Below are 54,075 nucleotides of genomic sequence, written 5' to 3' on the forward strand. Positions count from 1 at the left end.
TCCCCCCCCCCCCCCCCCGGGCCCTTCACCGGCCCCGTCAACGGGACGCGAGAGTATCTCCTACTCGTTCCACTGGGCCTCCTCCCTGGCTCTGCTCCCAGGTCTCAAGATTCTGCTTTCATCCCTCCCTCCATTGTCAGAGCTTCAAGGGAAACCTTTCCACCCTCACCTAAGTTCTCACCCTGATCTCCTCGCTACTGGTTCCGGTCTTCAAAATGCCTATTCTCCCCATTTTTAAAACAGAAAACGCCCCGTGGCAGCCGTCCTCCTCTAACTTTTTATGTCACCGTACCTTGATTCAGACGGCGCGATCTCTTCCGGCACACACGGCTTCTTCCACTCGCTTCGGCTCGTGCTACCGCAAGACGCCTCGCCCGCCACCTCACCCTAGCTCTACCTGCACGGAGCGGCCGGGCCACGAGCTCGCACTCCATTTCGTGCGATACCACGGCTCTCACTCTGCCCCACTCGGGCTTCAACACAACATCCTCCACTACTCGGCATAAACCCCAAATGCTAATCAAACCCTGTTCCCATCGCCATGAACTTTCACACTCCGGTTGATTGCACACATGTATTTGACAATACAGTTTTACATCGGATGCTAAGAGCACTTTTCTTCATTATTTTATGGAAGGACCAGAAACGCGGACGTCCTGTTAACACCCAACACAGCCAAATCTAATTCCTAAGGAGACGCATTACAATTCGTTTAGAGTTTAAAGGCTTAATGGCAATGACGAGGGAAGGAAAAAGTTTATTTTACATAACTGAACGAAAAATAATTCAAGGAATAGTAAATAAAATTTAATATGGTCTCATGCGCCCTGAAGGAGGCGGTGCCCGATTTGGAGGGGTGATTGCTATGTCCAGATAGTCTCCTATTTGGAACTTCTGCGACTGCAGGGTCATGGAGTCATCAGTCCCCTTCCTCCCAGACATGGTGCTGCCAATCTCCTTTACTCTGCAGAAAAGGAGACCAACTGTTAATGGATCACAGACCAACGAAGCTAAATATGCAAAGTAAACACGGAACTGGATTCGCTCCGTTATCTTACGGCACAGTTATAAATTAATTACTACATGAAGCTGAACCGGACGTTAAGATAATATAAATTTATTTTCTGCCCAATAAGAGGCTCATTAAAAGGGGTTATCCCTATCAATTAAAACATATCAAAGCCAAAAAGATTACAGGAATTAAAAAATTAAAAGTTACCTACCGATAGCCAGGCCTTTTAGGATCTGTAAAAACAATTGCAAAATTGAAGTGTGTGCCCTTCTTTCTAGCTTCTGGGTAGACTTCTTTTACTAAACTAGTCAGTTCTTTCAAAGTTGCATCCATCCTGAATTTTTTTTAAAAAAACATTACATTTGATTAATCAACAATATAACAGTAATATAGCAAGGATATTGACATATAATGAGTTAATTATGTGTGTCTGGATTGTGACCTGTTAGAATTGAGGCTGTCAAGGTCTTATACTTATTTTTTTTAGGATTTTATTTTTAAGCATTCGCAAAACACACAACGCAGGGCTCAAACTCAGAACCCTGAAATCAGGAGTCGCAAGCTCTACCGACGGAGTCAGCCGGGCCCCCTATACTTAATTTTAAGGCGGCTAATACTATTTGCCCCATAAACTCCCCTTACCAGCCTCAACGATTGAACGTTTGATGAACTAAAGTCAGACTTTTAGTGCCAAAAGGGACTTTAAGGGATTACACCTGCTATCTTTCATTGCTACGTAACATCTTTCTGGGCTAGTGATTTACCTCCTTAAGAATAATCCAATTTAACCTAAACACTTAAAATAACTCTATTTCCTTGTTTCTAAAGCATATATACTTTTCCACATTTTATCATGTCTAAAGTTGAAGTGCATCTTAGACTCAATGACAGGAAAGCACTTTTGTGAAGATGTAACGTTTTTTCTTTCTAAGATGGAATCTTAAGAGTTCTATAGATGACAGAGCCAGAAGGCCAATGAAATACGAAATTTTCTTTAGACTAAGCAGAGGCTCCTTTGACAATACAGATTCTTGCCCTGAAACGATGTGAACTCAGAACTTAATGGATGATGCGGAACTGAAACAACTTTGCCTATAAGGTGCGATAAAATGAAACAAGGACACCAGACACTCTTCAAAAGCATCACCCCCAGAACAATGCCCTTGCCCTCTAACCACTGAAACTACCAAAACCCACTCAGCCGCTCAGGTCATAAACCTAAAAGCACTGTTAAGTTCTTCCCATCTCTGTTGTTTCTGCCTCCTAAACACAGGTCGAATCGTCTTCTCCACTCCCCACCACCACTGCCTTATTTCCACCTCATTACGGAACTCCGTATATGTTGCCTTCAACCCCTCTCCATCTCGGTTTTTAAACGTTTCTGTATGAAACTTCTGTCACACAAGTGACAGCTGTTCCCACCTCCAGGGGAGGAGTCCAATCACGTGGAGGATGGCACAGAGCACACCCGTGCCTTCCAGCAGGAGCAGTAGGCCCAGGATGTCAACCTACTGCATGTTGTGTGGGTACTGGGGTTGCCCAGACGGACCCGACTCACATAGACCACGGAGGGAACGATGCTTTACTTGCACAGAGAAAAGACAGCACAAGACTGGCTTGAGAGCGCGGGTCCCTCAGCGCCAGCAGGTCTCGCCCTGGAGCTGATGCGCCGACAGTCTGCACGCACCCTTCCTGTGCTGCAGGTAAAGGACCCCTGGGAACGGACACTGCAGTGGGGCCGGTCAGGTGCCAGACAACGGCACATCAAACCCAGAACAGGGAAAGGTACTGCCAAAGAGACACGTCCAGCACAGGCTGTGAGGGTTCTTATCTCTTTGGGGAAAACAAACGAACAAACAAGTAAAAAAGCTCCAGGCCCAGGTCACTCTTATGCAGCCACGCAAGGATGGGGCGAGAAGCTGCGCATGACTGCCTTTCTCCACTTGACACACTTTACAGAGGAGGAAAAGCTGCATGCACGAATGCAGTAAATTATATCCCAAATCTCACCCACCAGAAATGACCAGTGATGTTAACACCACTGTAGGCATCTTCTTGTACACATACACAATGAGGCAGAAAAAAAAAAAACCTTGAAGATTATCAAGCACATTATACTTGGTATGTATTATGAAGTTGTAATTCAAAAATGTAATTCATTCTTCAAATATTATACGTATTTTTAACGAAATTCACCATTGAATTTAACAGAAGAAAAAACAAGTAAGATAGAAGGAATTACAAAATTTCAGATAAAGAGTCACACTGTTACCCTCCTATCACCTAATTTTGTAGCTTTTTTTCTTTTTTTAACTGTCAGAGTTCTACTCTATTCTGCAACAACTCCCCTGCCCGTTTTAACTTTGTCCCCATGAAGTCTGGGATCAAGCTGATTTTTTAATCAGTCTTGGAGGTGACCTTTTTTTTCACCTGATGTTAATTATTCCCTGGCACACCTTATATACTAATGCTGTGCACCACAAAGAGTTCTTTCTTCCTTTCTAAAAATACTTCCCATACTGTCATCTTGTCCTAACGAGCTGAGGGAATCTGGTTTACATCCGTTATCAGTTCTGACAGTAAATCTCCTACAAGCTTCCAACCTGCCGACGACCGTCTCCCTAAACTGATAGCTGGGAATGCCAAGCGTTGCTTTCTGACCACCAGTCCGAAGCTTGAGTGCATGGATGAAGAAAGAGCTCTCTTGGGAAGAGACTTTGCTGTGTGACTGTAAGAGTCAGTTGTATGCGTCAACGTGGGAAAGCTACAGCCCCAGTTATTCAATCAAACAGTAATGTAGGTGTTGCTATAAGGTATTCTGTGTATGTGATGAAAGTCTATAACCACTTGGCTTTAAATTAAGGAGATTATCCCAGATAATCTGAGTGAGCTTCATTCAATCAATCAGAGTAGGCCCGATTCAATCAGTTGAAAGGCCTTAAGAACAGAGGGGAGGCTTCCCTGAATAAGAACTCCAGGCTGCTGTGGGCAGTTTTAGCTCCTGCTCAAGTTCCAGCCTGGCCCTTCCTGCTAGCTCGCCCTACAGATCGGGATCTAGGTACCTAGGCAGTCTCCACAATTACGTGAACCAAAGCCCTTCATGCAGATCTCCTGCTGGTTCGGTTTTTCTGACCGAACCCTGATACAGCTTACCTAACTACTTCTCTTTCAATAACCTGTTTAATGACCATACAAGCACAGCAGCTTTACCACTCCTGTGGCATCTGGCTTATTATTATTACCCCCGCTCCATACAGTGCCCTGAACTTCGGCACATTCAGTTTGCTTCTGCTAGGGTCTTCTGGACTGCACTCTTCTTTCTTAGACTTGTCTTAGGGCTGCCTGTTTAGTCCCTCGGTCTGCTTGCACCAATCAAGAAGCCCCAAGATTTATTCACTCATCTTCCTTCAGTACTGCTCTTAGGCAGAGGGGGCAGGGCTCCGTGCCACTATGACAGCAACCACTCAGTCTTTCAGAATCTGTCTCTGGCCATCACTTTGAGAGACAACCCAGGTGGTCTTTCCTTATCTGGTTGTACTTTAAGGACAGGACAGTCTAGGGCAGAATCGTCTTGTAACTTTTCCTCTGGATCAGGAGCAGAAGGTCTTTGGTAAAACCTCACTCTGCCAGCTTCAGCCTGAAGTATATTAGTATTTATTCGCGGGCTTTCTCCACGAGACTGAGCTTACCGTAGGAAACCGCGATACCTCCTCTACTTCATCCCCTCAGAATCTAAGCAGGGCACCTGGCAAACAGGAACTCTTATTTGTTGGAAGAAGCACACACTGTCATCTCCGAATAGAGATTTTCATCAACCCTTTAGTAACAGTTCTTCCCTGTAAGCTAAATCAATCTCGCTGGAACTTTTGTCCTGGAATGATGCTCAACTGGGAGGACACTACAGGGTACCTCCAAAAAGACAAATAAGGCCCCAATGCTTAAAGAATCAAGTTGTACTGTGCCAGGCTCACAGTTTAAAATTACATGCCCTTCCAGGACTATAAAATGGTGCAGCTGCTGTGAAAAAGCTTGGTGCTTCCTCAAAAAGTTAAACATGTAACTGTACGTTCCAGCAGTCCCACTTCTAGGGATATACCCAAAAGAACTGAAAGCAGGGATTAAACAGATCCAGGTCCATAGCAGCATTATTCACAAAGGCCAAAAAATGGAAACTCAAGCGCCTACCAGCAGATAAGTGGACAAAATGTGGTATATCCTACAAGGAAGTATTATTCAGCCATAAAAAGAGAACGAAATATCACGCTAAGTGAAATAAAGCAAACACATCAAACACTGCTATGAGTCCACTTGTTTAAGATATCTAGAATAGGCAAACTCATACAGACTACCAGGGCGAAGAAGGGAATGGGGAGTTACTGCTTATTAGGTGTAGAACTTCTGTTGGGGGAAATGAAAAAGCTTTGCTAACAGGTTAAGAGTTGCACAATGTGAATACAGCTGACGCAACGGAGTCCTTACAGTGGCAAATGTAACGCTACATATGTCTTTATCACAATAAAGGCATCGTTTTAAGAGTTATTAACCTTCTTCTGCTACTAAACAGCCATTATGATGTGAAACTAAGGAAATACGTGCAGCACTAAAGAGAAGTCTGCAGTATGTACTGGCCCCGGACGGACTTGGGGGGTATGGAAGGTACCCACCCATGAGAGAAATATTCAGGGGCAGGTCTCTACTGAACACGCACCACAATCTTTTCCATCAAGCACCAGATCAAAAATCAACCTGTTTTTTCTTTTTCTTTTTTTTTTAAACGCATGGCACCTAAGGATTAATATCACACATAAATGCTCTCGAGGATAAATATCCCATGAGTTCCCTTTACTTCCCTTTATCCCATGACCATGAGCCCCGTAAAGAAGGCCGCCGCATTTTCTTTACGTATTATTTCTGTACCCAGCAGCCACAACAAGCGATAGCAATCTCGGGTCTGTCAATTCTTCACAACTCAAAAAAGTTTGAACCTTAAACGTGTTACAAGACAGGCCCCTTTTACCTACCAGGTAAAACCTCCAACTTCCTGAGAGCTGGGCCCAAAGGCCCCGAGTGGAGGGGAAAAAGCGGAAACACGGAGGACACTTCTTTCCTGGCGCAGGGAATCACTTAATGTCCGACCGCCCCCCAGGGCCGCGCCCCCCGCCGCCCCAGCACTCTCACCAAGTGTAGATCTGCAGTTCGCTGGACGGTACGTTTCCGCGGGAGAATTCGTCCATTCGGTGGTGGCGGCCGTTATTGGTGGTGAAAACACGCAGCAGCAGCGGGCACGTCTGGGGGCGAAAGGAGGAAGGGCAGAAGTTAAAGAAAGCGGCTGCGAGCCCAGAGCTCCCTTCCCCTCCGGAGGCGCCGCGGCCTCCGAACCGCCCGGGGAGCTGGAATACCGCCGCCTTCGGGCACAGGCCGCGCTCTCCGCCCCGCCAGGCCCACCTCCACCTCTTTCCGGACCCCATACTTTCTCCCGATCGATCGGTTTCTCCGGCTCCTTCTTAATTTCCTCCTGGGTAACGCGCGACTCCACCGCCATCTTCCTCCTACGGCCCGCGAGACGCTCGCTCTGACCTCCGACCCCTGCAGCGAGCATGAGAACGAAGTCTCTCGCGAGGAGAAGCTCGAGGCTTTATAGAGGACCAGAGGAGGAGGGGCGGGGCGTTTGCCGGCGCAGGCGCAACTCATTGTGCGGCGCGGGAGCTCGGGTCCGGCCGCGCCTGCGTGTTGCGTCCTCAGGAAAAAGGCGGGCATTGGCGTCCGCGGGGCGGAGCTTCTGAGGGAGGCGGTCGTTCTCAGGCCGTTGGTAGCCTGGGAATTTATTACCTGAAATATTCACGGGCCAAAGAAGCCTGCGGTGGTACTTTTCGCATGTAATGAATAAGTTAACAAACGCAAAACTCTTACGAGTGGTACAGGAGGTAAGTAAGCAAAAACATGACTTTATTAGCAAAGTATCGAACTCTTTAGTAAAGGAATAACAAGTTGTGTAACACACCCATGAACAGTAAATGCTCACGGAATAGTTGTCTGTATGGGGGAAGAGTGAAGTGAGCCATTCCCCCACCACAATAACACGATTTCGGATGACTCAAAGACCTGAACATGAACAGCAAAACTAGAGCTTTTGGGATATAACGTCATAAGCCATCTTCGTGACCTATGGATTGGGATACGTGATACTAACCAGAAAAGATTGATAAATCTGACTAAATTGGAAAAACGAAACAAAACCTGACCTTCAAAATTCATCATAAAGAAAGAAAAACATAAACCACAGAGTGGGAAAAAATATCTGTGATGCATGTGATTGGCAAAAACTAGTGTCCAAGATATATAGAGAATAGGACAGACATCCCAATAGAAAATGGGTAACATAACTGAACAGGTGCTTTTAAAATGAAGAATTCCAAATGGCCAATAAACATATAAGGTGCTCAGGAATAATTATTCAGGGAATGCATTAAAACCATAGTAATTGGCTTGAATTGATTGGTTCGAAACAAACTACACTCACTAGCTTGGCAAAAATTAGAAACTCTGACATTTGCTGGCAGACTTAATGGGAATTCTCCGATGCTGGTGATGAATGTGTAAACTGGTATACCTACTTTGGAAAGTGGCTTAGGGTTATTTAGTAAAGTTGAATATATGTATACTTTAGATCTATAATTCCACTCCTTGGTATATGCCCTAGAGAAGATCTTGCTGAAGTGTATCCAGAGACATTACAATAATGTTCTTGGCAGTTTTGTTCATAAGAACAAAAAGCTAGAAACAACCCCAGTTCCGTCATGAGTACAATGAATCATGAGTTCAGTGAGTCACGGTATACGGTACAGCAACAAAAGTGCCGAACAGCAATGGAACACCGTATGGCAACAAAAATGAACTACAGCTACATGAAACTACATACAACTATGTGAAACAACGGGAATTTCGCAAACATCATAGTGGCTGTATGGCATCAAAGCTAGAAGAATCTATATACCGTGTGAATCCATTTTCATAACATTCAAAAGCAGACAATACTAAACTATACTGTTCAGGATGCATCCCCAGGTGATAAAACTATAAAAAGAAAAGCAATGAACTAAATCACAGAAGTCAGAATGGGAATTACCTCTGAGAAGAGTACGGTGATGGGGGTGTGTGCAAAGAAGGTGCTTCTGAAGTATTGGCAACATTCTATTTTTTTTTTTTACCTTTATGGTGGTTACACAGTTGTTAGATTTTAAATTATTCTTTATGTTTATGTTTTATGCTCTTCTGTATGAATACTATATCTTGCTATTTAAAAAAAAAAAGCCCACCCCAAAAGAATGCCTATCAATTGATAAAAAAAAAAATTTTTTCAAACAGTCCATTAGAAAAATGGGCACGAGTCATGATGGGCATTTCATAGGAGAGAAGAAACACAAATTACATGTAAACATTTGAAAAGCTGCCCAACCTCGTGAATAATCATAGAAATGCACATTTGAACCACAACTACATTTTACTCAGATTGGCCAAAATATAAAAGTCTGACAACCAAGTTCTGGCAAGGATATGGAGAAAATGGAATTCTTATAGACCACTCTCATCTACTGTGGAAAGAGTGGTGTTACCTAGAAAGATTGGATATATGCACAACTTAAGACCCAGGTACACCAGTTGTATTTGTATACCCAGAGAAATAGTCACACGTGAGCACCAGGCGACATGTTGAACAACATTGAAACATTTATTCTTCATAACTAGAAAAAATCTGAATGCCTACCCAGAATATATTCATAAAATGAAATTTCATAAAGATTTGAAAATGAATGAATGCATCAATGTGCTTATTTAAAAAGTAGACTAAAAAAAGCAAGTCACAGAACAATACATACAATAGGATTCAATTTGTGGAAAGTTAAAAAATAGGAACCTTCTCTCCCCCTTCCCCCGAATGCTGTTTAGGAAAACAAACACAAAGTGGTAAAACTATAAAGAAAAGCAAGGCAATGATTAACACTAAATTCAGGACAGTGTTACTTCTGAGTGTAAGCTAGGGTAATGCAATTTATGAAGGGCATCTAGGGAGCTTCTAATGGACTAGCTAGCATTTTCTCACTAGAGGGGTTTGGGGGGGGGTTCATTGGTCACATTGTGGCCATACGTTTTAAATACTCTTGTGTGTGCAATTTAGATCTCTGTTAAAGTGTTTTAACTGCTTAGAGATGGGTCCTTGCATGAAGTGAATATTCAGTTTTTAAAAAGATCTTTAAATTTTCTCCCCAGTTTTATGATTCTATTTTCTTAATTTAATTTTTTTTACTTAAGCTTTTATTTTAGTTCCAGTTAACATACAGTGTCATGTTCGTTTCAGGTGTACAGTGTAGTGATTCAACACTTCCATACATCACCCAGGGCTCATCACAAATATGCTCCTTTCTCCCCATCACTTATTTCAAAACTTGCATAGTATAAAAATATAGACACATGAGGGCACTGTAATCAATCAATTAAAGGAACAACAATGAAAATGGGGAAATGAAGAACCTCACAACGTATTATTGGCATTATTGGGGAGGTTTAGTTTCTCGGACGTAAGCTCTCATTTGGACCTTTCCAAATGACAGGCCCTCATCAAAACAGAATTTCCCAGTACCTTGAAGCAGTGGAACCGCAGGTATAGTTTAGAAGTTAAGGTGGATTTTCAGCATGCTTCAATCCACCTACTTGAGCTTCTAGATCCAGCTCTGAACACAAATTATAATATTTAAGTATATGCGTCCGTTCTCTTTAGAATTTACACGCATGAGTATTACACTTGTAGGTGTATGCCCCAAAGAATTGAAAGCAGAGACTCCAATCAGTATTTGAATACCAGTGTTCATAACAGCATTAGTCACAATAGTCAAAAGGTGAAGACGACCTAGTGTCTCTCAACCGATGAATTGATACCCATTAACGGAATATTATTCAGTCTTAAAAAAGAATGAGGTACTGATACATGACAACAAGGATAAAGCTTGAAAACATTATGCCAAGTGAAATAAGCCAGACACAACAGAGGAAATATTGTATGATTCCACACATATGAAGCACTCGTTATAGGGAAATTCAGAGAGACAGAAAGTAAAATAAATGTCACCTGGGCCTGGGGAGAGAGGGGGAATGGGAAATTACTGTCTAACGATACAGAGTTTCTCCTGGGGACAATGAAAAGTTCTGGAAGTGAATAATGGTGATAATTGCACAACATTGTGAATATACTTAATGCCACTGAATTGTATGCCTAAAAATGGTTAGAATTACAAATTCCGCGTTATATTTTGCCACAACAAAAAATTTTTAAAGAAAGAACATTTGAGGTATGTGTCTCCACCTGTCCTCTTCGCTCTTCTTCTGAAACATGTTTTGGCATTTTCAATCAGGGCGCAAGTAGATTACCCTAATTAAAATCAGAAATATGTAAGGTGAAGTTTTATAGAATCTGCCTCAGTCAATCACTATAACTCCATGGCTTTTTCTGCTGTTGAGATTCAGAAGGACAGCTTTCTGATGGCAGGAAACAGATATTCATGAACGTGTACAAACTGTTTCTGGAAAAGATTTAGTGGAATATTTTTTTCATAAAATTTTCTGACTCTTTTTTTACAAAAGCTGTGGGTTGTAAATCTGGATATTTCTGGGGAGTTATGAAACCTTTTTAAAATTTCTTCAGGTGCATCTGTGGGAGACTAGGTATACGACATTTATAAGCACAATATTTATGGGTTCTTTTTTTGGACAGAAGTGTATGTAAATACTCTCAAAGCATCTGCTTGTTACCAAGAGTAGCAAAAATATGTGAATTTCCATAACCATTCCTAGAAAAATTAAGCCTAGAAGCAGTATAATTACTACTTAGAAGATACATTGTTTTATGTTTCCCTAAAAATTGTATTTTTACAAATAAGCATTCATGCCTGCTTGGCCTCAGCCCTAAAAGCAATGCCGCCATGAGCCAGTCCTGACACTCCTAGCTGGTCTCTGTGTCACCCCTTCAGCCATTGCTCACACTACAACCAGAGAGGCTGTTCCCACTAAAATGTGCTCTGGGGGATGGTTTTGGGAATCCACTTTTTTTGTTTATTTTAATTAAAGGCTTTTATTTTCAAGTAATCTCTGCACCCAACGTGGGGCTTGAACTCACAACCCTGAGATCAAGAGTCGCACACTCCACTGACTGAGCCAGCCAGGCGCCTCTGGAATCCACTTTTTAACTAGCTTCTCGGGTTGTTCTGAGAACCATCTCATTTACAGTACATTTTAAGCCAAGGGAATGAGGGCACATTGGCATTTCAGAGGGTTGAAATATCTCTCGCTTTACCCCCTACTTTAAGCATTTGAATGATTAGATTGATAATCGTTTTTAAACAGACATCCTCATCCTCAAGAGTCTGCAGTGTCAACAACATATTCACCAGAAGCAAATTGTAGGGAGCAACTAAAAAGCTTATTTAATGGTGGGGCACCCGGGTGGCTCGGCTGGTTATGCGTCTGGCTCTTGATCTTGGCTCAGGTCACGATCTCACGATTCGTTGGATCGAGTCCTGCATCGGGCTCTGTGCTAACAGCACGGAGTATGCTTGGGATTCTCTCTTGCTCTCTCTATCTCTCCCTCTCTCTCTGCCCCTCCCCCACTCGCACTCTCTCTCAAAATAAATTAAAAACTTAAAAAATAGTTTTAAAAGGCTTAATTGATGCTTAAAAATCTTAGTCTTTGAATTTAGATAGATCTTTATTTAAATTTGAGCTTAGTCACTTGCTAGCTGGTTAATCTTGAATCACTTAACTGTTCTGAGTCAAAGATTCCTGATCCATAAATTAGGATAATACTTAATGAGGAATAAATGCATCTAAAATAGTTGGCACAGTGGCTGCTATAAACTAAACGCTCAACAAATGTGAGCCATTATATTCATCATTATGTAGACTGCATCATCTTTTGCAAAGAGGCAAGGGGGCAAATTAAGAGGCTAATTCCCTGTCAGTTCCCTCTATTGCCAAAGGATAGCTGATTTCATGAAAATCTCATGGAAAAAAATAGCATTGCTCTCATGAGTACTTAATCATAAATCCTTGCCAATTCATTATCATGTACATTCAAATAGATATGCAGTAATCTTTTTTTAAGTTTATTTATTTTGAGAGAGAGTGTGAGGGGGGAGGGGTGGACAGAGAGAGACAGAGAAAATCCCAAGCAGGCTTCACACTGTCAGCGCAAAGCCCAAGGCAGTACTCAATCTCACGAACCATGGAATCATGCCCTGAGCCAAAATCCAGAGGCAGATGCTTAACTGACTGAGCCATCCAGGTGCCCCTGATATGGGCTCATCTTAAATCGCTGCAAAATACTGAGAACATTATTCAATTGGAAAAAAAAAAAAAAAAAAAAAAAAGCTAGGGAAGGTATTTGGTTTAGGTATTTAAATATCAAATCTAGAAGGAGTGATACTTTGGGAGACTTGGGTGGCTCTTCTGACCCTGATTCTAAGGTTGCACATGAAGAAAGATCTCCAGTAACGTGTCAGTTCTTTGAGATTTGGAAATGCATGTGATAGATGTCTTCGTGGTATTGATACCGTAATACCATCCATAAAATTTAAGGCAGTCCATTATATATACCCAACACTAAAGTATCTATTAAATGATTAAAGACAGGTGTGCCTTGGTGGCACAGTTGGTTGAGCGACTAACTCTTCTCATCTAGGCTCAGGTCATGATCTCGAGGTTTACGAGTTTGTGTCCCTCATCGGACTCTGCACTGATGGTGCAGAGCCTGCTTAGGATTCTGTCTCTCCTTCTCTCTTCCCCTCCCCCACTTGTGCACACACTCTCTCTCTCTCTCTCTCTCTCTCTGTCAAAATAAATAAACCAAAAAAAATGATAAAAGACATTTTAAAGTGCCTCGGTAACTATCTCAAGGTCATATTCTCACCTTTTAGATTTATATGGTAATAATTATATCAGTTCATATTTATTGATCACTGTATCAATTATCTTCTTAGTGCTATGTAACAACCACCTGAAAACACAAAAACTTAAGACACCAGCCATTTTACCTGGGCCGGGCTCAGCTGGGCAGTTTTTCTGGTCTCATCTGGCTTCCCTCATGCCACTGTAGTTATCTGATCTCTAAGAGGACTTTGCCTCCCAGGTAGGTAATAGTGCTGGGTCATGTGTCTTTACCAGGACAATTCAGGCTTCTTCACATCATAGTCTCAAGGTTCCAATAGAGTAAGAGCATCTTGAAGACTTGGCTCATTAGCTACACAACTTCACTTTTGCCACGTTCTCTTGGTCAAAGCAAGTCACAAGGCCATGACAAAAATGAAGGAAGTGGAGAAACAGACTTCACTTCTTGGTCAGAGTTGCAGCTGAGACACTCTACTCTCTTGTATTTTACTCATTTTTCATAATAAGCATATATTTACTTTAGAAATGAAAAGTAACATTTTAAAAAGTAAACTTCTAGCAAAAGTCACACAAGAAGAAACAGTTTTTCTTAATAGACCTAAATCTGTTAAAGGAGTGGAGTCAATAACTAGCAACCTCCTGAAAGAGAAGCACCAGGCTCACATGGGTTCACTGGTGAATCCTACCAAACATTTAAGGTAGAAATTATATGAATTCTCTACAATCTCTTCCAGAAAGTAGGAGCAGAAAGAATACTTCTCAGCACTACTCAGAAGCTTTTTATCTGATGAAGTCCCAATAGGTCATTTTTGCTTTTATTTCCCTTGCCTTTGGAGACATGTTGAGTAAGAAGTTGCTGCAGCTGAGGGCAAAGAGGTTGTTGCCTGTTTTCTCCTCTAGGGTTTTGATGGTTTCCTGTCTCACATTTAGGTCTTTCATGTATTTTGAGTTTATTTTTGTGTATGGTGTACGAATGTGGTCCAGTTTCATTCTTCTGCATGTTGCTGTCCAGTTCTCCCAGCACCATTTGCTAAAGAGACTCTCTTTTTTCCATTGGATACTCTTTCCTACTTTGTCAAAGATTAGTTGGGTATATATTTGTGGGTCCAATTCTGGGTTCTCTATTCTATTCCATTGGCCTATGTGTCCGTTTTGAGGCCAGTGCCATACTGTCTTGATGATTAGTAGATGATTAGCTTTATAGTAGAGGCTAAAGTCCAGGATTATGATGCCTCCCACTTTGGTTTTCTTTTTCAACATTACTTTGGCTATTCAGGGTCTTTTGTAGTTCCATAGTGTTGTGATCTGAAAATATGCATGGTATGATCTCAAGTCTTTTATATTTATTGAGGGCTGATTTGTGACCCAGTATGTGATCTATCTTGGAGAATGTTCCACGTGTACTTGAGAAGAATGCTGTTTTGGATGAAAAGTTCTGAATAAATCTGTCAAGTCTATCTGGTTCAGTATATCATTCAAGGCCGTTGTTTCATTATTGATTTATCTGCCCAGATGATTGGCCCATTTCTGTAAGTGGAGTATTAAAGTCACCTGCAATTACCATATTCTTACCAATAAGATTGCTTATGTTGGTGATTAATTGATTTATATAGTTGGTGTTTCAAGTTGAGGGCATAAACATTTACAATTGTTAGCTCTTTTTTGTAAGCTTATCTTTAATTTTTAAAAAATGTTTATTCATTTTTGAGAGAGAGAGAGGGAGGGAAGGAGAGAGAGAGGAAGAGAGAGAAGGAGCAGAGGAGGGGCAGACAGAGAAGGAGACACAGAATCCGAAGTAGGCTCCAGGCTCTAAACTGTCAGCACAGAGCCCAGTGTGGGGCTCCAACCCATGAACTGAGAGATTATGACCTGAACCTAAGTCAGATGCTTAACCGACTGAGCCACCCAGACACCTGACAATTGTTAGCTCTTCTTGAAGGATAGACCCTGTAATCATGATGCAATGCCCTTCTTCATCTCTTGTTACAACCTTTAATTGAAAGTCTAGTTTGTCTGATATAAGTATGGCTACTCCAGCTTTCTTTTGACTTCCAGTAGCATGATAGATAGTTCTCCATCCCCTCACTTTCAATCTGAAGGTGTCCTCAGGTCTAAAATGAGTCTCTTGTAGGCAGCAAATAGATGGATCTATTTTTATCTATTGTTTTATCTATGTTTTTTTATCTATTCTGATCCCTGTCTTTTGATTGGAGCATTTAGTCCATTTACATTCAGAGTTATTATTGAAAGATACGGATTTAGTGTCATTGTGTTATCTGTAGGCTTCATGCTTGTGGTGATGTCTCTGGTCCTTTGTAGTCTTTGCAGCATTCCACTTACAGAGTCCTCCTTAGGACCTCTTGCAAGTCTGGTTTAGTGGTCATGAACTTCTTCAGTTTTTGTTTGTCTGGGAAAGCCTTTATCCCTCCTTCTATTCTGAATGACAGCCTTGCTGGATAAAGGATTCTTGGCTACATATTTTTCTTATTCAGCACATTGAATATTTCCTGCCACTCCCTTCTGTCCTGCCAACTTTCAGTAGACAGGTCTGCTACTACATTTATGTGTCTACCCTTGTAAGTTAAGGCCTGTTTGTCCCTAGCTGGTTTCAGAATCCTCTCTTTAGCTTTGTATTTTGCCAGTGTCATTATGATTCGCCATGGTGAAGACCTTGTTGATTCTGAAGGGAGTTCTCTGGGCCTCCTGGATTTGGATGTCTGCTTCCTTCCCCAGATTAGAGAAGTTCTCAACTATAATTTGTTCAAGTAAACCTTCTACCCCTTTCTCTCTTTCATCTTCTTCTGGAACTCCCATGATACAGATATTATTACATTTCATTGAATCACTTAGTTCTCTAATCCTCCCCTTGGGGGCTAGTATTTTCTTATCTCTCTTTTTCTTGGCTTCATCATTTTCCATAATTTTATCTTCTATTTCACTGAATCTCCCCTCTGCCTCCTGCATCCTTGCTGTCACTGCATCTAGTTTATTTTGCACCTCATTTATGGCATTTCTTAATTCGTTGTGACTATTTCATAGTTCCTTGATCTCTGAGCAATAGATTCCCTGCTGTCTTCTATGCTTTTTTCAAGCCCAGCTATTAATCTTATGACTATTATTCTAAATTCTTGATCAGATATATTGTTTATATCTGTTTTGAGCAATTCTCTAGCTGTCATTTCTTCCTGGAATTTCTTTTGAGAAGAATTCTTCCTCTTCATCATTTTGGCTAGTTTTCTGCCCCTTATGTGTTTTAATAGTTTCTTACATGTCCTGCACTGGCGAGCACTACTATATTAAAAAGGGGTCATACACTGTCCAGGGCCTGGCCCTTCAGGAGGTGTTTTTGGAATGTGTTGCATGCTCTCTGTTGTTGTAACTCTGGTTGCTTTACGTCCCTACTCATAGTGGTGGTTTGGACCTTCCACCAGCTGTGCTTTGATTTTTTCATTGAAGTAACCCCGGAAAAAATTTAAAAGGGGGTGGAAGAAGTCTTATCCCATACAAAGAAAGAAATGACAGGGGCAGGGAAAAGCTAATGGTTTCTTAAATTCATATAGCTATTGCATTCAGATAAGGAGTTCTCATCTCACTGGAAAAGAAAAAATGAAATCTATTAATAAAAAAATGTAATTGAATATCAAAAAAATCTCAATTTTTACAGTTTTACTTTCAAACAGCCTCAGTTAACTAAGTTCTACTTAATGTCTGATATAGTTCCTGGTAATTACTTAGTTGTCTAAGCAAACATCTCAATGTTTTAGCCTTATGCAATTTAATAAATGGTTCCTAAATAGTCTCCAATAGCCTAAAGGAGTCAATGCACTAACTGCCCAATTTACTAATGGAGGACCTCATGCCTGGGGACTTCAAGGTCCATTAAAGGGAGATTCAATATCGTACCTTAAAGTGATCAAGCACACTATTGAGTGATTTTTTCCAGTAGGCTGGCAAACCAAGAATTACAAAATTGTAAAACTAAGAATTGTGGCCAGAATTTGAAACTGGAATTCACTAATGTGGGTTGTCATTTTTCTATAAAAATATACCTGTTGAGTGTTACAGATATTTTGGGGTTCCATAGACTAATAAAATTATTTTATAACAGGCAAATTTTTTTCTGACGAGAGTTAATATCTATTCTCTCAAACTATTCTAAAATATAAAAGAGGAGGAGTCTTCCAAATTCATTCCATGAAGCCAACATTACCGTAATACCAACACCAGATAAAGACTCTACAAAGAAGAAGAAGGAGAAGAAGAAGGAGGAGGAGGAGGAGGAGAGGAAGAAGGAGAGGAACTATAAGCCACTATCTTTGATGAACATAGGTGCAAAATCCTCAAAAAAAATATTAGCAAACCAAATCCAACAATACATTAAAAAATCATTGGCCATGATCAAATGAGATTTCCTCCTGGGATGCAAAGGTGGTTCAGTATTCACAAATCAATCAGTTTGAAACACACACATCAAGAAGAGAAAGGGCAAAAACCATACAAGCATTTCAATAGATGCAGAAAAAATATTTGACAAAGTACAACATCCTTTCATGATTAAAAACCTCTAACAAAGTAGGTTTAGAGGGAACATGCCTCAACATAATAAAGTCCATACATGAAAAAAACCACAGTTAGCATCATACCCAATGGTGGAAAATGGAGAGATTGTACCCTAAGACCAGAAACAAGACAAGGATGTCCACTCTCACTAATTTTATTCAGCATAGTACTGGAAGTTCTAGCTATAGCAATCAGACAAGAAAAAGAAATAAAAGCTATACAAATCAGTAAGGAAGAAGTAAAACTTTCACTATTTGCAGATACATGAAACTATATACAGAAACCCTAAAGGCTCTGCTAAAAAACTACTAGAACTGGCAAGTGAATTGAGTAAGGTCACAGTGTACAAAATCAATATACAGAAATCCATTGCATTTCTATATACTATAGTGAAGCAGCAGGAAGAAAAATTAAGAAAACATCCCCATTTACAATTGCACCAAAAATAATAAAATATCTAGGAATAAATTAACCAAGGATGTGAAAGACATGTACTCTGAAAACTATAAAACATTGATGAAAGAAATTGAAAATGACACAAACAAATGGTAAGACATTCCCTGCTCATGGATTGGAAGAACAAATATTGTGGGGTTTTTTCCCCTAAATTTTTGTTTAAATTCTAGTTAACATATAGTGAAATACTGGTTTCAGGAGAATTCATCACTTACATATAACTCCCAGGGCTCATCACAATACATGTCCTCCTTAATACCCATCACCCATTTAGCCCATCCCCCACTTCCCTCCCTCCATCAACCCTCAGTTTCTTCTCTATCATTAAGAGTCTCTTATGGCTTACTTCTCTCTCCCTCTCTCTTTTCCCCCCTTCCCAAATGTTCATCTGCTTTGTTTCCTAAATTCCATATGAGTGAAATAATATGATATATTTCTTTCTCTGACTGACTTATTTCACTTAGCATAATACACTCTAGCTCTATCCATGTCATTGCAAATGGCAAGATTTTATTCTTTTTGATGGCCGAGTAATATTCCATTGCATATATATATATATATATATATATATATATATATATGCAATGGATATATCCAAATATATATATATATATATATATATATATATATATATATATATATATATATGCAATACATATATATACCATATCTTCTTTATCCATTCATCAGTAGATGGACACTTGTCCTCTTTCCATAGTTTGGCTATTGTTGATAATGCTGTTACAAATATTGGGATGTATGTACCCCCCCCCCTTGTTTTTTGCTTTGGCAAATGTCTATACTACCCAAGGCAATCTGCATATTCAATGTGATCCCTATCAAAATAACCACCAGCATTTTCCAAAGAGCTAAAACAATTCTCAAATTTGTATGGAACCACAAAAAGCCCCAAATAGCCAAAGCAATCCTGAAAAAGGAGAACAGAACTGGAGGGCATCACAATTCCAGACTTTAAGTTGTATTACAAAGCCATAGTCATCAAAATAGTATGGTACTTGCACAAAAATAGACACATAGATCAATGAAACAGAATAGAAAGCCCAGAAATAAGCCCACAATTATATGATTAACTAATCAATGCCAAAAAGACAGTCTCTTCAACAAATGGTGTTGGGAAAAGCAGATGGCTACATGCAAAATAATGAAACTGGACCACTTTCTCACACCATACACAAAAAGAAACTCAAAATGGATTAAAGACCTAAATGTGAAACCTGAAACCATAAAAATCCTGGAAGAGAGCACAGGCAGTAATTTCTCTGACAACAGCAGTAGCTATATTTTTGTAGATACGTCTCCCGAGGCAAGGAAAACAAAAGGGAAGGGAAAAAAAAATAAACTATTGGGACTACATCAAAATAAAAAGCTTCTACACAGGAAAGGAAACAATAAAACAAAAAGACAACCTAGTGAATGGGAGATATTTGCAAATGACATATCTGATGAAGAGTTAGTATCTAAAATATATAAAGAATTTATAAAACTCAACACCCAAAACCCAAATAATCCAACTAAGCAATCGGCAAAAGACAGGAACAGACATTCCACCAAAAAAGACATGCAGATAGCCAACAGACACATGAACAGATGGTCAATATCACTAATCATCAGAGAAATGCAAATCAAAACCACTACAAATATCACCTCACACCTGTCAGAATGACTAAAATCAAAAACACAAGAAACAAGTGTTGGTGAGGATGTGGAGGAAAAGGGACCCTCTTGTACTATTGGTGGGAATGTGAACTGGTGCAGCCACTGTGGAAAACAGCATGGAGGTTCCTCAAAAAATTAAAAATAGAATTACCATATGAACCAGTAATTCCACTATTGGGTATTTACCCAAATGATACAAAAAGTCTAATTCAAAAGCATATATGCACCTCTATGTTTATTGCACTATATTATTTACAATAGCCAACTATGGAAGCAACCCGAGTGTCCATTGGTAAATGAATGGGTAAAGATGTGGTATATATGCAAAATGGAATATTATTCAGCCATTAAAAGAATGAAATCTTGCCATTTGCAACAACATGGATGAATCTAATGAGTGTAATGTTAAATGGAGTCAAGTCATCAGAGAAAGATAAATACCATATGACTTCACTCATCTGTGGAGGATAGGAAAAAAACGAACAAAGAAAAAAAGAGACAAAGGAAAAAACAGAGTCTTAACCATAGAGAACAAACTGATGGTTACCAGAGGGGAGATGGGTACAGGAGTGGGTGAAATAGGTGAAGGGGATTAAGAGTACATTTATCATGATAAGCACTGAATAATGTATAGAATTGTTTAATCACAGTACTGTATACCTGAAACTAATATAACACTGTATGTTAGCTATATTGGAATTAAAATTTTAAAAGGAATGAATGAATGAATAAATGTATGAATGAATAAATAAATATATAAATATTGTTTTTCTCCTCATTTTTAGCATTATATCACTTAGGTTTGATCATTATATCATTTACCTTAGTAAATAAAATTTTCTTCTACCAAATGAAAATATTACAAGTTGCAATGGAATAATTCCTTAAAATCATTTCATTTTGGACAAAAAAATTATTTTTCTTTTAAGATTTTAAGTAATCTCTACACCCAACATGGGGCTCAAACTCACAACCTGAGATCAAGAGTCACATGCTCCACCGACTGAGCCAGCCAGATGCCCCAAGGGCAAAAAAAATCTCTTAAGAAATTTTTTATGAGGCATATAAAAAGTACTGAAATAGAAACTGCTTGTTTTAGATCTTTACAAGCAGTTGCAATCTTATAAGGGGTATGAAACCATAAACATTATTCAGGTTATTCACCAGTATATGGGCTGACACAAATTTCTTTACTAAATATTACATGAAGTATAATTTGTATTGTGAATTTCATTAAATAATTGTGAAATTTAACTCCTAGGACTTATCACAAATCCACTTTTGGTTTTCAGACCAGAGGTGTACCGTAAGAAAATTATGCATGTTTACTATGATTTACAAGTACAGTAAACCTCAGGTTGCGAGGAACCTGTTCTGCGAGTGTTCCACGAGATGAGCGAACATTTCTAATCAATTTTAACTTGATAAACGAGTGATGTCTTGCAATATGAGAAGTATGTGACGCTGAACATCACATGATCACAACTGAACCAATTGTTCTCTCTCTCTCTCCCTCACTGTGGGATTGTGTGTCATTGTCTCCCATTCTCTGACACTCAGTCTCAGACCACGGTTTTGACAGAAATCAGTGATTTTTCAGAACATTTGAAGGCGCCCACCACTGGCACTAGTCTATTTTTTGTCGCTTCAAAGCACCTGTGGACAGTCCTTTGCTTTTCCAGACAAGAGAACGCTTAGGCATGCTTTGCTTCATTCTAGGTCAAGCGCCTGCAGATGTACACCCTTTCCTCTGCTGCCTTATTGCCAGTTACGTTAAATACAGTATATGATAAGAGTGTATGAATACTGTGCTGTAGTCAACATCCATGTGAGCATATACAATGGCCCCCCCATGCAGAAAAAGGTTGAAGAGAAAGGCGGTAAAGAAGAAGGAGATGATTACGGTGGAAGTTAAGAAGGAAATCATCAAGAAGTACAAGTGGCTGAAATTGCAAGATTTTTTTAAATTTTAATTTTAAAATTTTACTTAATTAATTAATTTTAAATTTAAATCTAAGTTAGTTAACATATAGTGTAATAATGATTTCATGAATAGAATTTAGTGATTCATCATTTCCATGTAACACCCAGTGCTACAAGTGCCCAACAAGTGCCCTCCTTAATGTCCATTGTCCATTTAGTCCATTCCCCAACCCAACACCCTGCCGGCAACCCTCAGTTTGTTCTCTGTATTTGAGTCTCTTATGGTTTGTCTCCACCTCTGTTTTTTTTTCTTATTTTTGTTCCCTTCCCTTATGTTCATCTGTTTTGTTTCTTAAATTCCACGTATGAGTGAAACCCATATATTTGTTTCTCTGACTTATTTCGCTTCGCATCATACACTCTAGTTCCATCCACGTTGTTGCAAATGGCAAGATTTCATTCTTTTTGATCATCAAGTAATATTCCATTGTGTATATATACCACATCTTCTTTATCCATTTATCCAAATGTCAACGGACATTTGGGCTCTTTCCGTACCTTGCCTATTGTCGATAGTGTTGCTGTAAACATTGGGGTGCATGTACCACTTCGAATCAGTATTTTTGTATCCTTTGGATAAATACTTAGTAGTGAAATTGCTGGGTCATAGGGTAGCTCTATTTTTAATTTTTTGAGGAGCTTCCATACTGTTTTCCAGAGTGGCTGCACCAGTTTGCATTCTCACCAGCAGTTGGAAAGGGTTCCTCTTTCTCCACATCCTCACCAACATCTGTTGTGGCCAGAATTGTTAATGTGAGCCATTCTGACAGGTGTGAGGTGGTATCTCTTTGTGGTTTTGAGTTGTACGAAATTGCAAGATTTTATAGGAAGTCTACATCTGCATCTCATCTGCAGAGGAGGAGGAAAAAAAGGCAAAGGAATCCCCCACCTCAAATGAGATTAAGGAGATGTGTAAAATGTGGGAAACAATGCGAAATTTTGTAGAAAACACGACCCGAGCAAGGCTGTGGAAGTGCGAGTGATGAATCTGTTTAACGACAACGCAATGTCCCATTTCCGTGAAATCCTCCAAAGGAGGCAAAAGCAAGTGTCATTGGATAGGTTTCTTGTTAAAGTTGCACAAAAAGAAGAAGAGTCCATTGAGCAATAGATAGCAGTGATTCTGTTAGTGGTAGTGAAAGCCGTCCTACCCGATTACCCTCCTCTCTGGCCTCCCTCACACCAGCCACGAGGGTTTCCAAAGGTAAGTGCAGGTCAATTTGTTTATTTTTCTTTATATTTTGTACCTTATTATTTTGTATTATATTACAGTATTATAATAATTTTTATACAACTATGTTGGGTTGTGGAATGAATCATCTGAGTTTTCATTATTTCTTATGGGGAAATTCACTTTGATATACAAGTGCCTCAGATCACAACCATGTTTCTCTGGCAAACCAAGGTTTTACTGTATTTTTAAAACTTTGTAAGTATCTCAAAATTTATTTTCTCTCCTATATAATCATAATGCCAGTATCTGCGTTTTATTTATTGATTGATTTTTTAATGTGTATTCATTTTTGAGAGACAGAGACAGAGTGTGAGTGGGGGGGAAGGGCAGAGAGAGAAGGAGACACAGAATCTGAAGCAGGCTCCAGGCCCTGAGCTGTCAGTACAAAGCCCGATACTTGACTCAAATCCACGTACCAGGAGATCATGACCTGAGCCAAAATTGGCCCCTCAACCAACTGAGTCACCCAGGTGCCTCAGTAACTGCATTTTATTAAATGGCATTCAATTTAAAAATTAGGTCAATACTACCACCACCATTAAAATCTGAAGTTGTCAGGCAAAAATGTTCCTTTAATATAAAACCTCCATTTATCTGTGTTATCAATGAAATATTTGATGTAAGATCTCTCCTACACTACAAATATTAGGATCACAGAGGCAGAGCAGAGAGTTTTGATAGTCTTCAGAATTTATCTACCGTCATGAACAAACAAACAAACAGAAATCAGGAGCAGGCCAAGCTATGGTTCAGAACACGGTCCCAAATTACTGGATTGAAACAGGCAACCTAGTTAGTGTAGCCTGGATGCCTCTCATCTTCTGTATCCAACCTATCAGCAAGCCATGTTGGTCCTGCCCTTCATTTTCAAATCCCTTTACTTCTTTCCATATCTGCTCCCATTATTTTTTTTATTTATTTTTTTAACGTTTATTCATTTTTTGATAGAGAGAGACAGAGCGTGAGTGGGGGAGGGGCAGAGAGAGAAGGAGACACAGAATCCGAAGCTGGCTCCAGGCTCTGAGCTGTCAGCACGGAGCCCAATGCGGGGCTCGAACTCACAGACCATGAGATTATGACCTGAGCTGAAGTCAGACGCTTAACCGACTGAGCCACCCAGGCGCCCCTGCCATTATTTTAATCTAATGAATGGGCAGGTCCCAAAACATATGGCTTGAACAATTGGCATTGTTTTCATGGACATTGTGAAGAGAGGATTTGGTGCTTAGGTATTTTGCTAAGAAGTTTCTATTTTGAAGGAAAAAGTAATATCTTTTTTATGATGCTTTTTTTTTTTTTTTTTTTTTTTAATTTTTGGGACAGAGAGAGACAGAGCATGAGCGGGGGAGGGGCAGAGAGAGAGGGAGACACAGAATCGGAAACAGGCTCCAGGCTCCGAGCCATCAGCCCAGAGCCTGACGCGGGGCTCGAACTCAGGACCGCGAGATCGTGACCTGGCTGAAGTCGGACGCTTAACCGACTGCGCCACCCAGGCGCCCCATATGATGCTTTTTTTTAATGTTTATCAAGTATGGTATGGTGTAAAGAATATCAGATTTTTTCCATAAGGGTTTTTAAAAGGAATGAAATCGAAACTAATATGAGCCAGGTTCTTCCCCCGTTAGTTGCCGACTGAAGGCAAGCCTCATGGCCTCCCTGAGAAATGGATATGATAAAGCACACATTTACCTCACGAGATTATTGTGAAGATCAAATAAAAGTACTGTGACACTGGAAACCGACTCATTTATTTAAACAGCTATTTACCAAGCACCTTCTCCTATGACATGCCTACTACCCTCGTAGGTGCTAAGCATAAAGTAGTGAAGAAGGATGAATTCCCTGTCCACGAGGACCTTAGGGTAGAGGAGACAGAAAAGAAGTGAAGAACAACAAAGACACCACAAAGACACACACACACACACACACACACACACACACACACACACACACAGGATTTTAGATCATGGCGCCTTCACACGGAAACAAATAGGGCAAAGCGCTCTGGAATTCTACTGGTTGAGGCAAAGGGAGCAGACCTGGAAAATGAGGGTTCCTGGCAGAAGAGCTCCGGGATGGAGCTGGGGTGCCTCAGACAGAGTGTCCTGGAGACCGAAAAGAGCCAGGATGGAGTAGGGAGGACAGAGCAGAGAAAGGAATCAGATGAGGCTGAGAGGTGGGCAGGGAACCAGCTCACCTGTTGGAGGCCACGGCAGGAGTTTGAGTTTTATTTTCATTGGAATAGGAACTGTAGTGGTTGGGGCTCTTCTGCGAGTGAAAAGAGGCTCCAGCCAAGTTAAGAAAAGGAATTGACCGAAAAGAAGTTGGAAAACTCGCAGGACCACCAAGAAGCCTGATGAGTCGGGTCTGGAAAATGGGCAGCTGCCCAGCGAGGCGGGCGGTGGGCAGAAGAGGCAGGACCATGTCCCAGAACTAGTGTGGAGGAACCCCGCTGCCAGCAGAGTGGACCCCGCAGGCCCGCCTCCACGCCACCTACGGCCTCAGACCGGTGTCCAGGGCAGTGCCTCTAACGGACCCTGGTAGCCTCTGATGGAGGGAAATAGAGAAAGAGTCTTCAGCCACAGGACCGCCAAAAATGCAGTGTCTGCACCAAATGTGCCCCTGGGGCATTGAAAGGATGGCAACAACCACTCCAGGCCAGGCATTACTCACCGGCCACCTGAGTCATTCACCCACTTTGTATTTTTTGTTCTAAACAAGAAAGAAGATAGCTTTGGGTGTTCTTGTTCGTTCCCACATCACAAATATCACCCTGACGGTTGTGACACTGTCTTGTTCCAAGACTAAACGTTACAACATATTTTAAAATATGAGGTGGTACGGAATTGAGGCATAACTTATTCAAAATGGAAGCATTTGCTCACCTACTGCAACGGTCACGTTTTCTGTTACAGGAAGTCACGCGAAGGAGCAAATTTCTTCCTGCTGAAAATCCTCCTCATCGGGGGTGTGACTCAACATTCTTGGCAACCAATTCAGGTTCCTGAGAATATATATTTTAATCGGTTTCTTTCAAAATCCTAAGGTCTCAGCCGGGAAAAGAGGAAAAGTAAACGGGTAGGCTTGTCGGAAGACATTTCCAGATGGCGGCCAAGACAGAAGACGGTAACTAGTGGGCACTCCTGGTTTCGCCCAGGGAAAGTCGCCGCCTTTCAGGAGCGGGGATCAGCCATAATCCCAGGCTCCCGAAAGGCGGCGAGCAGGGAGGCGGTTACAGGCCAGGTGAAGACAACGGTCCCTGGCACGGGTCCAGGAAGACACGGTTGTGGGACAGGAAACAGCAGAGGGCTTTCGGCAGTGCTGTGACGGTGGAGACGTGCTGTGAAAACAATGGGGACTCCGTATCACTTCAACAATGGTGACTTGGCGTGTTACATTTAGGTGGTATTTTTTCAAACCTCTAAACCGGAAGTTTCTAATCCCGGCTACACATTAGGGTCACATGGGAAGCAAACAAACAAGCAAAAAAAAGCGCATGAGCTTTGAAATTCAAGAGGCTGGGGAATCTCTGTACAAGGCTACCAGTGTGTCAGACACCCCTTCTTTGTCATTTGTACAGTTCTAAGTTCAAAGATTTTTTAAATCTTTTTAATGTGTATTAATTTTTGAGAGAGAGAGAGAGAGAGGCAGGCAGAGAGAGAGGGAGACACAGAACCTGAAGCCGGCTCCAGGCTCTGAGCTGTTGAAAGAGCAGACCTAGGCCGGCCGACTAGTGACTATGTGCCCGACATGGTCGCAGAAAGAAGTTCCCGCTCAAACCTCAGACCACGCCTCCTTCCCTTGAGTAACTTATGTTTTCTAAGAAAGCAGGCTACCGATTGATGCATTCTTCCGAAGTCTGAGGTGGGAGGAAGGGGAATTGAGAGGCGTGGAAAGTGTGAGTAGAAGACGGAGGGCTTCTCTCAGGTAGGGGCCAGAGGCAGGAGTCCTCAACCGTGTCCAGGCTTAGAATGACCTGGGAGCATTTTACCCCTCCCCAAACCAATTAATCAGAGTCTCTGGGGATGGTGTTTGGTGCTAGGTATTTATATAGCGCGGCAAGGCTGACAGCCAATGGTTAATAGGTGACCAGTGAGAAACGTTCTGTATACACGGAGGCCAAACATGTTAGAGACCCTCAGACACAGTGGTTCTTACACTTCAGGTGCATCAGAATCTCCTGGACGACTTGTTCAAACACAGATTGCTGAGCCCCACCCCCAGAGTTTCTGATTCAGTGGGTCTATGACCACCAGGCCCAACATTTGCATTTTTAATAAGTTCCAGGTGATGCTGATAATTGCAGATCTGGGACCACACTTTGGCAGCCAATCGGCTGAGGCCACGACCCTTCCCCAGCCAATCGGCTGAGGCCACGACCCTTCCCCAGCCAATCGGCTAAGGCCATGATCCCTATAAAAATCTTTGTGCTTTTGAAACTCTCTCTCTCCGGCATCTCACTGCGGCGTCGGTGCAGGTAGGTGATTGAGCTCGAGCTAGCTCGAATAAAGGCTCTTTGCTTTTGCATTGGACGCGGCTCCCCTGGTGGTCTTTGGGGATCACGAATTCTGGGCATAACGCTGTCAGCACAGAGCCCGATGTGGGGCTCGAACTCATGAGCCATGAGATCATGACCTGAGCTGAAGTCAGTCACTTTACCGACTGAGCCACCCAGGCCCCTAAGTGCAAAGAATTTTTAAGACCAGATTCCATTTTTGCTCCAACTATTTTGGTGGGCAAGATAACTTGCCTCTGTTCTTTTGTTGTTCTTTACCAATTTAATTTTTAATTGCCTGTCCTTAAAAAGAAAAAATAGTTAAGTCTCAAGCATTTATAATGGTATATTTGTCTTTGTTTCCATCATCTTTAGAATTTTAATATCCATCTGATTTGTAACTCAGCGTAATTTTATTCTCTGCTAAGGCAGAAAGGTATGTAACTATAAATCTGTCATTTCTACCGAGGGTAATGATTGGGGATGATTAGCTGGAAGTATACAGTGGACTACTTGTCATTCTTTAGGACAAAGGCAGCTTCCTGTTTTGTACTTGGACACACGCACTGGGGCTTACCAGGAGGCTGGGCCAGTCTCAGATGCCTCCAGTGGGTGGAAGGTCCCCACCTGTTTCTGACAACACAAGCTGCCACTCTGAGCAGAGTCAGTGCCCCCTCTGGCTGAACAGAGTGCTCTTGGGACCTGGACATGCTCATTGAGTTCTGTGGGCTTTCTAAAACTTAGCTAGCTTCATAGCTAGGAGGAAAAGAAAAGCCTCCCAGAAGGCAACATGGACTGCCCCTAACATTAGTAGTAAATGTACTTAAGTGTTCCAGAAAGTTCGCCTCCAGAGACTAGGTTTGGGGTGGGGCCCAGGGAACTCCCGGGTTGACCCGATGCAGTTGGCCTGAGGGTCAGTCATTGAGAAACTCTGGTCATGGCCAGGGCAGGAGCCTTCCACAGGAAGAGTCTAATTAAGAGAGGTGAATTCCTGATTACAAAAAAGGTTATTTTTATGGGGTGTGCTAGACATAGTGAGGCTTTCTCTCCCTCTTTTTTTTAATCTTCAACCCTGTTTATCACCGCTGCCTTCCATGGAAAGAACTATATTTCCCCGAAACCCTTGTCTTCAGGGTTCTAGGATTTACATTTTGCCCACGACGGGCACTCGTGCATTATTTGAAAGGCAACGAGGCACAGACGTAGTGGGCTGATGTGTGGACCCTAGAACAGCCAAGGCTCTGCACAGCCACCAGGCTCCCTTGTGAGGCCCCCTGCTTCCAGGTGTCTGACCTTTGGTGGAGGTTCTCGATCGGGAAACAAATGGCAACAGATTCCTAAGTCTCTGCCCCACAGCTCGCATGATGAATTTGGAAACTGATGCCTGCTTCCCTTGACTTTTGTTCTTTTAGAACTTCCATCAGTTTTTTTTTTTTTTAAGTATCTGATTCCACAAATTAAATTCCTTTTTGCTTAAAATTTCTGGAATGGCTTCTGTTTTTTCGATAGAACCCTGACTGATGAACTATTTGGCGTCAGAAGTGGCTCCAGGAAATTACCCGCAAAGGTGGGGGTCTGGGATTCATTGTCTAAGCTGAATGGGTCGGGTGGCAGTGGAAATGGGCCCCTGCAGGTGCAGAACACCCGGACCACACAGTTGCTTGAGTCTGTATCTGTGGGTGCCAGGGACGAAGGTGATGCTTTGAGGGCCAGTGGCCACTGCGAGGGCGCAGGGACAGGAATGCTGCTCATAAGGCCTACAGAGTGGCTGCGTGGAATGCTTAGCAAAAGAAAACTTCCAACTTCATGCAGAGTCAGAAAACCAGAGATTTTCAGTAACGGCTCTAAAAGAAACTCTTGTATTTTAGGGCTGTAGGGCCAGTAAACTGTCCCCAAAAGGCCCAAAGGTCAAACCTGTGGATTTCAGAATTACAACACACATTGCATCCACAGTCTTGCCCAATGGTCTATGAACTTGAGGGACCTGACAGGAAAAAGGGAGGTACCCCATGCACTGTAATGAGGGCATTTGGGTGCATTTGGATGGAGGTGAATACTCTCAAACCCTGCTGATTATTTCTTGCCAGCAGAAGCAGCTGGAATTCCTCGTGGGTCTGAGGAGACCCACCCCACCGTGCCTGAAGCCCTGAATAATCTCTTCTCAAGTGAATACATTTTAAGGGAAGGTTGATTTTCCTTGAGCTCTAACCCATCTCCTCATTTTCTCCCGACTGTAACTGAAGTCAATAGCCAACCTCCCCCACGCCCCCACCCGCACCCCGGAGGTTCAAATCTGACCCAGGGAAGGAGAGAGATGTACTCACTGAGGGGACCGCGAGATGTCGGTGGAACCCGGCACCATTTACGATCTCCCAAGTCTTTCCAGAGAAGGTCTCCAACATTCCCGAGAGCAGGCCTGCTTGGCCAAGTGCTACCAATGCCCCTGAATACCTGCAGGCCAAGGTGCAGCCTGACCCCCCACCCCCAGAGTGTCACGTCCTCGTATGAGGGAATCCAGTCCCTCTCGTGTGCCGGTCATCCCCTCGTACTTGGAACACCTCCTTCATTTTTCTTTTTAACTGTTCCCGTCCTCCATTGAATTAAAAATGAGCCCAGGGAGACTAGCGAAGAGGCAGCTGGGAGGGGAAGACTGCATGCCGTGGACCACGCTGTGGTCTCAACCGCACTCTCCTTAGGTGACCAAGTCTTCTTTTTGAATCTCACCAAATCTAAGACTTACCAGTTGTGAGGCACGTTGTTGTTCTATGTGCTATTAAAAGGGGGAAAAACACTGCCAACTGTAATTGGAAGGTGCCATCGATTATAAGATACATCCTGGTCCAGAGTGTGAAAATGTGAAAAGAGGAAAACAAAAGCATGTCTTAGGATGGGTGGAAACCAGTAAATTGAGCTCCTGGGACGTGGCTCCCCTCCTCAGAGTTCCTTGTTTCGTTTTTAAGTTTCATTTACTTCAGTAATCTCTATGCCCAACGTGGGGCTCACACTCGCGATCAGGAGTTGCGTGTTCTACAGACTGAGCCAGCCAGCACCCCCAGAATTCCTTGTTTCCCAGGAGAGGCCTTCTCTCTCATACAAGTCATCTAGCACATTCTTCCGGGTCACAAGACGCGCCCAGACGTAGCAGATTTCTGTTTCTACCACCCAGTAGCCCTGATTTCAAAGGACTTTTTAAAGATCTGAGAGAATGTCTATGGTCACAAGTTGGAAAAGTCTAATACAGTATGCAAAGTATGTTATCGATAGTGTAAGAAAATTCATAAAACTGGACAGATATTCTAAGAAAATATTTACAGCATATTCATAAAGGGCTAATATCCGAACTATGAAAAATTCATAAGAAAAAAGATGAAAATTCTCACAGAAAAATAAAATGAAAATTTAGTGCATCTATTCAATAAATATTAATGACCATTTACTGTATTTGCGGATCTGTACAGCTGAGGCTATTCAGTAAACCAGAAAAAAAAAATCTGACCCAGTGAAGTTTATAGTCTTTTGAAAAAAGAAACGGTGATGAACAAGTAAATATACAGGCGTACCTCAGAGATATTACAGGTTCAGTTCCAGACCACTAAAATAAAGTGAATATCACAACAAAGCAAGTCAAATTATTTTTTGGTTTCTCAGTGCATATAAAAGTTATGTTTACTGTAGTCTTAACTGCTATATCATTATGTCTAAAAAGACAGTATATGTACCTTAATTTAATTTTTTTAATGCTTATTTGTTTTTGAGAGAGACAGAGAGAGGGAAAGACAGAGTGCAAGCAGGGGAAGGGCAGAGAGAGAGGGAGACACAGAGTCCGAAGCAGGTTCCAGGCTCCGAGCTGTCAGCACAGAGCCCGACGCAGGGCTCGAACCCACAAACTGTGAGATCATGACCTGAGCCGAAGTCAGACACTTAACCGACTGAGCTGCGCAGGTGCCCCTAATTTAATTTAAGTTTTAAATTTATTTATCTAAGTAATCTCTACCCCCAGCGTGGGGCTTGAACTCGCGGCCCTGAGACCAACCGACACAGATTCTCCCGACTGATCCAGCCAGGCTCCCTGTACCTTAACCTAAAATTACTGTATCGCTAAGAAGTGCTGGTAATCATCATGTGAGCTTTCAGAAAGCGACATTTTTTTTGTGCTGGAGGCTCCTGCCTCGATGTTGATGGCTGCTGACCGATCGGGGTGGTGGGTGTTGAAGGCTGGGGTGGCCGCGGCAATTTCTTGAAATAACACAACAGTGAAGTTTGCCGCATCGACTGACTTCCTTTCGTGAACGACTTCCCCGAGCACGCGATACCGTTTGAGAGCGTTTCACCCACAGTAGAACTGCTTTCAAACTCGGAGTCCATCCTTTCAAACCCTGCCCCTTCTTTAACTATTAAGTGTATGTAATATTCCAAATCCCATGTGGTCACTTCAACAACCTTCACAGCATCGTCAGCGGGAGTGGATTCCACCTCGAGAAACCACGTTCTCTGCTCAGCCGTGAGAAGCAGTCCTCACCCGTTCGAATCCTGTCACGGGATCGTGGCAACGCCGTCCACCTTCAGGCCCCACTTCTAGTCCTGGTTCTCTCGCTGTTCCCACCACATCGGCAGCGACTGCCTCCACTAACGTCCCCAACCCCCCCAAAGTCATCCCCGAGGGTGGGAATCAACTTCTGCCAAACGCCTGCTAACACGAATCATGTAGGTACATTAACCACTCAAGAAATACAGAAATTTTTAGATAAACAAGCAAAACAAGGCTAACTGAGTAAACTGAGACTCTACTTGGGAGTTAGGTCAATTGTTTATCGTCTGTGCTAACAGTCCCCTCACGCCCAGAGATGCCTGTGTGGCGGAGGAAAGAACAGTATCGGAACACATGGAAGAAGAACAGAGTTAGAAAAGATAACGTGTTGCCTACATTTGCAGGTGCCAGCTGGCCACCTCCATCGGAAGGACACCTCGTTTCCCCTTCCCATGCACCCATAGGGTCTTGAGTGACCGCTCTCCAAAATTCTATTCTACTCTATTCTACTCTATTCTATTCTATTAACTCAATTTCAGGGGCACCTGGGTGACTCAGTTGGTTAAGCCTCTGACTTTGGCTCAGGTCATGATCTCACGGTTCATGGGTTTGAGTCCCTTGTCGGGCTCTGTGCTGACAGCTCAGAGCCTGGAGCCTGTTTCAGATTCTGTGTCTCCTTCTCTCTCTGCCCTCCCCCACTCGTGCTCTGTCTCTCTGTGTCTCTTAAAAATGAATAAATGTTAAAAATTTTTTTAAATTCTATTTCAATTATCTGTTACCACATCTGTCATCCTAACTCAGTGCACAGAGTTGACTCACACTTAACCAGTGTTATTTCTTTTCTTTCTTTCTTCCAGACAGTAGGGTGTGTGTTTTTTCCCTTGTGTCCCAAGGCCCAGCTTGCGCCTGAGTTTAACACTCAACAAGCATCGGCTGAAACTGTATGAATGAATGAATGAGTGACAACAAATTGGCCCTGACCGATACATTTTAGAACATATGGGAAAATAAATATAAAGCTAAGGTGGTTATTTCAGGTACATGTTGAGTTAGTCTTGTACTGGGAGCAACGTAGAAAATCCCCAAAACTTGGTCCACGTTCCAAATTTCTTGTGCACAGGACCTGTCATTGCTGAGGCCACGATGTCATCAGAACCTTATAAATAGAACGGCCTCCAATGGGAATTTCCAAGAGGTTATGCTTTAGTTTTGAATTCACTACAAAAGATGTCCTAGTTTCTTGGACCATGCTTAAAAGGGCAGGTGAAACGGACAAGTAGTAATTACAGACGTTTGGCATCATTAGGGTGTCTTGACTCCAGTCCAGGTGGCTCCGGGTGGCCTGCCACAGAGTCAAGGTGAAGGTGAGAACGGAGGGAGGGCTCGGCCCCCAGGGAGTGGCTCCGGTCCCGGGCACCGCTTCCCAGACAGGAAGCTGAGCCAGTCATCCCCCTTCCCGGGGTGGGGGTCAGTCCCAGCGGGTCAGGGCTGAGTTGAGTGACACGGCAGTGACAGGCAATGGCCGAGTGTGGCACTTTTCAGACCCTTAGTCTGAATAAAGCCCATGCCGAATCCCCAGACTTCCGCTCTCCAATCCAGATGATACCGACACGACATTTGCAGTCATTTAAATTTTGCTCCCACTCTTCATTCTGCCAACCCCATTTGCGTCGCCTTGAATAAGCTCGAAAAAACATACCTGCTTACGATTCCTATAGAGAGGTCATTTGAGACTGGTGGTTACGTCGGTCGTGCGAAAAGGAAAAGCCGTACAACGATGCGTGAAGTGGAAGAAAGAAAGCGGTGGCCTTGGTTAGGAAACTCCCCGGTGTCTGAGCTAGTGTAGACAGCAGGCCCCGCCTCCATCCACACTCGCCTGGACAGGAGGACACAACCGGAAGGTTTGCGTGCGGCCTTCAGCCGTCCTGGTTTCAAGGGCCGCTGCAGCACTCCCCGCTCGTGCCAATTTGGGCCCATTGCCCGCCCTCTTTGAAACGCAGTTTTTCCAAGCGTGTGCTGGGATGCCACGACTCACACCGTCACCAGGGAGACGCAAGGGAGCGACATTTTGGACAAGAGCTGCCACAGACCATGTGACACAGGTTGCCCGCCTCCTTCCCCGGGGCTGCTGCAGGGGCCCCGGCCCGGTCCCCCCAGTCCCCGGCTCCCGCTCGCCTCCTCTAGGTGTCCAGCTGGGATCGGGGACCGCGGGAGAATCTGCCGAGGGTTTACGTGCCGGCGGAGGCCCGAGCGGGGCCCGAGGGTCCTGGGGCCTCCGGGCGGTGGTGCCGCGGCCTCTGCCCCTCGTGGGTGGCAAGGCTCCTTCGACCCGCGCCCGGGGGCCGACGCACGTTTCCCCCTCGGCCTGGGGGCTCTGGCTCCCACGCGCGGTCCCGCCACCTCGAAGGGCAAGATCCAACGTGCCCTTGCCGCGCGGGGGCCCCGAACAGCCGCCTGTCGCCTCGGGCTCCGGCTGCGGCGCCTCCCCGCTTCCCCGCGGTCTCAACCATGGCTCTTGCTGACGACGAATTTGGTGTCACGCGCGACCCACCCGTGGCCACTATCCCCGACCCCTACACCAGCAGGCAGTGGGCATTTTCGGAAGAACGGGGTCAACCGCTTCCAACGACAGTGTGGGCTGCTGGCTGCTATTCCATGTAACTGATCTTTTTTTTCTTTTTAATTAAAAAAATTTTTTAATGTTTATTTATTTTTGAAAGAGAGAGAGAGGGGGGCGCCTGGGGGGGGGGGCTCAGTCGGTTGAGCCTCCGACTTCGGCTCGGGTCATGATCTTGCGGTCAGTGAGTTCGAGCCCCTGGTCAGGCTCTTTGCTGACAGCTCGGGGAGCCTGGAGCCCGTTTCAGATTCTGTGTCTCCCTCTCTCTCTGCCCCTCTCCTGTTCATGCTCTGTCTCTCTCTGTCTCAAAAATAAATGTTAAAAAAAAAAAAAAGAAAAGAAAAGAAAGAGAGAGCATGGGGGAGGGGCAGAGACAGAAGAAGACACAGAATCGGAAGCAGGCTGCAGGCTCCGAGCCGTCAGCACAGAGCCCCACGCGGGGCTCGAACTCCCCAACCGTGAGGTCCTGACCCCAGCCGAAGTCAGACGCTCAACCGACTGAGCCCCCCAGGCGCCCCTCTATGTAAACCGTTCTGATTGTATCCGGACAGTGACCCGTCCCCATCCAGTGCTGTGTATGCAATTTGCTCAGGATGTGCTGAGGATTCACTTTGCAGCCCAGGGGTACGATGCATTGTTTGGCTTTAAGTACATCCCCACCTGGTGACATTTTTTCCCTTTTACTTTTGGATAAAAGGAAGTATCCTGTAGTGATTGAGAGCAGAGACTCCGAGGCCCACGGCCTGGATTTGCTCATGGTTCAGTCACCAGCCGGTGTGCGACCTTGGGGGAAGTTAGTGAGCCCCTCCCAGCCTCGTCCTCATCTGTGACAGAGGGGGAATCACACCAGCCTTGCGAGGTTGCCCAGAGGCCTGAATGGGACCACTTGGTATTGGTGAAGCATGTACCACAGGGCCTGGCACTTAGCGAGTGTGTGTAAGTGATGTGTGTTCGGCATGAGGGTCGTGGGGGAGCTGCTTTTCGTATTTGTGTGCGAGATCCAGTCTGGGGAGCTTGGTTTTGACCTTTTATTGGCTTTGGCATCATGGTGTGGAATAGAAAGATCCGCTGGGGCGCTTGGGTGGCTCAGTTGCTTGAGTGTCCAACTCTTGATTTCAGCTCAGGTCACGATCTCCCGGTCGAGGGATCGAGCTCCGCGACGGGCTCCATGCTGGCGTGGAGCCTGCTTAAGACTTTCTCTCTCTTGGGGCGCCCGGGGGTGGCTCATTCGGTTAAGCGTCCGACTTCAGCTCAGGTCATGACCTCGCGGTTCTTGAGTTCGAGCCCCGCGTGGGGCTCTGTGCTGACGGCTCGGAGCCTGGAGCCTGCTTCGGATTCTGTGTCTCCCTCTCTCTCTCTCTCTCTCTCTCTCTGCCCCTCCCTGGTTCACACTGTCTCTCTCTCAAAAATAAATAACCCTTTAAAAAAGTTAAAAAAAAAAAAAAGATTTTCTCTCTCTCCTTCTGCCGCTCTCCCTGGCTGGCGCTGTCTGTCTCTCTCTCTCTCTTTCTGAAAACTAAAAAAAAAAAAGATCTGCTCACTTGTGCAATGTCAGTCTGCCAAGATGGCAGGTCCGGGGGTCTCGGAAAGATTACTTGCAGAGTCAGAAAACGGCACAGACAACATAAGATGCTCACAGGGGCACGGACCCAGCTTCTCGGTAGCTTGTCTGGAAACGGCGCAGCGACTCCCGACGCTTCTCCTGCCAGGGGCAGTGGGGGCGGGGGGCGGAGGAGGAGGGCTCCCTTAGTCTGGTTGGGTAAAGGTGATTGGCTGGTGAGGAGCCTCGGCTGTTGGGGGCGGAAGCTTCCGGAAGCGCCGAGGGGCTACAAGGCGGAAGAGCGACGCCGTCGCGGTGCGAGGGCTCTCCGGCGGCTGGTGCGAGTGCGCCTGTTTGCCCGGCCACCTGCCCGGGCTGCCCGGCCGCCCCGGCGGGTCCACGACGTCTCCGCAGCCGCCTGCCACGGGCCGCGTGTCGCCGTGCGCTTGGAAGAAGCCGGGAAGTTCACGGTATTGCAGTCTCTCAGGTGAGACTAGCCCGTTACAGCCATTGCTGTCGCCAGGTGCGATCTGAGATCTGGTTGGCCTCGCACGCTTGGGCCTCGTTACTTTTGTCGCTTTCTCTTACAAGGGCCCTTTCTTCGGGAAACCAGTTAAAATGTATCCTCCTCATTCCGTCCCCTTCTGGGTCTGTAGCCCGTAGATCTGGGGTCTTTTGCTTGTTTACTCTTTGTAACACGTGACCAGAAGAAGTTGTGTCTAAACTGACACTTCTTTATGTTTATTTATTTATTTATTTAAATTTTTTTTTTACCATTTATTTTATTTATTTATTTTTTTATTATTTATTTTTGGACAGAGAGAGACAGAGCATGAACGGGGAGGGGCAGAGGGAGAGAGGGAGACAGAGAATCGGAAACAGGCTCCAGGCTCCGAGCCATCAGCCCAGAGCCCGACGCGGGGCTCGAACCCACGGACCGTGAGATCGTGACCTGAGTTGAAGTCAGACGCTCAACCGACTGAGCCACCCAGGTGCCCCTAAACTGACACTTCTTTATGTTTAAATCAAATTAATAACATCACATTCCATAGTTATGTGATCTTATTAAAGCATCACATTTATTTTCTAGGTAAAAATATATCTCTAGAAATGTCCGGGGGCATCTGGGTGGCCCAGTCGGTTAAGCAACTAACTCTCGATTTCGGGTTAGGTCATGGTCTCATGGTTTGTGGCATTGAGTGGTGATGGCACGGAGCCTGCTTGGGATTCTCTCTCTCCCTCTCTCTCTCTGCCCCTCCCCACCCTACCCCCTCTCAAAGTACATCAGTAAACTTTAAAAGAAAAAAAATGTGCAGCATTGTATTCAGAAAGAAATTTACAGCCTTGCTTGCATTAAAAGCATTTTGCTACACTCATGAGATTATCAACAGAAGGAAGATTTCTTATTAATTGAATAAAGTATAGCTATCAGAAACATACAAAAGCATCATACTTAATGGTGAAACAGTGCAAAATTTTCATTATAGTCAGAAACAAGATGAATATGCTTATTATAATTTCTCTATAGTACATTTTACTGGAAGTTCTAGCTAATGCAATACAATAAGAAAAATAACTGATGTGTGCATATCAGAACGGAGGATCCAAATTGTAATTATTTGCCAACGATACGATGATCTACGTGGACCATTTAAGGAAGTGGATGGATAAAATACTAGTACTTCTAAGAGAGCTCGGCAAGATAAACAGATCAAACAGAACAAAGGATTTTGCAAAAAAAAATGTGCAAAAAAAATGTAACCACATGAAGACACTCTGCATTATTATTCTCAGGAAAAAGCAAATAAAAATGACTACACACACATTAAAATGACTAGAACTGAAAGGACAATACCGAGTAATGGCAATGATGCAGAGCAACTGTAATTTGAATACACTGCCGGTGGGAGTGTGAAAGGGTACAACAACTTCGGAAACCAGTTTGGCAATCTCTTACCAGGTTTGCGTGTCAGAACTCCGCTGTTCAGTATGCACCCGAGAGAAATGAAAACATTTGTCCACACAAACGTTCACAGCCCCAAATTAGAAAGACCCCAAATATTTATTCACAGGTGAGTAGGTCAACAACTTGTGGTATATTTATACAATGGAATATACTCAGCTACGTGCAACAACATGGACGAATCTCAAAAATATTTTGCAGAATGAAAAACACAGAAACAGAAAAATACATAGCATTTGATATCATTTTTTTTGTTTTTAAATTTTAAGTTATTGGTTTTGAGAGAGACACACACACACACAGAGGGGGGAAGGGCAGAGAGAGAGAATCCCAAGCAGGCTCTATGCTTAGCACGGAGCTGGACACGGGGCTCGATCCCATGACAGCGAGATCACAACCTGAGCTGGAAATCAAGAGATTGACGCTCAACTGACTGAGCCACCCAGGGGTCCCAGCATTTGATTTTATTTGTAAGAAATTCTTTTTAAAAAGGCATTCTAATCTCTAAGGGACAGAAAACAGACCGGTGGTTGCCTGGGGTTGAGGGTAAGGAGAAGTTTCAACAAAAGATGGGGAATAAGGAACTTTTTTGGGTTCCTTATGGAACCAATGGTGGAAATGTTTCTTATTTTAATTGCACTTAAATAGGGTGCATTTTGTTGTATGTAAATTATATCGTAGAGAAGTTGATTTTTTAAAGTGTCAGCCTTTTGAATTGGATTTTTACGTCCTTTGCCTCTTTTTTCTTTGCTTTGTTTTTACTCTTTGCTGAAGATGAACTTTTTAAGGATGTTCATTGAATTGTAAGAGAGGTCAGATGGATCCTTATTGATCCGCCTAACTTAGGGACGCCCCTCCCCCCCCTCCCGCCTTGATTCTGCCCTGCTTCCTTTTCAGTGACATCTAGTCCTGAGTCTTGACTTCATCCCTGTGTCTGGACGAGACGTTGGTGTCTGCTTGTTTTTGAGTCAACTCGGCACCCCCTTAGCAAATTTATATACTTTGGGCTGTTCTGTGTTTGGCCCAGGTGGATAGGATTCCTTGCTCTCATCTACATGGTAATCCAGCCCGCTTCCAGTTTGTTGACGCCAGCAGGCTTAGCCAGTGGTCCTGTAGGGAATCGGACGTCTGCCAGGTAGGGTGGGCTCTCTGCTTGGTGTGGGAGGAGGAGGGGAGAAGGCCAAGGACGGTTTCACAGTATGAGAAATGCTTTAAAAATTGTGCTTGGGCGCCTGGGCGGCTCAGTCGGTTGAACGTCCGACTTCGGCTCAGGTCACGATCTCACGGTCCATGAGTTCGAGCCCCGCATCGGGCTCTGTGCTGACAGCTTAGAGCCCGGAGCCTGCTTCGGATTCTGTGTCTCCCTCTCTCTCTGCCCCTTCCCCATTCATGCTCAGTCTCCCCCTCTCTCTCAAAAATACATAAACATTAAAAAAAAATTTTTTAATTGTACTTGAAAGGGATTGGTTATATTTCTATGTGTCAGATCCCAGTCCTTTGTGCTCATTACCGCACTTAACACGTCTGAGAGCGGGTTAAAGGTGGAGCCACATTCTGTGTCTGTTTATTCCTGCTCTTTGCACTCTACTCCACAGAATCTGGACCTCAAGCATTACTGGGCTCGCCCACACTCTGCTCTCAGAGGACTGGAGGGTAAACAGTGAGGACTGAAAATCCTGACCTCCTGGTGCCCTTAAATGCAGAGCAAGCAGGACTACATTGGGGAGGTCAGGGAGGGGGAGATGGGAGGAACGTTTGTTGCAGGGCTGTTAGTGACCGCTGTTTGAAGTGATCTGAGTCGTGGAGGGCAGCCAAATAGCATGGACTTACATAGAAGCCTGCACGAGTGACTGGGGCCAGAGGCTGGGAGGTCCAGTGGGTCTCTGGATTCATTACATGATAAGATTTTAGAGCAGGAGAGGACCTTAAGAGATCACGTAGTCCCACCCTCCATTTTATAGATGAATCAATGCGACTTAAGGAATTTGAAAGATATCCCCAATGTCTTGCTGGTTGGTAATTGACTTGAAATGAAAATTATAGTCTCCTCACCGTGAGTCGAGTAATTTTTGCCATCAGACAAGGCTGCTGACTTGTGTGGTTTTATCCTTAGCTTCTTGATGGGTTTTAACTGACACATGTGTTCCATCTAGCCTGACTACAAGCTGACCTCCCCGACTCCTTTTTAAATAAATTGTCAAGGAAATCTGTTCCTGTAAACTGCTTGGTCTTAACCAAAGTCTACTCAACTAATAAAAGAAATTGGGAAGAAATGCCTGCAAAGCAATACCGTGAACCAAATATAGCCAGCGTCCCCAGAGAAAAGCATTTCCAGCTATTGAACCGTAACATAAAACAATACAGTCTCTGAAAGCGTAGGACTTCCATGTGCCTCCTACTCAAGAAGGGACGCGGGTGGACGACGTCCTGTCTTCTTCCTGTCCTCTCAGAACGCTGTTCCCCCTCACCTCCGAGCTCTACCTGTTTAAGCCGGGGACATGGCAACTGTTATTCACTTGTACTAAGAAGCACTGGAATATCTTGCACATTGGCAAACCGGCCTCCGTCTACTTCCACCGGCCTCGATGTGCATGCGTCGGAGCGACACTAATTGAGGACAGTGCTATGACTGAAAGTGAAAGTCTTGAAAAACTAAGAGAAAATTACTATTTTTAATCAAAACTGCTGAAATTGTACATCTCACTGAAATTTGTTATTTTGGGGTTTTTTTGTTGTTTTTTTTTTCAATATATGAAGTTTATTGTCAAATTGGTTTCCGTACAACACCCAGTGCTCATCCCAACAGGTGCTCATCCTGTTGAGCATCCCATTGAGGAAGCTCAATGCCCATCACCCATTTTCCCCTCCCTCCCACCCCCCATCAACCCTCAGTTTGTTCTTAGTTTTTAAGAGTCTCTTATGCTTTGGCTCTCTTCCACTCTAACCTCTCTTTTTTTTTTTTTTTGAAATTTGTTATTTGGAATTTCTATGCTGTGTTCGATTGTTTAAAAACAACACAGGGGCGCCTGGGTGGCTCAATCCGTTGAGCGTCAGACTTCAGCTCTGGTCATTATCTCACAGTCCGTGAGTTCGAGCCCCGCGTCAGGCTCTGTGCTGGCAGCTCAGAGCCTGGAACCTGCTTCAGATTCTGTGTCTCCTCCCTCTGCCCCTCCCCTGCTCATGCTGTGTCTCTCTCTGTCTTAAAAATGAATAAAAACATTAAAAATTTTTTTTAAAAAATTAAAAAAACCAAAAATAACACAAAATTTGAGGGGCATCTGACTGGCCCAGTCGGTAGAGCTTGCAGCTCTTGCTCTCGGGGTTGTGAGTTCGAGCCTAATGTTGTGTATAGAGATGACTTAAAAATCAAAATTTTAGGGGCACCTGGGGCTAGCCAGTTGAGCATCTGACTTTGACTTGGGTCATGGTCTCGAGGTTTGGGAGTTCAAGCCCCACATCGGGCTCTCTGCTGTCAGCGCAGAGCCTGCTTCTGATCCTCTGTCCCCCTCTCTCTCTGCTCCTCTCCCACTCGCTCTCTCTCTCTCTCTCTTTCAAAGACAGGTAAACATTAAAAAATAACAATAACAAAATAAAATCCTTAAGAAAATACAAAATTTGAGATTTCATATAACACTGGAGAGAGAGTTTTCAATTCTAAACAACGAGTGAAGCTAACACATGTCTGAACTCCTTTCACTGAGTGCATTGTGATGGTGACTGGATTGTACTTGTCATCTATTTGAAACTCCAAGCAACCCTGGGTATGTAAATCAAGGGTGTGAAACATAGAGGAACTAATAATAGTTCATGTATGATATTAATTAGTTCACAAGGGATCAAAACTTAAAAATTAGGTAGCTGGCTTATTTTTAATCGTGGTAAAAAAAAACATAGAATTTATCATCTTAACCATGTTTAAGTATACAGTTCAATAGCATTAAGTATAGTCATATTGTTGTACTACAGATCTCCAGAATTTTTCATCTTTCAAAACAAATTCCATATTGCCTCCCTCCAGCCCCCAGCAACCACTCTTGTGCTTTCTGTCTCTTATGAATCTGGCTACTCAAGGTGCCTCCTGTAAGTGGAATCAAGCAGTTTTATCTTTATGTGACTGTTTATTTTCACTTAGCATAATGCTCTCAACATTCATCTGTGCTGTAACCTGTGACAGGATTCCCTTCTTTTTTAAGGCTGAGTAATATTCCATTGTATGTACATATCACGTTGTTTTTCACCTGTTCATCTGTCAGTGGACGCTTGGGTTGTAAAACATGCTGCTGTGAACATGGATTTGCAAATATATGTTCAAGATTCTGTTTTCCGTTCTTGTGGGTATAGAACTGGAAGTGGGAATACTGGATCATACGGTAATTCCATTTTTACTTTGTGGGGGAGGTCACCACACCATTTTTCATAGTGGCAGCACCACTTTACATTGCCACCAACAGTGCACAGGGTTCTCTTTTCTTGACATCCTCTCCAACGTGTTATTTCTCGTCTTTGTGATAATTGCTATTCTAACAGGTGCGAGGTGATAGCTCATTGCAAATTTGATTTGCATTTCCCTGATGATGTATGAAGTTGAACATACTTTAATGTGCCTGTTGTCCATCTGGATGCTTTCTTTGGAAGAATGTCTGTTTAGTCCTCTCTCTAATTTTTAACCAGATTGTTAGGTGTTGGGTTGTATGAGTTTGTTCCATAGTTTGGAAATTAACCCCTTATCAAATATATTGTTTGCGAGATCAAATATATCTCCCATTCAATAGGTTGCCTTTTCATTTTGCTGATTATTTGCTTTGCCGTGTGGAAGATTTTTGGTTTGGTATAGTTCCGTTTTTGTTGCTTTTGCTTTTGGTGTCAGATTCAAAAAGCCGTTGCCAAGACCTGTGTCAGGGAGCTCACTGTCTGTGTTTTCTTTTATAGTTTCAAGTCTTCCATTCTCTCTTTTTGTAAGCTTTATTTATTTTGAGAGAGAGTGCATGTGAGCGGAGAGGGGCAGATAGAGAAGAAGAGAGAGAGAATCCCAAGTAGGCTTCACACTGTTAGCTTGGAGCCTGATTCAGGACTTGATCCCACAAACCGTGAGATCATGACCTGAGCAGAAATCAAGAGTTTGACGCTCAACCAACTGACCCACCCAGGTGCCCCCATGTCTTCCATTCTTTAATCCATCTCTTTTCTTTTCTTTAAAGTAATCTCTGTGCCCAACATGGGGCTCGAACTCATGACCCCACGATCAAGAGTCACATGCTCTACTGATGAGCCAGACGGGCACCCTCAGTCTTTCATCCATTTTGAGTTGATTTTTGTGTATGGTGTAAGAAAGTGGTCCCGTCATTCCGTCCATGTGCCTGTCCAGTTTTCCCAGCACCATTTATTGAAAACACTATCCTTTCCCCATTATATATTCTTGCCTCCTTTGTTGAAGACTAATTGACATACATGAGTTTATTTTGGGGATCTCTATTCTATTATTTTCAGTAATAAAACTTTAAATCAGGGATCATGATGACTCCAGTTTTGGGTTGTTTTTGTTTTTTTTTCCTCAAGATTCAAGGTCATTTACAGTCCCATACAAGTTTTAGGATTTTTTGTTCTATTTCTGTGAAAAATACTATTGGTATTTAGGTAGGGTTTGTGTTGAATCTGTACGTTGCCTTGGGCAGTGTGTACATTTTAACAGCATTGATTCTTCCAATCTGTGAGCATGGTATAGATCTTCCACAGCCTTGGTTAAATTTATTCCGAAGTATTTTACTCTTTCTGATGTGATTGAAAATGGGATTGCTTTCTTAATTTCTCTTTCTGATAGTTTATTATGAGTAAATAGAAATGCAACACATTTTTGTGTATTGATTTTGTATCTTGCAACTTTATCAAATTTATTCTAACACTTTTTTATGGAGTCTTTAGGGTTTTCTATATGTAATATGTCATCTGCAATTAATGACAGTTTTACTCTTTCCTTTCTTAAAAAAATTTTTTTTAATGTTTATTTATTTTTGAGACAGAGAGAGACAGAGCATGAACGGGGGAGGGGCAGAGGGAGAGGGAGACACAGAATCGGAAGCAGGCTCCAGGCTCCGAGCCATCAGCCCAGAGCTCGACGCGGGGCTCGAACTCACGGACCGCGAGATCGTGACCTGGCTGAAGTCGGACGCTTAACCGACTGCGCCACCCAGGCGCCCCTACTCTTTCCTTTCTAATTTAGATGCCTTTTATTTCCCTTTCTTGTCTAATTACTCTGGCTGGGATTTCCATTACTATGTTGAATAAAAGTAGAGGGAGTATATCCTTATTTTTTTCCTGATATTAGTAGAAAAGCTTTTAGCTTTTCAGCATTGAGTATGATGCTAGCCAGGGGCTTGTCATATATGGCCTTGATTATGTTAAGGTACATTTCCTCTTTACTTGCTTTGAGAATTTTTAATATATAAATGCGTATATGTTCAGTTTTGTCAAATGATTTTGTCTTTCGTTTTGATAACGTGGTGTGTCACATTGGTTGATTTGTGCATGTTAAGCCAAACTTGCATCCCTGCAATCAATCCCACTTGATCCTGGTATACGATCCTTTTCCTGCATTATTAAATGTGGTTTGCTGATACTTTGTTGAGCATATTTGCGTCTGCGGTCATCAGGGATAAGGGTCTCAAATTTTATTTTCTTGTGGCATCCTTGTCTGCTTTTAGTATCAGGTAATGCTGGCATCATGAAATGACTTTAGGAGCGTTTCCTCCTCTTTTATTATTTGAAAGAGTTTAAGAAAGATCGGTATCAATTCTTTGAATGTCTGATAGAATTCACCAGTGAAGTCATCTGGTCCTGGAAGTTTGTCGGTTTGTTTGTTTGTTTGTTTGTTTGTTTGTTGATTACTGATTCAATCTCCTTTCTAGTAATCTATCTATTCAGATTTTCTGTTTCTTCCTAATTCAGTCTTGGTGGGGTATATGTTTCTAGGAATTTATTCATTTTTTCTATGTTGCCCATTTGTTGGTGTATAATTATTCATAGTAGTCTCTCATGATCCTTTGTATTTCTGTGGCATCAGTTGTAACATCTTTTTCGTATCCAATTTTATTTCAGTCCTCTCTATTTCTTGGTGAATCTACTTAGTGGTTTGTCAATTTTGTTTACCTTTTTGAAGAACGTACTCTTAACTTCATTGATCTTTTCTATTACCTTTTTAGTCTCTATTTCACTTATTTCTACACTAATCTGTTATTTTCTTTTTTTCTACTAACTTTGAGCTTCATTTGCTCTTCTTTTACTGGTTCCTTGAAGTGTAGAGTTAGATTGTTTATTTGAGACTTTTCTTGTTTCTTGAAGTAGGCATTTGTTGTTATGAACTTCCCTCTTAGAACTGCTTTTGCTGCATCATAAATTTTGATTATGTTATATTTCCACTATCATGTGTCTCGAGGTATTTTTTTTATTTCTCTTGTCTTGTAGGTTTTTCAGTACCATATTTTTAAATCTCCACATATCTGTGAATTTTCCAGTTTTCTTTATGTAGTTGTTTTCTACCTTCATATCATTGTGGTTGGAAAACAAGTTTGATATGGTTTCAATCCTCTTAAATCAATTAAGACTTGTTTTGTGACCTACCACATGATCTATCTTGGAGAATGTTCCATGTGTGCCAGAAAAGAATGTGTATTCTGTTGCTTTTTGATAGAGTGCTCTATGTATATACATATATCTATTAAGTCCATTTGGCTAATGCGTTAAGGCCAGTGTTTCCTTACTGATGTTCTGTCTGGATAATCTGTCCAGTGTAAGTGGAGTGTTAAAGTCCCCTCTATTATTGTATTGCTGTCAATTTCTCCCTTTAAGTCTGTTAATATTTGCTTTATATATTAGGTTATTCTATGTTGGGTGCATGAATATTTACAAATGTTGTATTCTCTTGTGTTGACCACCTTAGCATTATGTAATGCTTTTCTTTGCCTTAATGCAGTCTTTGTTTTAAAGTCAGTTTTGTCTGGGGTTACCTGGGTGGCTCAGTTGGTTACATGTCCAACTTAGGCTCAGGTCATGATCTCATGGTTCATGAGTTCAAGCCCCACATCGGGCTCTGTGATGACAGCTCAGAGTCTAGAGCCGGCTGTGGATTCTGTCTCTCTCTCACTCTCTCTCTCTCTGCCTTTCCCCCACTTTGTGCCCTCTCTCTCTCTGTCTCTCAAAAATAAATAAATAAACATTAAAAAAATTTTAAGTCAATTTTATCTGATATAACTACCCAGCTTTCCTTTGGTTTCCATTTGCATGGGATATTTGTCTCCATTCCTTCACTTTCAGTCTGCATGTGTCCTTACATCTAAAGTGAGTCTTTTGTAGGGACGCCTGGGTGGCTCAGTCAGTTGGGCATCTGACTCTTGATTTTGGCTCAGGTCTCATAGTCGTGGAATCGAGCCCTGCTTGCATCAGGCTCCACACTGTTAATGCTGAGGATTCTCTCTCCCTTTCTCTCTACCCCTCCCCCTGCTTGTACTCTCTCTCTCTCTTTGTCTCAAAATAAATAAAAACTTTAAAAAAATAAAATGAGTCTTTTGTAAACAATGAGTCTTTTTTTTCTTTTTCCATTCAGCCACTGTATGTATTTTGACTGAAGACTTTAGTCCATTTACATATATTTTTTTGAGAAGTATGTATTTATTGCCATTTTGTTAATTGTTTTCTGGTTGTTTTTGTAGTTCCTCTCTGTTCTTCTTTTGCTCTCTTTGTGATTTGATGACTTTCTTTAGTGATATATTTAGATTCCTTTCTCTTTATGTTTTTGTATTTACTATATGTTTTGGACTTGTGGTTACCATGAGGCTTACATATAAGAATTTATATCTATAATAATCTATTTTAAGTTGATAACAACTTAAATTTGATCAAATTCTAAAGCTCAACATTTTTGCTCTCCTTCCCTCCCCACATTTTATGTTTTTAATGTCAGATTTACATCTTTTTATCTTGTATATCCCTTAACTCATTATTATATTCATAGTTATTTTTACTAGTTCATTTTTGGACCTGCATGCCAGCTTAATAAGTGATTAGTACACTATCTTTACTATATATTTACCTATCCAACGAGATTTATTCTTTTCTATGTTCTCTTATTACTAATGATCATCTTTCCTTTTCAGCTTAAAGAATTCCCTTTAACATTTCTTGTAAGGCTGGTTTAATGGTGAACTCCTCTATCTTTTGTGTCTGGAAAATTATTTATCTCTTCCTCAATTCTGAATGATAACTTTGTCAGGTAGAGTAGACTGAAGTTTTTTTTGGTTGGAAGTTTTTTCTTTCAGCACTGGGAATACATCATGCCGCTCACCTGTGCCATCACAGTTTCTGCTGGAAAATCTGCTGAGTGTCTTATGGGGATTTCTTTGTATATGTAAGCATTTTTCTTCTCTCCTTGCTTTTAGGATTCTCTGTTTTTGTTTAATTGTTGACATTTTAATTATAATGTGCCTTGATGTGGGTCTCTTTAGAGTCTCTTGTTTGGAATCCTTTAGGCTTCCTCATTCTGGATGTCTGTTTCCTCTTCTGGGTCAGGGAAGTTTTCAGCCACTATTCAAATAAGATTTATTCCTCCTTTCCTCTCTCCTCTCCTTCTGGGAGCCCTATAATACAAATTTAATCAGTTTCATGTTGCTCCATAAGTCCCTTGAGCTGTCTTCACTTTTTTTTCCATCCTTTTTTCTATTTGCTGCTCCAATCAGGTGAGTTCCACTGCCTTGTCTTTGAGTTCACTGATCCTTTCTTTGCTTCATCTAGTCTGTTGTTCAACCCCTCTAGTGTACTTTTCATTTCAGTTATTGTGTTCTTCAGCTCTGTGACTTCTATTTCATAGTTTCTTATGTTTTCTGTCTGTTTGTTGAATTTCTCACATGTTCATCCATTTCCTTTCCCCAGTTTGGTGAGCATCTTTATGACCATGACTTTAAAGTCTTTATCAGGTAAATTACTTATCTCCATTTAATTAAGGTTTTTCTCCAGGTTTCATCTTGTTTTTTCATTTGGCACATATTCCTCTATTTCTTCATTTTGCTTGACTCTCTGTATTGGTTTCTATGCTGTTGAGACTTCTCTCCCAGTCTTGAAGGAGTGGCCTTGTATAGGAGATATACCTTTTTGTTCAACCCTGTCCCATCTCTTGGTTGTCTCTCAAACCTTTGTGTTTGTCCAAGCAGTCTATTATATTTTTAGTAGCTCCCTATAGTTACATATGTGCCTAGACTTGTCAATATCCCAAAGGGGAGGATCTTAGCACCTAGATTCAGGCTGATTGGAAGTCAGACCCTCAGTCATCAGCTTTTAATTGTTTGCAAATAGGGGCGCCTGGGTGGCTCAGTCGGTTAAGCGGCCGACTTCGGCTCAGGTCACGATCTCGCGGTCCGTGAGTTCAAGCCCCGCATCGGGCTCTGTGCTGACACCTCAGAGCCTGGAGCCTGTTTCCGATTCTGTGTCTCCCTCTCTCTCTGCCCCTCCCCTGTTCATGCTCTGTCTCTCTCTGTCTCAAAAATAAATAAACGTTAAAAAAAACTGTTTATAATTGTTTGCAAATATATATACAGTCTGTAGTTATCACAATCATAAGCCCCACTGGCCACCAGAGCCAGGAGATCTAGAGGTGTCTTCTGGGTGGCAATTACAAAAATTGGGGCTCCACATGAGAGTATAACCTCTTTTGTGGGAGATACCAGCAAGCTGGAGCAAGACAGAAGGAAAGTGGCAAGATGGCATCTACAGCCTATGCTCCTTGAGAGCAGCCTTGTAGGCGATAAGACATCTGCCAAATCTAAAGCCTGCCCCTCAGGCTTTTCTGTTTCTGTTTCTGTTTTTTGTTTTTTGTTTTTATAATAGTGGCCGTCCTAATGGATGTGAAGTGATACCTTGTTGTGGTTTTGGTTTGCATTTTCCTAATGATTAGCTATGTTGAGCATCTTTTCATATGCTTTTTGGCCGGGCATGTGGTTTTAAACTATTATAGAGTGTCAAATGGTAGCTGTTTTCAGCCAATCTGAAATGTGCCATTTATAAGACTATGTAACAAAAAAAATCCCACAAAACAATCTGAAGACCAAAGAGCTTTTTAAGGTGACTCAGAAGTTAAGCACATGTCATTTCAGTTGGGTTCCATTGACTTGGAGGTCTTCATTGTGTGCCCAAAGCACACAGCCCTCCTAATTCAATGTTTAAGTAAGCTGATGAATACTAAGTAAAGACCTCTGAAAAGAGAAAGGATGTTTTATTACATATAATAAACTCCAGGTCTACATGGCCTAGATGGTTTCACGGGGGCATTCTTCCATCCATTAAGAAAAAAAGACCAACTATACACAAACTTTTCTAGGAAATAGAACACTTTCCAACTCATATCATGAGGCTGGCATTATTCTGATACCAAAGCCAGACTTTATGTATAAATACACATTTTGTGTATATGTATTTATTTATACATACACATTTTATGCACCTGTACGTACAAAATTGTATAGGCATACTCCTTCTTCCTTTTCTTCTTCAGTCATTCATTACAAACCAAGGGAAAAGGAATGGCCTTTTAATGCATCTCACAGCTTTTCTTCGTGGCCGGAGATGCCAAGGCTGGAAGTAGAGCATTAGCAATGTGGGCTACTCCTGGGTCGACCCATACAAATTGTGCCCCATGCTCAGACCCTCGTCTTTTGAACTGGTTGCCCACCGTCTGAAAAAGGAAAAAGTTCCGAAGGCAATGTAAATTAAGAGGTTGACATGCCTTAAAGGAGGCCTATTAAGGATAAAAATATACCATTGGAGCTTCTTCTGATAAACAAAGTAAACAAAACCATGGGATAGATCCATTAGGAGGCATTTGTGAGACACTCAGACTCTGAGAATTGGTGCTTTGATGAATGAGAAGGGCAGGGAAAGATGGCAGGGTTACTTTCCACTTGAGCAGGGTGAGTTTCCACCTGAGTATCTGAAGTCCGAGCCAGTACATCTAACGGTATTGATGGTGTGCAGTGTTTCTGTGAGTTTGAAGGGTGGGCTGCACTGTCTCTAAAAGTGGGTTTTTCTTTATGGAGTGAAACAGTGATCTCATCCCTGAGTACCACATGAGCCCAGTAGATAGCACTCCAGGCGAGGGTGGGATTCCCAGGATGCTTTCCATCAGTGCATCAAGAGGACTGATAGGGCTGTCCACAGATGTGGAATTTTCTTGGGATCACACTACAGTTCTTGGCCTGTTTCCCTGATTCCAGGTTAGCTAATTGATGGTAGGGGAATCATTTTATTCAACTTTGCATTTAATTTTTCATACCTGATCCTTTGTCTGGCACCCAGTTAGTGCCCAATAAATAGAGTGTGCATAGTTGGAGATCTTAAGAAACTTCTCAATCCCCTGAGGACTTCATCATAGGAGAGACATTCCCCTGTGGGTCCTACAAGTAGATGGGCATCTGTGTTTTTCTCCAGAGCCCCCTGAAGCCCATTCAGCATTCATTACTTAATAATGATTTGTCTCCTGAGCCTAACAGAGAGGCCCAAACTTGAGCAGTTTTCCACTGTGGGTCCCCTCTGTGGCTCAGCACATCCACAGACACTTAGAAGGGAAACTTGGCTCATTCCAACCCTGGGGTCCCCATCCGATCGGTTCTGGCCTGAAGGCCAGTTCTCAGCATTCCGTTCTTCCCTTCTGTTTCCTGGTTTCCCCGAGCCCTCAATGAGGAGCTCATCTTCTGCGCTGTTTGGCCAAAGTCCAGGCTTTCAGCTAAGGGCCCAGGACTTTGGGAACTGAAGAGATTAGAATTATTTAAGGGTAGCATGTCAGTAAATAGCAGGGACTTCTATTTAAAATGTCTGAATAAATTTATTAACACCTACTGTTTTTTAGTACACAGGTTAGATTTCTATAACAAAAAGATTTAAAAAACAAAGCCCTACATGATATAGATGTTCCTTTCTTTTTCATATAATAGTCCAGATATAGTAGTCTAGGCTTGTGGGACAGTTTGCCATCCCACGTTTGATGAAGGTTCTGGTTGTTGATGTTTTCCTGCTAAAGAAAAGCAGAAAAAAGAGATAGAGGAAGGCTTCACCCAGTGTTTTTTAAGTGTGGGAATCCCAGGGTGAGAACCTAACACAGAGCCACGGTGAGCCACAGGCAAGTCTCAGGCTGCCCGTGTAGGACCCTGCTAAAATCCGTACCCCAGGCCCCTGACCACTCCTTCCTCCCCCCTTCACACCAGGACGCTCGCTTCCCCTGTAAAACAAAATACTTGAATTGTCTCTAAAGGTGACATTTTGCTTCCTGCTTCTGTGCCATTGTACTTGCTCTCCCGGCCGGAAAACTCCTCCTCCCCTGCCAAAGCCAAGCCCTACTCATCCCTCCAGGTGGGAGGGCCCCTGAAGTAGCAAACCGACTACCCCAGTGCTCCTTATATCCTGAACAGCACCCACTGCTCACACCACAGCCCTGGGAGTCATCCTGCCTCACCCCCACATCTGACCCATCACCGAGCCCTGTCACCTCCATGTCCCAGAGAGCTCTCGAATGGCTTCTCTCCCCCTCAACTGCCAACCTCTATTGGAGCTTCCAAACTGGGATATGTTTAAGAGTGAAAGGTGCTCCAACAGACGGCAAGAGAGGACAACAGGCATAAACTTGGTCAGTTCTAGGCAAACCCGGGTCTGGGGAACAGGATGTAGGGTTGCCCTAGTTTCTAGCCTGGTTTGGGTCTCCAGCTCTCTTGCCTGGTCTCATTGTTTCCAGGCTTGCCGCCTCCATTCCTTTCTCCACACAACAGCCCGAGTGGTCTTATGTGGTTTTTTTTTTTTTTTTTTAAATACATAAAGCTAGTCATGGCATTCCCTGCTTCAAATCATTGAGTGCCCCTTAGTCGTCTTAAACTCTCAATGATGTTATTGTCATCACATCCTAAATGGTTGATTGGTTTTGACATTTTAGTTTCAATGATGTGACATTCTTGCCTTAACAATAACTCTGGTGCTGTTCATTCCCGACCTTTTTGTGATTACTTTATATCTTAGAGTTTTCATTGGCAATTTAGCTGTAGATTTAGTTAGTTAATAAAGCAGGGAACTTAAAAAAAATAGATGATGGAAATAGGTCATCTTCCAATGGCTCCCCTGTGCCTTCAGGACAAAATGCAAATCAATTAATGCAGTGTTCTAGGTTCTCTGTAACTGGCTCCTGCCTACCTCTTTAGCTATACCTTGTCTCTCTAGCCAGGCCCCCAGATATTCCATCTTCTGGCCCTGAGCCTTTGTACTATGTTTATTCTGCCTGAAGACTATCCCCATGTACCTGTGCCGAGCAGATTTCTATTCCCCCTTCAAGTCTCAGCGTAGACATCATTTACTGTAGGAAGCTAGATATGCCAATATGTTACATCATATTCCCATGTAATAATTGTCCAACTGTTTGGTGTCATCCGGGGTAGTCTGCAGGTTCTGTGAAGGGAAGGCCTGCATCAGTTTTGTTCACTGCTCTATTCCTAGCCCTTAGCCGGATGGCCCTGGTCCCTCGCGGTCTTTGGTCAAGTGTCTGTGTTTTCTGAGTCCTCCTTGTCCCTTCTCTCAGCCACCTCCACATCCCTTTCATGCTGTGCTGGGAAGGACTGCATGATGCTGTCCTTAGGCCATCTGCTCAGGAACCTCACCCAGCCAGGCCACTGTACAACTCTGGTGCCTTGAGGGGCCTGGGATTCCTCAGAGGGCCTTATGGCCTCCCCGAGATGTGGGATCCCCTCGGTCCCTTCCAAGGCTGCCGTCAGCTTTCATCCAGGCTGAGCCAGACTGCTTTTTGGAGACACCATCAAAGGGTGACTCCATGGCTCTTGTCTTCATCTCGGAAGTTCATCCTCTCCCCGGTGACCTTTAATCTCTTCTTAGGTAGAACTTGCTCTTACATCATCACAAAATTTTCCTGAATCAGTTGTTTATGGCATAAACTTGGCGAGTTTGGCCTTCAAACTGGCTTTTGGTAACTCAAAAAATACGCTCTCTCAAAGCTTCTGTCTCTGTCATGAGCGTCAAAAGTCTATTTTGATGACACATTACTTTGAGTTGTGGCCCTCTCAATGGCAGTAAACATGTCTCATGATCCGGATATAAAGATGGAAGGGAATGTGGGATAAAAAGGAACTAATGAGAATGAGTTTATATGTTAAAATACCACCTGGGTGGCTCAGTCAGTTCAGCATCCGACTTGGGCTCAGGTCATAATCTCACGGTTCATGGGTTTGAGCCCCACGTCAGGCTCTGTGCTGACAGTTCAGAGCTGGGAGTCTGGCTCAGATTCTGTGTCTCCCCCTCTCTCTGCCTCTCCCCCCTCAAAAATAAATAAATATTTAAAAAATTTAATGAAAAAATATTGCCTGTATACAGACACAACAAACACAGACACTTTTAACAATAACATGGGGTTGTATGCACAGGAATTCCCATTTCCAGGAATTTGTCCTGCAGAAAATGCTTACAAAATAAGGTAAAAATAAATGGATAAGGATGTTTTACAGCATTTTTAAAGTAATAGTGAAAATCATAAACAGACTAAATGTCCATCAATAGGGACTGGTTAAAAAAATGTACCCTCGTGGGAACATAAAATGGAATTTTGTACAGTTGTTTGAAGAAATGAGATAACTTTAACTGACATGGAAAAGCGTCCATGATATGTTAAGTCAAAAGAGAAACTTCCAAGGGTGCCTGGGTGGCTCAGTCAGTTAAACATCGGACTTTGGTTCAGGTCATAATCTCGCAGTTTGTGAGTCCGAGCCCCACATCGGGCTCTGTGCTGACAGCTCAGAGCCTGGAGCCTGCCTCAGATTGTGTGCCTCCCTCTTCCTCCTCCTCCCCTGCTAGTGTTCTGTCTCTCTCTCTCTCTCAAAAATAAATAAATGTTTAAAAGTTTAAAAAAAAGAGAAACTTGCAAGCAGTAATGTCTAAACATTTGTATGTGACCAGAAGATGCCTATTAAGAGAATATACAAGGTATTATGTTAAGTGAAATAAATCAGAGAAAGGCAAATACCATTTGATTTTACTCATATGCGGCATTTAAG

General features: G+C 42.7%; 1 protein-coding gene across 3 annotated transcripts; it reads right to left on the reverse strand.

The window, feature by feature from the left end:
• Positions 1–560: 560 nt before the first annotated feature.
• On the reverse strand, positions 561–6,784 carry SAP18 (Sin3A associated protein 18). Of its 3 annotated transcripts, none has more exons than XM_058721884.1 (4): positions 6,476–6,784; positions 6,191–6,300; positions 1,224–1,346; positions 561–964 (listed from the first exon to the last, which is right to left on the reverse strand). In XM_058721884.1, the coding sequence occupies exons 1-4, from the start codon at positions 6,767–6,769 to the stop codon at positions 808–810; spliced, it is 684 nt and encodes a 227-aa protein (XP_058577867.1). In that variant the 5' UTR covers positions 6,770–6,784; the 3' UTR covers positions 561–807. The 3 variants fall into 3 exon arrangements, with proteins under 3 accessions (XP_058577867.1, XP_058577794.1, XP_058577945.1); XM_058721811.1 differs by having other exon boundaries at positions 6,458–6,784; XM_058721962.1 differs by having other exon boundaries at positions 6,483–6,639.
• Between the last annotated feature and the right edge of the window lie 47,291 nt (positions 6,785–54,075).

Source organism: Neofelis nebulosa, chromosome 1 (genome assembly GCF_028018385.1).
Source record: "Neofelis nebulosa isolate mNeoNeb1 chromosome 1, mNeoNeb1.pri, whole genome shotgun sequence".
Taxonomy (NCBI): Eukaryota; Metazoa; Chordata; class Mammalia; order Carnivora; family Felidae; genus Neofelis; species Neofelis nebulosa.

Bases quoted from the DNA above. Each gene is read 5' to 3' on its own strand.
- SAP18 (XM_058721811.1), bottom strand. From the start codon at position 6,769: ATGCCCGCCTTTTTCCTGAGGACGCAACACGCAGGCGCGGCCGGACCC. The intron at 6,301-6,457 runs GTGGGCCTGGCG...TTTCGCCCCCAG, and splicing joins GGGTCCGGAAAGAGGTGGAG to ACGTGCCCGCTGCTGCTGCG. The intron at 965-1,223 runs GTAGGTAACTTT...CCTTTTCTGCAG, and splicing joins CCTAAAAGGCCTGGCTATCG to AGTAAAGGAGATTGGCAGCA.